The 71,813-nt window shown below is 40.5% G+C and overlaps 2 protein-coding genes and 1 long non-coding RNA gene across 5 annotated transcripts; 1 reads left to right on the plus strand and 2 right to left on the minus strand.

The window, feature by feature from the left end:
• Positions 1–5,329: 5,329 nt before the first annotated feature.
• LOC108500199 (5-hydroxytryptamine receptor 5B-like) lies at positions 5,330–14,460 on the minus strand. 2 transcript variants are annotated; one of them, XM_017820871.1, is made up of 2 exons: positions 13,395–14,460; positions 5,330–5,819 (listed from the first exon to the last, which is right to left on the minus strand). In XM_017820871.1, exons 1-2 carry the CDS (start codon positions 14,178–14,180, stop codon positions 5,487–5,489), a joined length of 1,119 nt encoding a protein of 372 aa, XP_017676360.1. In that variant the 5' UTR covers positions 14,181–14,460; the 3' UTR covers positions 5,330–5,486. The 2 variants fall into 2 exon arrangements, with proteins under 2 accessions (XP_017676360.1, XP_017676361.1); XM_017820872.1 differs by lacking the exon at positions 5,330–5,819 and adding an exon at positions 8,542–9,546.
• LOC108500200 lies at positions 13,760–19,715 on the plus strand. Of its 2 annotated transcripts, none has more exons than XR_001875785.1 (4): positions 13,760–13,983; positions 15,811–15,883; positions 18,560–18,626; positions 19,390–19,715. It is a non-coding gene; the product is annotated as an uncharacterized LOC108500200 (long non-coding RNA). The 2 variants fall into 2 exon arrangements; XR_001875784.1 differs by lacking the exon at positions 19,390–19,715 and adding an exon at positions 19,297–19,353.
• A 574-nt stretch (positions 19,716–20,289) lies between these two features.
• On the minus strand, positions 20,290–34,106 carry DDX18 (DEAD-box helicase 18). Its single transcript, XM_017820869.1, has 14 exons — positions 33,989–34,106; positions 33,697–33,885; positions 32,574–32,717; positions 31,904–32,039; positions 31,055–31,155; positions 30,744–30,943; positions 30,552–30,666; positions 29,042–29,181; positions 28,426–28,587; positions 27,238–27,390; positions 26,412–26,525; positions 25,896–25,952; positions 24,371–24,548; positions 20,290–23,742 (listed from the first exon to the last, which is right to left on the minus strand). Exons 1-14 carry the CDS (start codon positions 34,104–34,106, stop codon positions 23,600–23,602), a joined length of 1,950 nt encoding a protein of 649 aa, XP_017676358.1. The 3' UTR covers positions 20,290–23,599.
• Between the last annotated feature and the right edge of the window lie 37,707 nt (positions 34,107–71,813).

The following is a 71,813-nucleotide window of genomic DNA, read 5'->3' on the forward strand; positions in this document are numbered from 1 at the left end:
TGATTCTAAAACAGATGGAACCCAGGGCAGATGGACACTTATCTTTGCCTTAAGACTCCTGTGAAAATGAGAAGAAAAAGGCTGGAGAGGTATGAAAAGAGGATAGATCCTTGCCTTCTGACACAGGCTGTATGTGTTGAGTGCCATTTCCTCTGAAACCAGGGGAGGAACCAATAGCAAGGAGAATCTGTCTTAATTCTCCATCTCAGCTGGTTTCAATGGAGGAGTAAGAGTTTCTCAGAATTTCTTTGTTTAAAGAGGAAGGTTGTGCCCTGAATTCATTTGGTGTTACCAGGCTTGTAAAGTAACATTTACAGGACTTGCAGCAAAACTTCCTTTTTTTTTATTTGCTAGACCCAGTTCAGAGCTTTAATTTGCATTTCAATAAATGTAATTAGTTTGATATACTGATGAATAAACTGCTGGAAAGTCAGTCTGCCCATTGTTTCAGAAGCTGAGACAGTCTCTGAAATTCAGGCATACACTTACCTTAGATGGTGACAGCTCTCTTTAAATGCAGTTCCTCAAGTGCACTTGTAAACCATCTTTTGAGAGTGGAATCAGTGACACACAGTTGACAAAATCCAGACAATCTTTTTGTTACAGTATATCACAACTAATGGAGTACTGCACCTAGTCACCTCTCACGTCAATAAAGAAAATCTCTGAAGGCAACTTTAAATGTAACCAGTATTTTCTATAAGGGTTCTTCCCTTGTTCCTCTTTATTTTATGACAAAATCTGCTTATTGAAGCGTGACCTTAGTGTGTAGGTTCCTCAGTCAACCAGTGTTTGATGGGGAGGAAATGTATGACACCAAAAGCATTCTACTCTGTGGCAAATTGGCACGATGCACTCTTTACTCTCCAGAGGCACTATGGGCACACCCAGCCACACAGGACATAGACTTCGCTGAAAGTTCTTTAGAAACATAAAATTACTTGCATGAGAGAAAGGGTGTGTCCCCCTCTGTGTAGCTGCTGCCACTCATGCAAAACAGGCAGCTGGAGAGCTGTGCTTGGCTAGGGCACCCACCCCCTTAGAGCAGCTTTGCTAAATTGGGCTTGTAAGTAGGACACATGACAGGGCCATACACAAATCCTGCTTGTTTGGGTGGTGGGTGACATACTCTGAGGATAGTCTTATCTTAAAAATGTATGAACTCCAGCCTGTTTATTCGTGCAGTGCCTGCACAGCCCTGGCTGCAGCCAGTGTGAACTCCGGAGCAGAGGCTGGAGAATGGCTGGAAGATCAGCAGCTCCTGGGTACAGCAATGAATTACCAAAGAGCTTCCGTTGTGGAGGCTGGAGCATGGATGTAGGTTTCCTGGAGACAGGAGCATAGGGTTATTAGCATTTTCTGTTCACATTCATGTTCCAAAGCCTTTTCAATTCTGCACAGTCTGGACTCCAACAGCACAACAAACTTAGGCCTTCGTTTCAATACAGCTGCTGCAGGGTTCTCAGAGCCTTGCTGCAGGAGGCAGCAATGCCCTTCTGCTGAGCAATGGGCTCCAGTGGGGTTTTCTAGGAGCACATTCAGTGTTGGGGAATAAAGTTTAAAACCAGTAGTCCACTGTGTGCAAGCAGAGATGATTGCTGTACTCCAAATTGGCAGCTTCTACTTGGGGAAATAAATTACCATATGTCTAAGCTCTGCAAAATGATGCTCCTTTATAAAAACTGCTTTTCTTTTTTTTTTCTATTTGGATAGTCAAGATACTGTGTCATTTATCTTAGTTCATATGGGAGTAGTATTTTCAATATTTTCTTTGGTCCATCCTGAAGCCAAGGATAATTGCACAGCAATAATGTCAGATCTAAACCCTAATGCTTAAGTGCCAGAAAGAGGAATCCTTTGCATGCTTTATTTTACTCTTTTTTCAATTAAAATAAAGTTGCAAGATTTAATAATGAGAGTAATTAATCGCAGAAATAAAAGTACCAAGGGACGTAGAACATTATCCACAGTTCCAAATTTTTTTAATCAGGGTTGATGACTACCCAGCAGTTAGTCTCCTGTTGTACCAGGTCACTGGGTTTGGTACGCAAATGGGAGGGTAAAGCTCTGGGCCTGCTGTGCAGGAGGCCAGGGGATGGGAACACCTTTTCTGACTTCGGGTGGGAAGCAGCACCCAGCAGGTTCGGCCGTACCTCCAGATAACGTATTTCTTTTCCCTGCACTAAGCTCAGATTCCATGCCATTAAACCCCCAGGATTTTAAACCCTGAACATGTTCTGCTGCTCTCCTAAATGCAGTCTGCATCTAGAGCCAGTGCCAGTGCGGGAAGTCGATTTTGTTCAGAGCTTTCTAAAACCACTGTAATGAAGTGAAAGCCCCGCTTGCTCCTCGGCGCCTCTGGGTGCATTCAAAGCCGGCTGGTTGCTGTCACTGTAGCGCTCGCTGCTGTCACAGATGCTGGGGCGGGCAGAGCACCAGCTCGTTATCTTCAGAACTTCTCACAGCAAAATTGCAGAGGCTCCAACTCGCCTCCTAAGGAAGCTAAATTCATCCTTGAGGAGGCGGAGAGCTGTGTTGTGCTGCGTCAGTGCCTTGCTCCCAGCTCTGCCTCTCGCTGAGGGCACCCTGCTGCATCTGTCTGCAGCAAATACCTGTGCAGCTGTGCAGCTGCACTGACCTGCACAGTGACCTCACAGCTCTGTGGTGTTCTCCCAAGTTCCAGCTGCCATGCCATGGTAAAATGTACCTTCACAACCTGTTGTTTCTTGAAAGGGCTCCTGTGCCAGAACTGGAGCCAGGTGTTGCTCCGGTCAGCTGGCACGGACAGTTGGAACGTGAGTATCACTGCTGCTGCTGCAGCCACACACTGTGATGGGCCTTAACTTCAGTGCAGCAGGGTTGGCATTGGATTTGTGTGATAGTAATGGCTTGTCTTACCAGGCACAGGGGGTACGGGCACTAAAATTTGGCAAAAGTGCTATTATGAGAAACTTCAGGAGGTTTGTACGCTTTTTAACACCAGCTCAAGATGACCTCTTCATTTTTTCTTTCCATGTCATCTGTTTGGATTTTAAAGCTTTTCTTTCAAATGAAAAATTCAACTGACATGAAAAATTTGTGAATGGTTCTGAATGAGGCCTGTGGGTTTTAGTAACTTTCAGTCTCTTACATATGTGTCTTCCTTCTGGTTTAATTAAGCCTCCAAACAGTAGTTTAAATGGTAGCTATTCCATATGCAAGGCAAGTTGAGAGTCACAAGGGAAAGTTATTTAAATTGGCATTTAAGTCTGAGCCACTATCTAACAACTCTGAAATTCTAGGTTATTAAAATTTCTGAATTTCCACTGAAATTGAGAGGAGAAGCACCATCTGCAGGAGCATAAGACACACAGGTGGCTGTGGCTACAGGCACAGCAGGTCACACTGTCAGCACTGCAGCTGTGAAGTACAGCAGTGCCTGACCTCACCACACACTGTGCTCCTGAGATACAGCCAGGCTCACTTCAGGAGCTGGAGGAACATGTGCTTTGATGGCATTTATTTAAATCACTTGTTTAGAAAAGAGCAGGAACATGCCTGGGTCTAAGTTGCCAGTATACCTGACACTAAGCTCAATTTGACATCACCAGGTACATGAATCACTTTAAGATGCACTAGATTACCTTTAAAGTTAACTCTTTAAAGTTTGACTCTGCTTTAAATTTAAGGAAGTAAAGGCTGCATCATTCTTTTATTTTTCAGAACACACGAGCTACTCGATAATACCTCGCTGACGTGGCTGCCCAGGATGTCAGTCCCTGGCTATGGAAACACACCTGGCTGCCATTCCCTGGAGAGACTGCCAGGATACCAAGGCTTTGGTAGGAGTTTCATGCTCAGCACCGGTGTCGATGCCCGTTGGGTCGGTACCTGTCAGAGATGAGGCTGAGTGTGATGTGCTGCAGTGAGATGGAGATGCCAGTGGTGCAGGTTGCTGGAGCTGAAATTCCTGACTTTTAGTCACCCTGTGCAGTTTGTGTTTGCCCGAGGGTACGCTTTGAACCAAAGGGTTTCTTAAGCAGCAGAAAATACAAGACTGGCAGAGAAGGGCAGTGTGAAAGGTTAAACCTCAGCTTCTGAAGGAGCTGTGATGTTGCCCAGCTCCATAAGAGCTATGATGATTTGCCCTTACAGTACTTAAGGAAGCTTTAGGAGGAGATGGAAGAGGGTGCCAGGACTCTCCGTCAGTAAAAAGCTGCCATGCAAGAAATACTCAGAGATGCTCTCAGCTCTCCCCCTCGGGGCAGGGGAGGAAGTGAAACCCACTAGAGGAACAATATGGAGTGAGATAGATTTTGCAGTATGCAAGGAAATACTTCATTTATTTATGTATATATTGGTGGACAGGAGTGTTTGTCGGACCTTGGAATAACAATTTAAGGCTTGGTTTTGAGTCACTTTGGGGTCTGGGGAGTCACACCTGATGGCATCAACACCTTTCTTATAGCAGGAGGTAGTTGATGCAAGCTGACAAATTGTGGACTTCAATCAGGGAGGGTGATGAGCAGACTTATGGTGCAAGACACGGTGCAGACACTCACCTACCACTGCCAAGCAGCCACACGCTGCTGCCAGCAAACCTGGTGACTGAACAGCATGTTTGGTGTTTGTAACACAGACACGCTCACTTATATGGTAGCATGAAACAATAATGCATCCAGTCCCCATTCACTTGGAGGTATTGGGGGTCTATCTTGAGCTCACCTGGGTTTCATAAAACAGGGAGAGCCTGAGCCCTGCAGAGTAAGGGTGCAACACAGGTGAAAACTCCAGGCTAGATCTGCCTCCTGTGCAAGGAGTGAGAGCACGTCCTTGGGAGCTCTGAATAATTTTACATTTGGCTCTAAAATTTCACTCCCAGGGGACTCCAGGGGACACAGCCAAGCCTGCCCATCAAGCACTGCTTACTAGAGCACACGCAGCCCCTCAATCATCAGGGCATGTTTCTGAGCTGCTTAATCATCCATTTTAATTTCACATCAACTCAATGACTGATTGAATACATCATGTTTATTCCCTTCCAAATAAATCTCAGAAATGAAGCAGCATCCTGCCCCTGTCACAAACATTTTGGTATTGCTCAATTAGCAGCTCCCACTGTTGTCTTTGCTAATGATGAGAGAGCTCCAGGATGGCACGTGTAGGTTGGATGAGATCAGATGTGTTGGGTTTGACAGTCATGGTATCAGACACACACAGCGCTTCGCTTTAGACCTCAGCACATGTTGATTCCAAGAGCAGACGGGAGGTATTCACTGCTTCCATCTTCTCTGCCAAACCCTGGAGCAGGACATATGTATTTCCAAGGGGGAACTGTAAACTGTCAGTTGGTTTATATCCAAACATCTTCCATCTTCTTTCTCATTGTTCCTGAATCCCCTTGAGTAGTTCTAGTGCATGAAACCTGTACATATCACAGGCATGTTTCCCTCAACAAATCTCTATATTATGCAACAGAGGAATGATTTTCTCCTCTGTGTCCCCTTTTATCTCTGCTTTACAAAAAGGTTCTTGAAGGCATTGTTGTAATTTTTGTTAAATGCTGTATAAATTAGAGGATTAAAGAAAGAATTTGAGTAGCCAAGCCAAAGAAAGATGCTTTTCCAGACCGGTGGGATGTTGCAGGAACAGAGGGGACTTATTAATTCTGTGATGAAGAAAGGGATCCAGCACAGTACAAAAACTCCAATTAAGATGCCAACCATCAGAGCTGCCTTTTTCTCTTTCTGTTCTCTCCATGTTTCTCCATCTGTCTGGAAAGTGATAGCTGCATGACGAGCTGTAAACACCATCTGTGGTTCATGCGAAGCTTCCTTCACCTCAAAACAAAAGCAAACACAGTTTCTTACCAAGACAGTTTGTTTGAGTGAAGTATTATTACTAAGTGACAGCACAACATCTGTGCACCTACCACAAAAGGCCTCAACTTCATTCCTTCCATGTTAAAAGAAAGAAAATGCCCCTGAGTGCCAAAGTAACCAGACTTCTCATTATGTTGGAAAAGCTGCCAAGTGTGACTGACAAATGGAGCTAAATAAAAAGTAACTGATGCCATGTGTGTTGTGGGATTCTTTTTCAGTTCATTTATTGGATGCCTTGATACCTAGTGGGAAATCAGGTTGTTAAGGCAGGCTAACAAAGGCATGCACCTTCTGCCTATCCCTACACTAGACTCATGCTGTACATGACCTTCAGAGTCCTTTAGACCTGCTCTAGATGAACTGCTGTAGCAGAAGGGTTGGACTACATGATCTCCAGAGGTCCATTCCAACCCCAACCATTCTGTGATTCTTTATTCTCTCAAAAAATACTCCACTGCCAGAAAAGCACCGTTTCAGCTGGCCTTCAGTTCAAACTCTGGCTTCAGCAGAAGTTCCACAAGAGAGGAGTACATTTCAGCTACTCCAGGTTGCCGACAGCATTTCTTGTCTGCTTGTCTCTCTATGGGAGAGTCATCTATGCACTGAGACTGTGGCAAACAGGTTCTGGGCACAAGTTATTAATGTGCTTAGAGTCTGACCGGAAAAAGATACTCCCCTGTGATTTTAATCTGAAGATTAAAGTATCTGCAATATTAAAGTTTTTCTAGGCACTACAGTTATGAGGACAGTGCCATAAAAGAAACAGTTTAAGGATGTGACATGAGGCTCTAAAATTTGCCTAATTGATAATCCACAGGCACTGCAAGACTTTGACATCACTCCAAGGGTGGCTTGTTGTTAAATTAGCTACATATTCCACACACATGTGCCACCTTTGTGCAAGCTTTATAACAGATGGAGGGCCTCTACTTAATATGAACGTGGCTGTCTCTTTAACCCAGGACAGTGGCAACTCAGAGAGGGAAGCACTGGCAATGGCTAAACAATCACTCTTCAAGATGGATATCCCTGTCTGCACCCCCAGGCACAAGACATGACTGCAGAATGTAAGAGCAGCAGATTATGGGTGCAGGCAAATAATGGAGGAAAATGAAAATCACATCTGTTCTGACAATTAAAATGGGACACCCCTCATGTAGCAAGGATCACACCATTTGTCTGCAGAAGGATTTGCTCTGCACATCCTTAATCACACTCTGCAAAAGGGGATGAATGTATGACATGAGGACAAATTTGTGACAAGCAACCCTGAAAGATTACGTCTCAGCCCTGAGGAATAGTTACATAGGTGTGCCTCTTGGGAAGAGCCATACAAAGGACTTTGTCAATAGCGTTGGGCACAGTTTGGTACTATGCTTAACCTTCAACTCTTGCTCAAAAGATAGAGCTTGCAGTGTGCCATCATCAAATCAGAGCCTTTTTGCTACTTCAGGTTTTAAAAGGCTTATGACTCAATTGCAGAATTTAGTAGCACCAACCCTTTTATCACTTAATTACATATCTTAAGAAAAAATTATTTATTTTGATAGAAAATATCACAGTCCTCAGGTGTTTTCCCTAATGAAGCCAGCATTTACTGCCTGGTCAAGTTCCTACTGAAGTCAAAGGAGTTTTTACAAACTTCACTGGTTGTTCGATCCAGCCTCTGAATACTAAACAGCAAGTGAAAATAGATCATGATATGTTTTATAAATTACAGGACAGCAGTTATCTTCCTAAGTAATTTCTACTTTCTCTGTTGTCACAGCCCTTTTTTCGTTTGTTTTTTGACTAGTTTTGCCTGAGACTTCTGAACAATGTTGTATTAACAGCAATAATACTAATAAGAGAGTAAATAGTAGTCAGGTCCTTTAAGAAAAATAATGGCATCTCTCATGGAACCTTCCATTAAGTAACCGTGTGGCAGACTGGAGATATTTTGCTTCAATTATCCATAAGAAATCCTTTGAAAAGGATACACAAAATGTTCTTGAAAAGGTTAACTAGTATTCTTGCTCAGCGAGGTCTTTCAGTCTGTGCCTTCAACAGACAAGCTGGGAGCTGTGTAGAAGCCTCCACCACACCTGCCTCCCAGGCATTCCCAGCACAGGGCACTGCTCCAAGGGCCAGCCCCCAGCAGGAGCTCTGCACTTGGCAGACCTGGCCAAGGTGCTCCTGGCTTGTACCACTGCAAAGGGGCCCCAAATTTACAGAGGGTTTCTAGAGAGGCCCTGTGCTCAGCACTCCTGTGCTCAATGCCCTGGAAAGGCACCAGTGCTCCCTCCCTGCCCAGTCACCATCCACACCTCCCACAGGACCTCCAGCACCTCATCTCTCCTGTGGGGGCTCGTTCCTCAGGGAATGAGCCCAACAGGCTTTTAAGGTTAAACACAGATTTAATCAGAAGTGCCATTCACATCAGAAAACATGTATCGGTGCAGAGTGCAAAGCTGGGGAAGTCCAACCTTTCATTATCACTTCTTTTTTTTTTTTTTTTAATTTTATTTGTATTGCTCTCTATATGATTTGCTGCAGACCTGACTCATCTCACTGGCCTGGTTGGTGTAAGATTATCTTTACTACTGCCATTAGCCCCCAAGACCACGTTGTTACAGATATTTTCTACAAGGCAACCCATGCAAAGTCCAAGGAAGGTAAATTAGCCTGCTGCAGGCAAGCCCTGTTGGGGTACACAGTGCTGGCAGGGGAGCTGTGCTGAAGGATTCCCTCCCCTATGCAGGCACAGGGTAATCCACCTTAATTTGGCTTTGTCTGAACAAGAGCACAGGTCAAAAGATTACGTGGCTGCTTTCCAGCCCTGCCAGTTGTGATTTACTTGAACTAAACACAGCTCTGGCTATACCACATCTGCAGTTCTCAGTGCCAATCCTGGAGGCTTTGCATGACTCCAATTTCTAACATAAGCCACAATACCTGACCATTATCCCTGCACCACATGAAATGAGGGACAAGCTCGTTTTAGGCCTGCTGATGAGCAGGCTGTGGCAGTGGAAAACGTGGTCACAGGCTGTAAATTAAAGCAGTCCATGGAGATGCTTGGGTTATAGCAGGGACACCTCTCATCTGGGAACATCTCTGTGCTGTTGAACACTGTTCTCACTCAGTGTTCAGCAGCACACTATGCCTTGGGCACTGACTTCCTTCCATCTTCCCAGGCACTGCTCCAGGATCTACGAGTCAGGAGCAGTGGGGAAATAGCTGGTATGAAGGGACTGCTACTCTGAGGCCAGAATTAGGCTCTGCATTCATGAAATCTGTTATTTCCAGGACAACAGGCTCTGAGAAGTACAGAGATGACTGCTTTCCAGGGAGAATAATAGAGTAAATGAAGGAAATGAGATCTCAAGTACAAATTCTTCTACAGACACAAAGGAGTTTGGTTTTAGTTTCAGAATTTATTCTTCTGTACATTGATCAGCAGTTACAGTTCAATGCCCCTTCACTTGTTTGTCTGTCCCCAGTGAATCACTACTACTAAATGGCTACATGTTCCAAGAGCTGTATGTTCCCAATTCCTATGTTCCTAGCAGTGTCATAGAAAACATGTTACCAAGGAGCTTCTGACAAAATCCCTTGATTTAAAATGTTCCTTATAGCTTTAATGATTGCTATTATTGGTCCTTCGTGGCAGGTAATCCGTGTGTTTGTCCTGCACCTCCAAGGTCTGCAATAACAAAACAACAGTAAAGATAAACTTCAATCAAATCTGGCTTACTACCACAAATTCAGTGTGATTCAGCAAAGGTCATTATTACCTCAGTGCAGCTTTGGCACTTCTTGCTCTTTGAACAAGAATACAAGAAATTGAAATGCACAGGAAAGGATCAAAATATAGGAACATCTACACTTTCTTGGATGCTCCATCAATAAGACAAACAGTTCATTTGACAGAGAGAAAAACACCTGCTTTCTCTCACAGGATTTTCTTTTGCTGCAAGTAGGAATAACTCTGTATTTCTGCCAGGAAACCACTAGCTACTCCACTTTGCTTCCCGCCTCACCTTGCTTCTATCTGACATTTGCTGCCACTCTTCCAGACAATTGAACTTCATTTCCTGACCCATCTTTTCTATTTGTACAGTCAGAAGCAGAAATAAGAAATGGAAGGCCTGTGACCCCTTCAGAGAAGGAAAATCTGTTTTCTCTCCCACATTGTGAGTTGGAGGGGCCAAGGTGAAGAATAACATTGCACTGCTGGAGCTCTGGGCCTGATACTGTGTAAAGTGGGAAGGACTCTCACAGAACAGTAAGGTTTGGATCATGCCTCATTTTTTATACAAGTACTTCAAGATGGAAAAAGGAAAAAACAAAACAACAACTAAAAAACACCCAACCATCAATGGAACTTTATTTTTAACTCCTCACATAGAAATTTAATCCTGACTCTGCAATTGCTACTTGTAAGTAATCCAGACATTCAGATTCTGTCATCCATGGTTTTCCTGGGCAAAGCCTATGCTACAAGGGACTTCATTGATTTAAAAGGCCATTATCCAGCAGTACCTGCTGCTTTTCAAGCAGTTTCATTTATTTCAACTGGACTCTTTAGAGAGAAAATTATTACCTGCTGTCAAGAAGGTGTGACAGAGCATAGTTCTCTGTCAGTGACGGTATGTCACTAGGTTTTTTACAAGGATCACCCACATCAATATTGCCTGCAGAATTCACTTTTTAAGGAGTTTCATAACTAGCAAGCAAACAATTATAAGAGCCTCAGCTTAATTTAGGATCCCAATTCTGCATTTTTTTTTTTGTTTCAAGGGAAGGCAAGAAACAAGCTCTCATTAAAATTAGAAGCACCCTAGATGTTTCATGTCCATATCCCTCACCTGGATTTTTTGGAAGGTTTTAAAAAGCATTTTTCAAAAACACAAGTATGATTTTAACCAAAAAGTTACTTAAAATAGTTACTTGGTAACTATAAATATACATATACATACACACCCACACACACATATATATATATATCTCACCATCACTGTTCTACTTGGTGCATCTGTTTCTTCAAGGCATCTCTACTGGCCCATCAGCACTATGAACTCAAACCTTTTCCTCCTTAAACTTGCCAGAATTAACCAGCTGGTTATACCTCAGCCATGGGGCACAGTTCCAATCCAGCGCTACCTGACAGCCACTTCCTGAGTGCAACACTGACGCCTCTCCCAGCAGGGATCTGTTACTGCTGCTGTTATTGCTCACCTCCAGACTGGGAAGCACTTCCAGCCTTTGGCTTCTTCTGCCAAAAACCCCTCTGATGTTCCTCGGATAGTGCAGGGCACCTGAAGTGAGAACTGACATACATGCAGAGGGCAATCCAGAGTAAGGGTGACAGAAGGAAAATGTTGCCAGGGAGAGCATGACAGGTGAGCATTCTCAGAGAGGGAAGGGATGAAAGAAAGCGGAGGGAGGAGAGGTATTAAGGGAGAAAGAAATGGTAAATTAGGGTGAGCTGATGGGCAAACCAAGAGATATGGAACAGAATTTGCCCCATCAGAGAGAAGGACAGAGCTGACGCTGACAGCTTGATCACCTCTGCATGTGGTAAAACAATGCTGGATCACCTCACCAGGTTTGCCACATATCCTGGCAATGTTATTCTTGTGTTTGCAGGTTAAAACAAAAAAAAGGGTTTTGCCAAAGGAACATTCATGTTGTGTTTGAAGATTCCCCTCCAGAATTCACTGGGAAACTGCTACTCTTCCTGTGGATGTGATGGATCCTGCTTATAAGCTTAAATAAGATCAGGATGAAACTCAGCGAATAAGTCTCAGTCTCTTAGAAAGAAAACTGAGAAGAAATGCATCCTGAATGCCAGCTCCCCTGATCCATGGGTTCATTACATGAGTACGTGTACACCTGGGCATCAGCCCTTCCTTTAGGTGAGGAGCAAACAGCTGGCAACCCTTCCAAAATGGGGAGTCAGCTCACACTGACACGGCTCTTCTGTCAGTACAGCCTAAACCAGCTCCCAGACACTGCACCAGCAAAAAGCATTCACCTGCCACCCATGCTGGGCTCACGCTAGGGCTTCTGCAGACACAACTATGACAAGCAGGAGCCAGACTTTTTTCTGCCAAAACTGACACACCAACATGTCTCTAGATCGGCTCAAGCAGCAACGCCTCAGTTCATTTAGCTTCCCAGAATTTTAGATGCCAAACAAGTAGTCCTGTGTGAGTATGTGTGTATGTAAAAGACACAGCATGCAGAACCACTACAACTGATCAGCTGGCTTTTGTAATTGGAAAGATTATACATTAACTCTAAGCAATACATTCCTCATACTTATAACAATTTGGACAGAAATTTGGTGCAAACTAGGGGATGAGGATCGTAGGAAAAAAAAAAAGAATGCCACTAGAGGAGACATTCTCAAGAATCTGGGAACACAACCTACAGAGTTCTATTTATGACCATAATGTGTTTCCTACCAGGACTCGAAATCAAAGTTAGAGGAGTGAGGCCCTGCAGGATTAGCCCAAATTGAACAGAAATGTTCCATGCCTCTTTAGATATCTCTGACATCCACACAGGTCATCTTTTGCTATTGGGAAGGGACTGGACTTAGCAAGTACAACAGGAAATCACAAAAACATAAAGAATCTTTTCCACAGGCAGGAGTGAGAGTAAGAATATATGACAGAAAGCAGGGAGAATTTATAGAGTATTGCCAAGCACTTTGGTGCCATGGCATGGTTGACAGCATCATCATGCAGAGAGCCTGACTTACGGGACACAAGGAGCCAACCCCAACCCTTCTGAAGGGACACAGCTTTCCTGTCAGCAAGGTGTGTCCCCAGAATGAATGAGACCTCCCACACTAAGTGCCACTAAGGCACTGCGAGATTACAGACAATCTCTGAGATAAGAAGAAGGATATGGTTTTTAATACAGGAGGTTATTTTAAACCAGAAACAATTAATTGCTCATTGCTTTAACACTATGTAGTGAGCAGTATTCAAGGAAAAATAGCCCAAGCACATCAATGAAGTGCATAATTTGCTTATTAAAATGTATTGAGATATGTATTGAGATACTGATACAAAGTCTGTGTTGGTAGATAAAATATGCATGCATTTACTCTTACTTACCAGACTTAGGGATCTGTTTATGTCTGTTTATGTCTTTGTTTACCCCACTAACACTGTAAAAAGAAATAAAGAGGAAAAAAACCCCAAAGAACGGCACATTCAGAACAAAGAGAATATTCTTAAATGGCTCTCCCGTCTGGCAGTAAATGCACCTGTTTCTCACTCTTAGGACACACAAGGAAACAATGAGAATAAAGCTCTTCTCCAAGAGCGGTGCTTTTTGACTGGCTAATTACTGCTCACGTCCAGTCTGTAACAGTGTCCAGTCTGTAAAAGAGTTTAACTCCCGCGGGACCCCTGGCAGCCTTCTCACTGTGCCGAAACCACCAGCGCAGGAGTGACGGCTGGGAGCAGATGAAACGGAGGATCACGGGTGCCTGGGGGAGAGAGCAGGGGCTTTCCTCCCCATCCCCACCCTTACCTGGGCAGCCTCGGGCAGGGGCACCACGGCGTTCCTCCTGCGGCCCCCCATATGGAACTTGGACGCCTTGTAGATCTTCCAGTAGACGAACAGCACCACGCAGAGGGGCAGGTAGAAAGCCCCGCCGGTGGAGACGATGGTGTAGGAGGGGTCCTGGCTGACCTGGCAGCGCTCCTGCTCAGGGCTGTAGGTCTCGCCCCAGCCGAAGAGGGGGGCGAGGGAGATGGCGGCGGAGAGCAGCCAGGTGAGTGCGATCATCACGTTGGAGATGCGGCGGCGGGTGAGCAGCGTGTACTGCAGGTGGCGGGTGATGGACCAGTAGCGGTCCAGGGCGATGGCCGTCACGTTCCAGATGCTGGCGGTGCAGCACAGCACGTCGAAGCTGACCCACACGAGGCACAGCTCCCGGCCCAGCCGCCACCGCCGCCCGGCCGAAAGCTCCTTCACCAGGCTCAGCGGCATCACCAGCGCCGCCACCAGCGCGTCCGACACCGCCGTGGAGGCCACGAGGTTGTGGGGCACCCGGTGGAAGGCCTTCACCCGCAGGATGGTCGCCAGCACCAGCAGGTTCCAGAGGAAGGTGGCCACGGTGAGGAGCACCAGCAGGGTCAGGACGAGGACGGTGAAGATGGAGAAGGGCTCCCGGCCCCTCCACGCGCTGCCGCCCATCAGCGCGGGGGCGGCCGAGGAGGAGGCGTTGGTGTCCATGTTGGCGGACGAGGCGTTGGCGCCCATGCCGGGCTGGCACTGGCCCCGTGGGCTGCAGGGGCTCAGTGTCTCCGCCATGCCCGGGACCGGGGTGCGACCCCTCACTCTTCCCCCTTCCCAGGCCGCCGGCACAGTCCCCAGCCCCGCTGCCGGCGGGCGGGAGCCCGCACCGGGACGCGCCTCCCTCAGCGCCCGCCTGCCATGTGCCGCCGCTCCAGCGTAGCCCGCGGCTCCCGCCCGCCGCTCCTCACAACCATCCCGGGCGGCTGCAGGAGAGCAGAGGGCTCCGCGGGACGGCAGCGAAGAGCAGGCACGGGGAGGGATGGAGGGAGGGCGGCACCGCCGCTCCCGCCCCGCCCCAGCGGCCGCCCCCGGGGCGGTGCCGGAGCCGCTCCGCGGCGGCCGCTCCCTGAGGGATGGTGGTTCCCTCGCGTTCGCCCCGCGGTCCCCGGGAGGCGGCCGGACACCCTCTCCTCACAGAATTGTCAGGGTTGGAAGGGACCTCTGGAGATCACGCAGTCCAACTCCCTGCCAAGGCAGGGTCACCTGGAGCAGGGGACACAGGAACGCGTCCAGGTGGGTCTGGAATGTCTCCAGAGAGGGAGACTCCACAACCCCCCTGGGCAGCTGTTCCAGGGCTCTACCACCCTCAACGTAAAGAAGTTCTTCCTTGTGTTGAGGTGAAACTTCTTGTGTTTTAGTTTAAGGCCATTGCTCCTCGTCCTGTCGCTGAGCACCGCCAGAGTCTGGCACCGTCCTCTTGGCACTTGCCTTTGGGATATTTATGTGCATTAATGAGATCCCCTCTCAGTCTCCTCTAGTCTAAAGAGGCCCAGCTCCTGAAGTCTCTCCTCATAAGAGAGATGCTCCAGACCTCTCATCATCTTTTTGGCCTCTGCTGAACTCTCTCCAGTAGCTCCTTGTCTTGTCCTGAGGAGCCCAGAACTGCTCACAGCACTGCCGGTGTGGCCTCACTAGGGCTGAGCAGACAGAAGTCTGTGTGTCCCCACAGCCTGTGCGGTGACAAGACACCCCCTTCTCCCCACAGCCCCCATGAGGTGACAGAACACTCCCTACTCCAACTCAAGATGTTTCAGAAGTTATTTTAAACTCATTACACAAACTTTTTTAAAGTCTGTAATAGAAGTTAACAATGTGGTAGCATAAAGGAGATATAGCGATTCGATTTCTCACTTCCTGAGTAATAAATCATGGAATATACAATCACAGATGGGTTCGGTTGGAAGGGACCCTAAAGATCATCTCGTTCCAACCCCTGCCATGGGGAGGGACACCTTCTACTAGATGAGGTTGCTCTGAGCCTCATCCAACCTGGCCTTGAACAGTTCTAGGAATTGGGCATCCACAACTTCTCTGGGCAAACTGTTCCAGTGCCTCACCATCCTCAGTAAATCACGGAATCATTAAGATTGGAAAAGATCTTTAAGATCATCAAATCAACTTGGCATAGTTGATTTATAGTACTGTGACAGGATCGTATAGCAACTTGGGTGTTATATCTAAAGTGTGTTTAAAGCATTATATCTGAGGTATTTGGGAGGTATCCTTTATCCCAGCCTGCTTTCATTCCTGGGGTCCTTTACAACCCACTATCAGCATTTTCACCCTCTCTGTTTCCCCATTGTCTGTGATCAGGACTATTTCAATGTGAGTTGGTGGAAAAACACGGGCTCTTTTCCCTTACCAGGTCATATGGTGCTGTTGAGAAATATCCAAAGGGATTAGAAGAAATTGAGCATCTGTAAACAAGACCAAAGAAGGTCAGTGAAGTTTGTTTCCTTGCAAATAGCAGCACACCTACATCACAAACTGTGATGCAGTGGGGCAGGAGATTGGCTGATGATTGTGGAGGCAGAGAAGGGGTATTTTCTGGGTCAGAATGGTCCTGTCTACATGAATGCTGCTCAAATCAATGTTCTTCATTTGCATTCATATTCACTGAAGAAATAGCACCATTTGACAAAACACAAACCTCTCACAGCACCACTGTGTTACCCACAGCAAGCAGAATCCGGCTTGTCTTACTCAGGGGTCCCCAACTTCAGAATCTGGAACAGTGATAAAATATTACAGACATTAAGGGCAATGACTGTAGTCAGAATAACCAGGCTGTTTTGTTGGTTAACTTTTGGATGCCACTTCACTCACCAGATGAATAATAAAGCAAATAAATCCTTTTTCAGGCCCTTAATGCAAACATGATTTCAGCTGTTCTTTCCTACAGTAATTCTGACACGTGTTCTAGTGTAAGCCAGCAGCAAAGAGAAGACTATCTGCATCACTTACCAGTTTTTATTATGAGGAGAAAAGGACTTCTGAGTGCTGAATGGGCTTCCTTTGCTTTGAGCTTCCAACGAGTAGAATCTGACAGAGCTTGTCAAAAAAAGGCTTTGCATAATACTGCTGCAAGTTAAGCCTAAAGCAGCACCTGAGACAGCTAGACACTGCTAAAAATTTGTCAGGGTTGGCAAGCAGCATGTGACTGCTTCACAACCAGCTTTGCATGCTTTGCCTTATATCACTCCTTTCTAATTTGTGTCTCACTTTGTTAGTTAATGCCACTTTTAAGATGCCAGTGAAAGGATTACTGAACAACACTTCGTTCATTTTAAAGGCAGCCAAACATGAAAGCAGGCAGGGAAACAAGCAGATAAAAAAGCCTTTTAACTTCTAAATGTTTCAACAATTGTCAGTCCAATTCTGTGAACTTAAGGACTAAAAGGATCTTGTCACAATGTGAATTAACTTGGTTACTAAAGAAAGACTGCATACAAACAAGCAAAACTTAGACTAACTGCAAAAGTTTCATGTTTAGGGGCCCAAATGGGCCAGGATATGATCTATTGGTTCCTGCTCCTGCAGCAAATGAGGTTGTCTTTTTCTTGTGTGAGGGTACTTCCTTGGCAGGTTGCAGACTATTCCTACTCTTAGACTTACAAGCAGATTACTGTTTTTGACCCTTTTGTTGCAGACCATCATTAAAGCAGCCCCGATGATCTCAAAATCTTCTTTTCCTAGAAGCTGTGTCCCCCATTCCTCTTCTCCTATTTATTATGAGTACATTACGTGCCACATCCTGAGAGTTACATTCCAGTTCACACATCAAATGCATTGAAATCTCCCACTTTTTCCTCCCTCTTGGCTGAAATAACCCAGTCCTATAATACAGAGGCTTGAATAAAGTCTCCAAGGGGTTTATTTTTTCTTGATAATTACCCCACTGCTGTCTTGTCCTGTGACTGCAAAGGCTTAGCACTCCTCAAAGATTGCTATGGCAACACTTTACAATGTCTCAGAAGCCAGGGTATGCTTTGAAAAAGAGAAGAGGGAATTATAAAAAAATGAGGAGACTTGCACTTATTGACTTATTCTAAATAGCAGAAAAACAAATACAAATTACATGACACGATAAAATATATAGGTAAAAAAACCCCAAGAAAGTAAAAAACCAAAACTAAAACATTTTCCTTCTACTGAAACTAAAGGAGTAGTTTAGTTTTATGCACAATTGTAGTATGATAAGCTGCTGCCATGTCAAAGTGAACTGAAAAAAATGAAACCCCTTTGTTTCATTCACTGATACTTTTCAATGACTTCAGAAACTACAGTTTGAATCTTCATAGGGCTTTTTTTTCAGTGGAGTATGACAGTGTGTAACCAACCACTTCATTGCTCTTAGAATAAGCAAACAAATATGTGACTAAGGGTGATAGAATTAACAGTGAATACCAAGTAATGTCATCTTTCCATCTGGATGCTTGGTTCTTTGTGGGCTGGGAAGTCTGAGGGATGCAAAACAAAAAAAGGGTGGAAATAGTAATCTGCTTGTAAGTCTTAGAGGAAAAATACTTTACATCTTCCTTTGCATCTGTTCTCACTTTTCCCTGTGTACCTGAGAATTGCTGAGAAGAGGACTTGTGACAGAGGTGAGGAATTGCAAAACATATTTCCTTGTCTTTATCACTTTACCAAACATCACCCGCAGAACCCTCTCTCTTGAAATGAATCTCCTCAGACTCAGTCTTGTCATAATCTTTTTTTTTTTTTCTGTCAGTCTGGAAGTTCTTAACTTGGCTTAACCCTCCCTGCATCCTCATAATTCCTGCCCAAGCTCCCCTTTGCTCAGCTGTGCTAAGGAAGTGTTTGTCCTGACCAGGCAGCAATTGCCCAGGCCAGCTTGGTTACAGCACCCTGTTTCCAAGCACTTCCAAAAACAGAATGCTGCTTAGGAACAGCTTTGGAGGATGATGATTCATCCAGATAACAGAATTTCAACTCATTATGTGAAGTGATGCTGTATTTTTATAGCAAATATATGAAATTTAATGTTACATTTTTCAGAAGGTTTTTTTTTGTGTTAGAGATAGAGGCAGATTACTTTTAGACCATTATAAAGGGACTACACTGTACTGACTTATTTTCCATTTTTGTTTTAGATTGAAAAGTCCTATGAAAGCTTCATACAGTTTTGCTACAGATCATCTGCAATAGGGCTTAGTACTGGTAAGGGATTATTTTTCTAGTATTACAGAATTATCTCTTTTAGTACCACACACCATTTTGCTAATTTTTCTTCTGCCACACTTAAAGAGAGGAATTCAAAGATATCAGTGAATACAATTTCTATAAAACCATGAAGTTGCTTTATGGTGGGGTTGGTTTGGTTTGGTTTTTTTAGCAATGTCATTTTAGGGTTCCATTTATGCCCTCAAATCACATTTTGTAGGTACTAGTGTTACTATGTACTTTCATAAATTCTTTCTCTGGTTTCTTAATAACGATAGAAAGGTGCCAGGGAGAACTTGCCTCCTCCTCTGTTTTCCCATACAGAAAGTGCTTTAAATCAGAAGTGATAATGTATCAGGAACATTTATCCAGAGACCCAATAACTCCTGCAAATTCACATGGTCTGTCAGCCCCTATGAGTGAACATCTAGGCTTAGTTCTGAGTAACATATCTGGTATTCCTGTAATTCTCAATATCCATAGGTGATTGCAACCACTCAAAGAGGAGCTCAGAAAGCCTGGGTGGTTCAACACATTGAGCTGACAGCCAAAATAGAGTTTCGAAGTTTTGGTACTGTTATATAAGATTTTGCAGAGCCTATGAATTTTTTTTTTTTTTTAAATTTTGACCAACTGGTTAAAAATAGTAGATGGTTATGTTTTTCAGTGCTGCAGCTTACAAAAGTGTTTAGGGAGATGGACTGCTATTGAAGAGTATGCTCAGGTTTGGTTTTTTTCTTTTCTTTTTTTTTTTTTAAAGTGAATGCAGTTCTTAAGCTGGATGACACAGATATAGCAAAGTGAATGTGTTTCTAGACAGCACCCCAATTTTCCATTTGTCTTCCCTTCTCTTAATGGCATCTTTACCTCTCCTCACAACTCCATATCAAAAGTTTATCGTGCTGGCTGAGAAAAAGAAAATGTAATCTCTTCCCCACATGGCTGTGCAATAAAGAGATTTGACAGAAGCAACATCATGGTATTTATGATTTTGATGGAAGAAAGCAGATTTTTTAGAAGCTAAGAGCATTCCAGTTCAGGAGGCTGGGTTCCCATTGTCAGAGCTCAACATCATCTATAAATCTAAAAGCATTGGACAAACAAAAGCATCAAAAAGAGTCGCATGAATTCCCCTGTCAAGCCAAGCAGCTAAAATCCTGAGAAAACCAAGCTGGTAGAGCAAGTCAAGAGCAGTGACAGACTTTATTCTTTATGCCCAGCCCCTTGCTTCTAGGCTTCTTTCAACATTATTTTAGTTCAAATAAAACCCAGCCCCAACAACCGACCCACCTTTCAAGGGCTAATAACTGGCTTTTCTAGTTGTTAGGTTTTTAGGTCTCTGTAAAATCCCTTCTAAGTTTGGGGGGTGGTGTGGTGGTGAAATAACTGGAAAACTGTCTCCTAAACAGGAGAGTGGTAGAACTACAAGTAAAAGTCACAGAGCTGTGCTGTGTTTTGTCAGCACCCTGCCTTCCTTCACAGTGGGACCTCTCCTAAAATGTTATTTTTTAAAATCACATGACCCTTTTCACTCTTCCTGTGAGAGCTTGCTTCCCCTGAGCCTCAGATCACTGGCTTGAAAGGAAATCATTTGAGTATCTAGAGCTTGGTAGCTTACTTAAATTGAGTCATCAACTCATACATCAAACAAAAAGGCTAATTATTGCCAAAACATAAACACACTTTTTATTTACAGCAGACCTCGGCAGATAATATCTTACCCAGTTCTCAAGCATTCTTGCTCTACACTGTCAATAAATGTGCCCTTTACCTGTGACATTCACCCTGAAAAATTTGATGGCAACACTTTCTGACTGGTCTTGTGCTTGTCTATAACTTGTTATGGCAAAGGAAACTCGTATCATGACAACATCTTTCATGATTATGAACAGCAATGGAATTCTCCTTTATGGGTCTGTTCCAAGAACTGTCAAAAAAATCTTTGAGTTCAAGCAGGACAGTTTTGATGACCCCCTTAAGTGGTTTAAAGAGTCCAATTTCTTTGTCAAGGTTCTCAGAGAAAGGAGGCAATTTCTCAAGGCACACAATATTAGTCCCCAACCTATCGGTCACTGTTATGAGACAAGCCTTGAGAGTCTGAGGGCTGAGGTCTATTAACTGCTCACAAGATTGATAACAGGGGAAGCTGCAAAGGAAATGCTGGATTTCCAATCAGTTTGACTATGTTTTACACTTCTTGCAATACCCCACAGTAGAACAGATGCTGCCCCATACATGATATTTCATCAGAAACTATTTGTCATTTCTGATTTCATAAACAAAGCAAAAGGTAATTGCATCTGCACAAGCCAGGAAGCTGAAGCCCTTTCTCTTTTAACTCCCACTTGGTCTCAGCTCGTGAATTTCTCTTCTGCTTGATCAGGAAATTAGAGCAAATTATGTAGTTACCACAGGCTGTGCAGCCATCATACATATATAATGTTTAAGTAACAGTGTTTAAATTTTTTTTTTTAGGGTAAGCTGGTATTACTCTAGAGTAATAGTATCCAGTCTTTTCATCTCCTAAGTAAGATTGGTTCAAAGGTTTCTTTGTAGTAGGGTCTATAAGAAAATGCAACTCAAATATCCCAGGGAGGAATTGTGCAGGCTCATGCCAAAGCACTGTTTTGTCAGTGTTTCCCATGTATCAGACAGTACCTCAGCTCTTCCAAAGAAAAAATTAGGTGCAGGTAGAGGTTCTCGAACTGTTGGGAAAGCAGTCAGCTTGCTGTTCCCAAAATGACTGACAGATAAAAGTAGTTCTCCATAGTGCAGGCTTTTGCCTACACAGGGAAGTGGCAGGAATTTTAATGCATTTTCAAGCCCAACCAGTTCTGGCTCTGCAGCACATGGTCAGACAGGTGGCCACTGACTGGGTCCAACATCTCAGCTCTTTTACCTGTTCCAAACAAATATTCCACACTACCACAGCCAGGCTGCTTTCCCCCACATCACCATGCTCTGATCTTCACAGTGGTTTACTAAAGCTTTGCTTACATCTCTTTCCAAGTAATTAATTTTGCAGTTCATATAATGAGTCCCTCAGCGTTTCTTTTGCTGTAATGTAAGTTAATTCCCATGCTGTGACTACACAGCTGGCAAGTACAGACAGAAGCCTTAAACTGTATGAGGCTGTAGGTCTCAGAGATAACTCCTAAAATGTGCCACTAATAACCAGGTATGAGAACTATTTTAACATCTATTATTTATAAATATATAAGAAACCCCAGAATCAAAGATTAGAACTCAATGAGACAGGCATCATGTTTTTAGCATTGCTTACCCTTCAGAGCAGATTTTGCCATTTCAATGCAACCCTAGAAGCACAAGACATTCAAATCCATGTGACAAAATTAATCTACTGAAATATTTTGACGTATCAGAAGCTCTGAAGATCTGACCAGTGTTAATTAAGAATCTTGAAAAGTCCAAGTCTACAGACAGAAATGGAAAAGCAGGCAATGTTCAGTTCTGAATGGTGGAAGCACTGGCAACAGAATGGTGATATTATTTCTCCCCCCCAAAAATTATCTATTTTTTTTTAAGGATGAAAACAAAGTTCACTTATTTTTTTTGGCCATACATCAATGCTCATATCATAGTTTTAAATCTGACATACTACTTCAGAAGACCTAAGAAACAACAGTCCTATTTATATTGGAATAACTACTCATGCTTTTGTAACTGGTCCCGAGTTACATTTTAAATGCTAATTAAAAGCTGGTTTACTGTAATCACACGGGGTCCAGATTTCTGGATTCTGTGACATTTGTCTTTCCCTGTCTTGACACATAAACACTTTTTAAACACTTGCCCATCACCACGGCAGCCTCATATGAGCAGTTACCTACTGCTACAACAGCAGAGATGAAAATAATATGTAATAGTTACTCTACTTTTGCCAACTTCTGTATTCTTTTTGCACCCTCCACATTTCGTTTGCAATGTGTATTCCAGCCTCTTCCACTTCAGTCTTTTATATTCTTCCTTCAAAATACCCTTCTAGTATATCTATACCCCATTTCATTTTTTCATGTATTGAGTCTCTCCACCCTCAGTCCCATGGCAGCACCTTTGACTTTGCCCACCACTGATCTGATATACTAAAAGGAATTCACTTTTGTAATTTACAAGACACAGCTACCAACCTTCTCTGCATCAAGGTTATGAAGTATCTTAAAAAAAATTATCTGGGTCAAGTACAATTTATGTTACCTGCTTTTCTTAATTCTTTTTGCATTTCATAAGAGAAAACAGTAGATAATTTCAGATTTAAAGTGAACATGAAGGAAAACCAAACACTGCACTAGAATGTTACCATTCTACCACAACATCAAAAGAGTATCATGCATGTCCCAGAAGTGGTGTAAGAGGTGATTTATTATTTTGGACACTGTACTTGTTATAAAGATACCATGTCTGAAATTAATCACAAGCTCATACAGCCTTAATTGTTCATCCATATGCTCTATTCTAAAGGAATCTTCCTATATTCTTCAGCATATTTGATGGCCAGTGCAGAGTTCTGTAGCACTAAAATCCCTTGCAAAGATTCAAGTGAGCAAAACCTTTTCATCTCACGTTGTAATGTCCTTGTAATGTCCCTTTCATCTCACGTTGTAATGACCACTCCAACAATTTTCAAAGGTGTGCATAGCAAAAAGGGTAAATGTAAAGCAAGTTCTTCTATAAAACCTAAAAGTAATTTTTCTTTCTTTAATAAAAACCTCTGTAGTATTGACTTTAAGTAATTAAATGAGCTTCTTCCTTAAATATGGCAAAATTAGCTGGCCATATTATCCTTTAGCCTCCCTTCCAAAGAGTCTTCCTGACCTTAGAAATAAAAGATGTTCCCGGAAAAAAACCACCTAAACCTGTGAATGGAGCAGTTTAAACTGAAAGTAACTGTCAGATGGTTTTGATCAAGGTGGGCTCTTCCAATGCCAGCAGCCATTTTAATGACTGGATGACTAACGAGAAAACTGCCGATTGTCTGATTTCTTGCTGATGTGTTTGAAGATTTTCGCTTTGTGGACACTCTTGGACTTCTGGTAACCAAATCCTCCACCTCCACCTCTTTTCTGAAGTCTTCTGCCATGGTTGCTGTTCACATCTGAAGTTTTATTGGTTAAAGAACTTAAAAAGGAATAATTTCGAATGTTGGTTTTTTTGGGTTTTGAAAGGGTTATTAATATGAGGAAAAAAATACCAGCTGAGTTGCATAACTATAGAGGAAACCAGAACTACGTGCCTGTGGTTGTAAATACTCCTGCAGTTGTCCAAAGTGCTATTGCTTCAAGTTCCATCCACTGCCAGGTCTGACAGTAATCTAGATACAGCTTTCTATTTCATGCTTTTGCCCCTCTATGTCAATATTCCACGACTATGAAACATAAGCGTGCGGATTTCCATGAAAATAATTTTGCACAGAAGGAGAACAGTACTTTGGAACACGTGTGCATTCCAGTATCTGCTGCCTCACAGCAACTGAGGCACACACAGCATGGACATGCACCAAAACACAGATGCTCGTACGCAATTTTTGCAGTTATAGTACGTGCAATGTAACATTTTCTTTGATAAACTGCTGTGGGAGCATGATGGATTCCAATTGTTAATAGCAAAAAAAACCCCCACAACTACAAACCATCAGAACCTGAGGTAGCACAGGAACTCAGTAAGTTGCACAGAACACTTATAATGCAGAAATTCAACTCTGAAACACCGCAGTAAAAGGATACTGAGGTCGACAAACGGAGGAACTTTAAAACCAAATGAAAGGCTGACTTTGGGAAGATCCAAATTATTGACATTATAGATCTGCTTCAGAGAATGGGAGTCATAAGCTCTAATGTAAGCTTTGTATGCCTCCTGGGCTGACTTGTGAAGGAAATAGTTCTTCTCTATCAGTTTTTCCAGCTGGTCAGAGAAAAAAAAAACAACCAAGAGTCACAAACAATTAAATCTGTAAAGTCCATACATATTATTCCAGAAGATTGTTTACACTGTGAGTGGCAATGACATTCTCTGTTCACTTCAGCAAAACTGCCCTGTGACAGCAGAGTGCACAAACAGGTAACAAATGCTTTTATAAACAAGTAGAGGGACAAAAAAGCTTGAAGTTGAATTACATTACAAACAAAGCCTCAGCAACTATTAAATTTATAGAAATAATAAAAAAAAAGTTAATTAAGAAGGAGAATACAACTGCAGCCACACCATGAAACTATGTGTATTGAGAATTACTAGACAATGACCATATACTTTTAAGTCTAAACTCCACGATTCTGTGCAATTCTGTACAGTCTTATCCACTATGGTGCAAATGCATTGTAAAATAAGAAGTGTTAATTCTAAAACAAAAATGCAGATACACTAGTGTAGACTGAGATATTTGATTTGTTGTGGGCCAAGTTCCCAATTCTCATTAAATCAGAGTGTCTCATTTGATGATTAACATATGTTAATTCAGCAAACTAAAAATAAGTTACATTAGACACCATTATTTCCTGATTATTCTTAATTAGGAACCTCTCTATGTAAGGACCAGCTTCTTGTACTTGCTATTTTAAATTTAAGTTACTGCAAAGAAACTTCATAGATCTCTTATCAAAACTGTGATTCACAGAACTCACCAACAACAGAAATTCACACCTACAGAACTATCTATGCTATTCCACTCTACTTTGTGCTCCATGGTTATTTTTGTAGCACCAGAGCACAAAGCAGGTTTAGCTGATGCTGGGCTTTATTAACACCAGCTAGTTAAAAATACACATGGACTAACATTCCTAAGTGTTGGTACTGGGTGTATTTCTGTACACTGAAGTCTGAGAAAATCATCTTACAATACATACATTACTCACAGTTAATCTAAACATAAGTAATTACCCAACAAAACCCCTATTTGCTAAGCCAGACAAGAATATTTTGTTCAAAAGCTGAAAGCAGGTTGACATCACTGTCATTTTGCATCACTGTCCTTTTGTTATTTTGTGATGTAATGTGAAAAAACAATTCTTAAAAGCAAATTTGTACTGTATAATGATGACGATTTAGTACTAGATATTAAAATTCATCTTTAATTTCTAAATATTTTCTTGCTTTACTGTCATCGAGGGTAGGAGGATTTCCTGCACAGTGCTCATTTACAGGAACTTTCCTAAACAAGCACACCTATTTGTGAACTGCAGTCGTTATTGGCTGTAACATTCTCCGTGTAAAATATAATATTCAAAGTAATTGTAGTATAAAGTCATTTCATACCTGAGACTGGATGTCCGAAATTTTTGACCAAGAAAATTCAAATTCACTCAGTGGTACCTTAAAAGCAAAAGAGGAAATGAAATTTCAGAATTATTTACACTCTGTATATCGTGAATGTGTTTAAGACCCAAGACAAAAAGACCTGCTAGATAACAGAAGATTTCTTTTTTAACACCACAGCTGTATCTGTAAAGTGCCTTTACATCAATATGACAGTATTATCACTTCCTTTAAGCTGGAGTAATAAAGATGCTCAGTATGACACCTTCTTTTACCACTTTTGCTTCAGAAGTTATACCACTTTAAAAGTGGCAAAACAAGACCATAAGGAGAGCAACAAAAAAACTCTGTCCAGCTCTATCATATTAAAATGGTTACATTTATGAGAAGGCTACGCTTCTTTTGGAATTTAATATATTGAAATTGATCTTTGAATAGTAACAAAGTTTTTAAATTTAAAAACCTGACACACAATAAACAAACAAAATCCCCATTAAAATGTAGACACGAGTTTACCCTGGCTTGTTTTAGGTATCGTAGAAAGCCCAGTTCTTCTGGTCGTAAAATGAGCAGAGCATGACCTCTCCCATTTATGCCTCTGGCAGTTCTACCAACACGATGAATATATTCCTTTTGGGAAGAATAAGCAACAGCAAATTCAATCGGTCTTAAAAACTTGCAATAATCAAAGTGCTTCACAAAAAATACCCAAAATTTGACATTAATATAACGTAACATATCATTCATTCTTTCTTAAGACTTATTCTTGGCACTGACACATGGATAAGGGAAACCAACTGCCAAAGATGCAAAGCACAGGTAGGCTGAGACAGAATCCTTGGCTAAAGTAATTTCCCTTTAACTGAGGGAAAAAAATCTTAGTCTGCTGTAATTGAAAATTAAACCTTGGCTTTGGTGAATTTGCTGTGTATATTTGTCAAAACTTCTGAGTTTTTTGAATTTCACTTGTGTATAGTAGACATTTATTCAAATCATAATATTATTTTTTAAACAAAAATCAAATTTCAACTGGAAAAGCTGTTAAGACTCAGGGATGCATACGTAAATTCACACTCCTCTTGAAAAGCATTTTGTTGTTTAGCTGATTAGATTTTAAATTAATTTCACAGCAAAAAGAATGTTTTAAAAAGTAATTTTTAAAAAGATGATAAAGGTCTCAGGAGCAGGATTTCCTAGGAGGTGGTGAAGGGAAGTGAAAGAAATCAGTGGCTGGATATGATCATGGCTGAATCCTGACCTCTCTCAAGCAGCAGTTTCAGCTTTTTTCTGCAACTATGTTTGTAGTTAAGATTTGATTTCTTTCTCTCTTTCCTTAACTTACCTTTGGATCATCTGGAGGATCATATTGGACAATCCAGTCAACTTCTGGAATATCCAATCCTCTGGCAGCAACATCAGTGCACAGCAATATTCCAGATTCTGCATTACAGAACTGGAAAAACGTTGTAGTACGTTTGGTTTGCTTCTGCTTGCCCTAAAAGGAAACAAACACATGGAGCATGAAATATCAACCAAAAAAAGCTAAATTTGCCAGCTGGTAAACTTAAATACAATTTCTCATTTCACATATATATTATTTTACACATATAAAATAATTTGGGGCATCTTTCCAAATCTTGGTTTTCTACAGACCAAGCAGGATCATTTCACAGTGAAGAAACAAGGAAAAACTTAAAACAGCACAGGACTACACGAAGTGACAATTCCCAGAGGTTACAGTGTATCACCAAAAGTATTAAAAATTAAAAATTGCATAAACATTCTGTTCAGGAGGGCTGCATAAATGTCTGAAGTTCAGAAAAAGGACATTTGCAAGTCTAGCAATATGTTAAGAGTGATTACAGGTTAAAAAGCAAACAACCAAACAAAACCCACACTTGCAGCACTTCTATCAAAGAATAGCAAAAAAACCTCCCAAAGAACAAAATAAAAGAGGACATTTGTGGTTACTTATAACTGTTTCATAGACTTTCAGTCAGTTCTTTGTCCTAAACTATGCATTTTGTGGTTTTGACAGAAAAGTTACAATGCTCATCCAAATGGTAAGAATTGGCATAGCACAACCAAACATCACCCTGGACTTAGAAAAAGCACCAAACACTTCAGGGATCAGAAACTTTGGATCTTCCTGACAAGAGCTTTACTCCACAAATTGAGTTTTGGTGCTTGTGAAAGGTGACCTCTTGGAAAAAAACATAATTCTTTCTACACACAGAGCATAAATTAATATAATAATATAATAAATTTATATAATTATTAATAATATATATAATAAAATAATAGTTCAGCCTAGTTCAAAAAATAGCAAGTTTAATTACTGAAATGTTGTTATTATACAGTCTTTGCTTTATCTCCTTTCTCTACAGACTAATCAGGACCATCACTGGTTTTGTGAGTAGGGTGTCTGTTTTTTTAGAAACTGGACTGAAACAAACAAGTCAAATGTAAGGTCAGTAACAACTTCCAGGTACTATGAGATTAATTGAAAATTAATGAATAAAACACTTACATGAATGGCCAAAACAGGCAGATCAATATAGTTGAGTAATTCATAGTGGTACTTCACTGACATACATGAAGAAAAAAATACCATTAGTTTCTTCTTCCGGTTCTTCTTGAGGAACGTGAAGAGCAAAAGGAACCTTTTTTCAGATGGACACACTACATACCCCTGGGAAATTTTTAAACATTATTATATACGGAGAAGTAAGGAGAAGAATTTTGTTTCAGCAATACAGTTAAATCAGGGAAGGGTTATGTTGTGAAACAAATACACCAAATAGTTAAACAATGAAATGTATCTGTAGCATATCAATCTCTACTCACTGAGGTGGAAAATACAGTTACAAAGACAACTGGAGCTTGTGCATGTAACAGGAACAGACAAGTGTAAGTACCTATATTATTATTTCATGAGGTTTTATACCATCTGTCCTGCAAACATTGACTAGATGCAGGTAACTTACCAGAGTTTGCACTCTGAATAAAGCCCTTTAGGCAACTGGATGGCTTCTGCCCACTAGGATGGTAAACACCTTTTAAGACAGCGTTTGTACAACCCCATTAATAACACAGAGGAATTGGTGTGTTCACAGATCATACCCCTTCTAACGTTTGTGCTTTACCTGTTCAAGACCATCTACTGTTGCTGTCTCCTTGTTATCATCAACCCCAACATACAGTGGCTCTTTCTTCAGAGAAATCTTTGCCAGATCTTCAACCTTTCTGGTTTGTGTAGCAGAGAAAAGCATCGTCTGTCTGCGCTCTGGAAAAATATTTATTTTGAAAGACAGCCTCACTTTTTAAAGGAGAACTCAAATAGCAAGTCCATAAAATATCCAACTGAAAACTACCCTGAGCAAGTCTCTTACTTTTTTTCAATTAAATTCTAATTAAAACATACTGCTACTGACAAACAAAGAGCAGTGTAACTGTATTATGGATTGTACAGGTTGTTTACTTAGGCTGGCCCCACTTCCACAATCCTAACAGCTATAAACTTGCAATATTCTCCCTCTCTGGGAAAATGTCAATATCATTTGCAATCCAATTTAGACACAAAGCAATTATTTAAATAGAGACTGGCCTTGTAATTCTACCTATTAATTGATTTAATTCCCATGAATATTTAAATGTTTTTGTGTAGGAAATCTCCTGCCTGACTGTCATCTCTTAGCTCAAACACACATCCTGATCCTACAAGATTTTCTTGTTGCACAGGTACATGGGAAATGCACTCAGCCTGTTCCATGTCACAACTTCAAGAACAATAGCAACAGTTCTTGATGAACATTCAGTGCCACCATCTTTGATTTTTTTTTTCTGTTTTGAAGAGTCTCTCTTAAAATACAATTTCCTTTCTAACACAATGAAACCAAATTAAACTCATGCAAAGTAAATATTTCTTTTCTCTATCAATTCCCACTCCACATGTAATTTTCACGCTCTTCCTTCCCTTTCTCTTTTTAGCACTGTTCATTAACATTCTTCAATAACATTCTTCACATGGTGTTATTTATTAGATTTATATATATGCATTTTAAGCATGTAGATCTGAATTTAATATTTAAGATGTGGAAACTCAAAATATTTATCATTGGTTTTTTTTCTGCACTATTTCCATGGGGTTTTTTTCTGCATTTTTAAAGTTTAAAAGCCTTGTTGATGCTGAGAATGTGTTTAATATAGCAATTACAAAGAATAACTAAATGAAATATTAGGAAAAGAAAAATTTTAGGTAAATACTTAAACTTCCTTAAGACACTGGTCTTGGAGGTATGAAAAAAACCTTGAACTGCAAGACAGAAGATCTTTTTCCTTATAGTTAAATCTTATTAGGAAATAATGAATTGCAAGAAATAAACAGGCAGAGGAGGATGAATGAGAAAAAATGATCTTATATGAGCAGAATTATATCTCTAAAGTGCATATGAAAACTCTGTCCGTCAGATAAATGATGTTAAACAAGTAATATATACTAGGTATTACAAAAAAAAAAGACAGAGTAAGACAACCACTATGCAGTTCATTTACAGAACTATAAAATTAATGACTTCTCTTATAATACTTGAGTCAGAAAGAAGACATAATGTTAGTCCAGTGATTTCCAGGAAAGACTGATTTTTTTGTTCTTACTTGGTAAAAGTTTTATGATCTGTTTCATTTCTTCTTCAAATCCAACCTCCAAGATTCGATCTGCCTCGTCAATTACCAAACACTGCAAGTTCTTATACATGAAACCTGGAGTGTTCTAGAAGATAAACAAATTCACAGTCAGACAGGAGTCACACTTTAATAACACAGATTAGACATCAATATTGTATCTACCTGCATATGATCCAGCAGCCTCCCTGGTGTTGCTACAATGATGTTGATTCCATTTCCAAGCTTCTGTGCTTCTGCTGATCTGTTACTGCCCCCCATTATCAGACCATAGGTGTGAACATGATGATTCATGAGTTCTTTAAGAACTCCATAGGTTTGCATAGCAAGCTCTCGAGTAGGAGAAAGAATAATGACACCCGTTCCTAAAAAAATACATCAATGAGAGGAGTAAATTCCAACTCATCCAGTCCCCTCCTAACCACTCAGTCCCTAAATGGCTGAGTAAAATTCAATTGTGAAATGAAGAGCCTTACCATTTCTAGGCATGAATTTCAGCTTGTAGATGAGCTCTACTGCAGGAATGAGAAATGCAAGTGTTTTGCCACTGCCTGTTTTTGCAGCTGCTAAAATATCCCTGTGTGGAACAGAGTTAGATAAAGTATTTAGATAGAAAAATAAGTATTTAGTCGGCCATACAGACAAAAGAATAGTCCCACTCTGAACAATGTGGACACTGTAGAAACCTGACGTGGCTTAAAGGAGACCAGTGGAGTTGGTATTAAGAGCTCGGTGTCAGATGCAGGTCACAGCAATCGGTCACTCTGTCTCTGGTGACAGTGTCTTTGAGACACTCTGACAAGACTAATGAAAACAGGTTTCTCTGCTTCCAAAGCCAAAGGCAAAGCTGCTCCAGGACCTTACTCTAAGTATTTGTTCACACACAGTAATGACAGACTTTCTGTATTAATGACTATAAAGAAAATACATAAAACATAAGAGAATGCATTAAAAAACCCCAACGGTTTAGCTGTAGAAACTCATATTTCAGGAAATGGCCTGAAGCTGTGCCAGGGGACATTCAGGTTGGACATCAGGAAGAATTTCTTCACTGAACAGGTTGTTAAGCATTGGAATGGGCTGCATAGAGAGGTGGTGGAGTCACCATCCCTGGAGGTGTTCAAGAAACAACTGGACATAGCACTCAGTGCTATGGTTTAGTTGAAAAGGTGGTGTTGGGTCAGAGGTTGGACTTGATGAGCTTGGAGGTCTTTTCAAACCTTAAAGATTCTATGATTCTTTTTTATGATTCATGTATTTAGCTTGCTAGCAAAATTCACACAAGATTTCAGATATGAGAGTCATTAAAAAGACTTATTTCTTACCTGCCTTCCAGAAGAGGCTTAATACTTTTATGCTGAATTTCGGTCATGTGTGTAAACCCCATGTCATTTATGCCTTTCAATGTATTCTCACTGACAGCACCAGCCAAGGAAGCAAAAGAATTGTCTTCGAAAGCACCTGAAGTGAGGGGGAAAACGAAAAATGTTTAAACTTATTTCTTCAATTCCATCTGTCCTCTGAAATTACCCAGTTAAAACTGACCTATATGAAAAAAAAAAATCAAAGTGTTTTTCTTATTGCATTCTACCATAAAATCCAAAGACACTGACAAAATACTCTCTGTTAATGTGGTACTAAGAAAACTACACAGAGCTAATAAGAATGACCATGAATCCACTGCTTTTCATGGCCAATTTATTAGCTGTATGCTTCCACCTTGCTCTTCATGGATTTTTTCCTCTACAGTTAAAAACACGTGTATACAGGTTTAAAAAACAGACTTTCACTAGTAATTTTAAGACTAACAGGTGTGTATATAATGCAAATTCCCAAGAAGAGTACCTGGAGGACAGCTGAACAGCTGCTAGTGTCACATCACCATAATTCAAACACCTGCATTACAAAGCTCATTTGAAAACTGCAACTTGCTCTGAAAGAAAATGTTAGACCTTTGGATTTTTGCACACACATGAAAAAGAGAACACAAGATACCTGTTAAACCTAGTGGTAAACTGGGCACTTCATCCTCCTCCCCATCCTCCTCTTCCACTTCTTTCTTTCCAGAATTCTGCTTATCTCCATTTTCTACCTCTGCAGATTCATCTTCTTCAGTTTTTACTTTTTTGGTTTCTGTATCTAGAGTGTTGTTTTATAGAAGACAAGTCAGTTAGCAATAAAAAGGACACAGTAATCATGAAAAACCATTCCACAGACTGCATCTCCTTCAGTCTCTAAACCACGTACAAAGATCATGCTTTTCCATCAGGTGGAAGGGCCTGGACAAGGGGAGGCAAGGTTTCTATTGAATTTTTCTAAGGCACAGAGCAAAAATTCCGAAGTCCCTTCCATACAACCCACTTTGCATAGTAAAACAATGAAGCTTAAGGTATATTAGATGATACTTTCTGTGGAAACAAGATAAATTGTCCTTAAACAAGTTACAAAATTCTTTCCCATCTATAATGCAGACATCAAGTTTCCAACATAGTCTGTGCTCAGAATATGTGAAACATAATGTCTCTGTTGCATTTTAAGTACCTGAATCCTCAGAGGATGAAAGCATCTCTTCACTGGCATAACCACGGTAAGTGTCACAAAAATTAAATACATGAGGAATAGAAGCTTGAAAAATATATATGTCCGTATATATATGCATATGTAAAAAAAAATACATGAAAATCTAGCAATATTTCTGGGGTGCTATTTTTTGGGTAGTTTTCCAGTATACTTTAGTTTCATAATGTACAGATGTTGCCAAAGGCTGGACATGTTGCTAAAATGTCGTATTGGCTGCACAAAGAGACCACCCATCTGTCAGAGCTCTACTCTGAAACACAGGGTGTACATTTCCACAATAAACAAGCAAAACATCTGAACTGAATGTTACCAAGCAGAATTCTATGCAACAACTATATTGGCTGCTACTGATTTAGAATGAATTAGAGTTCAAACATTACAGCTGCAATAAAACAGGTAATGCTGAAGACCTCTGGGGCTTTAAAACACTCACCAGTCCGGCACATGGCAAGGGGAGGAAACCCTAAGGAGGCGCTTTAGGAGCGCCCAAGAATAACCCAGCCCTGGGAGATAAGCTGTATTTGCTAAGACAACGCACCATCTCCCGCATCAGCCGCCGCTTTCCTCTTTTTCTTCTTCTTCTTCTTCTTCTCCTTCTCCCCGCCGTGGGGTCCGGCAGCGTCCGCAGGCTCCGCGCTCTCCTCCATCTCCGGGGCCGCCGCTGCTTCCTCCTCCTCCTCCTCCTCCTCCGGGGGTCCCTGGGAAGCCGCCTGGCCCGGGGAGGGCACTGCGGGGCGCGGGGAGAGACGGAAAGAGGGAGAGGAGAGAACACAAAGTCAGCGGCGGCTCGGCCAGCGCTCAGCCGAGGGGAGGCTCCGCCGCGCCCGTACCTGCCCCCTCGGCCGCCCGCAGCTTCATGTTGCGCTGCCGCAGCTTCAGGTTGCGCTTGTGGATCTTCCTGCGGAGCAGCCGCATGGGCAGGTTGCTGGCGGCCGCCGGCACCGACATCGCGGCGGTGGCGGCCCCGCTGTCCCGGCACACGTGGGAGCGCCGCGTCCGGGACCGCCGGAACCGCACGCGGGGCCCGACGGGAGCCCGGCAGCGCCCTCTGGGGGCCCGGCGGAGGCAGCGCCGCCCGCGCCCGTGTCCGGGCAGGGCCGTCAGACCGGAGGGGGGAAACCCTCCCAGTACCCCGCCCAGGCCTGCGCCTCCGCCGCCGAGGCGGAAAAAGGGCCAGTTTTTCCGCAGGAAGGGACTGGCCATCTCCCCCGCAGGACCCGTCTGCCCGATGGTGATGCCTCTGCTCACGATTAGGGGTGTTTAACTCCGACGGGAGAAAGAAACAGAATCACAGAATCGATTACGCTGGAAAAGACCTTTGGGATCGTCGAGCCCAACCTATGTCCGAACACCACCGTGTCACCGAGTGCCACGTGCAGTCTTCCCTTAAACAGTCTTTCCGACCCCAGGGACGGTCACTCCACCACCTACCTGGGCACCCCATTCCAATGTTTAATCACCCTTTCTGTGAAGAAATTCTTCCTAATGTCCAACCTAAACTTCACAGCTTGAGACTATGTCCTCTCATGTCATGTCACTTGTTGCCTGGGAGAAGAGCTCAGTCCCCACTTGGCTACAACCTCCTTTCAGGGAGTTGTAGAGAGGGATAAGGTCTCCATCGAGCCTCCTCTTCTCCAGACTAAACAACCCCAGCTCCCTCAGCTGCTTCTCACAGGACTTGTGCTCCAGACCCTTCCCCAGCTCTGTTGCCCTTTTCTGGACTCATTCCAGCACCTCAATGCGCTTCTTGAATTGAGAGGCACAGAACTGAACACAGCACTCAAGGTGCAGCCTCATCAGTGCTGAGTACAGGGGGACAATCTGGTCCCTAGTCCTGCTGGCCACACTATTTCTGATACAGGCCAGGATGCCATTGGCCTTCTTGGCCACTGGGGCACACTCCTGGCTCATGTTCAGCCAGCTGCTGACCTGCAGCCCCAGGTCCTTCTCTGCTAAACCACTTTTCCAAACACTTTCCCCCTAGGCTGTAAACTGAAACTTTCAGGCTTGCAGAATGTCCAGCACCAACCCTGGGGATAAAGGACATAGCTGTGTCTTCGCCGAAGACCTGTATCTGCAGTAGCCACCTGGTAGCCACCACTGTCTATTCCTCCTGTGCAAGGAACATGGAAATCCCCTGGCATTTTCATCAGCCTGGCAGTGCTGGCATGCCCAAATAATAGAATCACAGAGTGGTTTGGGTTAGAAAGGACCTTAAACATCATCTCGTTCCAACTCCCTGCCATGGACACCTTCCACTAGACCAGGTTGCTCAGAGCTCCATCCAGCCTGGCCTTGAACACTTCCAGGGATGGGGCATCCACAACTTTTCTGTGCAACTTGTTCTAGTGTCATCTGTGAATCTGGGAGCCCGTTATTTCTGGGGCACGGTTTCTTGGAGCTCTATTAGGCAGCGCTTTCCAGCTGGCCAACTGGAGTTCCCAGCAGCATGACCTTTCCTTCTAGTGTCCTTCTGCTTTTTGTCTCTGCATCCTCTTCCAAAGAGTGATTCCATGAGGCTGAATCGCAGCATCCTTCCGCTCCTTCCTGACCAGCAGAGGGCACAGACAGCACAGGAATGCACTGCAGCTTTGCTACCTGAAATCGCTAACCACCGCGTTCTCAGAAACCTGAATAATTACAAATTGTGTACGGCTCAGCCTGTGATACCTGGCTGTAACACAGAATAAACTGCAGAAATACTTCTGTATTAATTTCTAAGTGTTTATTGCATATAATTTTTTTTTAAGCTACTGATGTTAGAGATGAAACAAAAGTGATTTTTCACCATCTGTAATTGTCGTCTTGCAGAGGTCATATGGATCAGCAGGATGAGAATTAAATTTATTTTGCCACAGCTTCAGACTGTGAACCATGTGAACTTGTCCAGACCTTCAAGGACTAGGTAACAGGTCTAGCCACTGGCTTATTGAGTTGAATGGAAAACTGCCATCTCCATCAGCTGTGCTGGAAAGCAAACGGATCCATCCTCAGCAAGAAAGGCTTTTGGTACAAAATCCAGGGGACTCAGTTTTACCAGCTTAATTTTGAGCAGTGTAATTTTTGTTCTGGACATATTTTCTTCCTGGCTATCTTATGTTGTGTTTTCAGGATGTATTTTTAAGTAGACATGGGTTTGCTTTCCTTAGTTGGTACTGATTTACGTGTTTACTATCTGGATCTGGATTTAACCCAGGCAGGGCTTCTTTCTGGAATATAGTCATTGTGCAGATAAAGTGTATTGAAAACCTGGACAGGAGGGAACTGGCACTAATACTTACACTGAGGGATGACAAGATTATGTCCTTTGGCCATGGCATGGTCTGCATGTTCCCATCTTAACCAGTAGTGCCAGGACCATAACTGTTTTTGCTTTTACCCACGTCATCACATCCCCAGCTCTGCCAAGAATTAGGACCTGAAAACCCTGGTCAGGTAAAAGCCTAAATAAAAACTCACCTCAGTGGCCATGTTGGGTCCTGGCTGACTTGGCAAGTCTTTGTGAAATTGCATTAGTGTGGCACAAGGCCCAGATTGATAAACTGTCCTGAGAAGTTATGTCAGATCCCCCTGACCAGAATATATTGGCTTTGTCTGTTGGCTACTGTCAACATGGTGCACAAGGAGATGATCTTGCATCTGTGTAAACAGATGTCATAGCATTGTGTATAGGAATTCAGAAATTGAAGATTTAATTAGGTGGCAAAGTATCATGTGCTCCAACATTGCTTTCTCTCAAAATCTTGTAAAATATGTTGCTTAGAGTTAACAAAGAAGTGTGCTTCTCTGGAAATTTCAAAACATGTCTAACAAGATTCTTTCTTTTTGTATTTGCTTTTTTTTTTCTTCAAGCTGTAATTGTCACAGAAAGAAGACTCAGAAGGTAATAATGATATTTTTATTGTGACAGGTCTAGACAATAATTTGAACCACTAACTCATGGTAATAGTTTTTCTCTGAATTTTGTCATTTCTTAGATACTGTGTGAATTCCGCCTAGTACATGTCTCATTTCTGTCCAATAAATTCATTCCTAATTGCTTGAGTTATCAGGCAATCGTTACGAACAAAAGGATTTTTTAAAATGGTTATTGAGTTGTTGTCAAAATGTCTCAAATTTTCTACACATGGTCTTGCAGGAAGGTTTGTAGAGAAACATGTTTTGTGTTAGTAAAGCCTTCACAGAGCTAAATAAGTCCATATAAGGTACTCTGAATTTATCTCCTGAGATGAATGTTTTTAATGGGCTTCCAAAGTCAGTATTTTACCTCCCAGAGTCAATTTATCATTAAAGCCAAATTCAAAATATTTTTTCCAGGTTACCATTAACTAACTTGGGTTGGTTAAAATGTAACACAAAAGTAGTAATTGATTTCAGTTGTATCATTTCAGGTAGATGGTGATAATTTGTACAAAATGTACCAAAATCCAATATATAAAAGGTCATGAAACAAAAGTGTGTAGTCATTTTTTGATACAAGAGTTGGGACACAGAGTTCATTTAAAGAAGACAGGTTTTATTTTCAGAAGTCAGAGTCTGAAAAAATGCTTTTTTGATGTCTTAGATTGGACATGAAAAAAATCATCACTGATGTAATTAATTAACATCTGCACCATTAAGCTAAAAGTTTTGAACTGGAAAACTAAGAGTTGTCTTTTCACCATTAACAGATGATAATTTTCCCTGTTAGAGCAAATTTATCTGTCACACAGTAATACAAAAGGACTTGGTTTAAAATCAGATATCAGATTTTTTTTTCCCAAATGTGTCTACTTTATGCAAGAAAGCTAATCTGTATATGCATGCAAATAATGGATACAAAAGTATCTGCAGAAATAATCAATTTTCCAATTTAATTGAGATATACAATTCTGAAATCTGGACTTTGACATAGAAAAGTTACCCAAACCTGAACTGATGTAAATGGTGTAGATGCAGATATATTCAGATATATCATATAGAGAATGGATGACTTGATTTATAGAACATGTCAATGTTCATGGGAGTTAAAAATTGCTGGTACAAATCATGTCTTCATAGGGTAGCACTGAATATCACTGAATCTGTGAGGGAATTTAAAGTATGACTTGCAAGGAGAGTAATGTATCTATGTTTGGAAAAAGCAAGTTGGGCTATCATAATCACCTTTTTTTAGGGGTTTTGTTTAATACTGCTTTTAAATAATGTCTCCCTTGTGCCATATGTAAGTATTGTCTCAGTTTGAAGTGACATCATCAGCGCTGTGTGAACATGGCAATACAGGTGGATTCAAAGCACATTTATGATTTTTTTTTAGGATATTTCTTCTTCAACCCATATTTTGCAACTGGAACTGAAACCATTGCAATTGTTCTAATTCATGATCTTCTCTTTTACACAGATAGAGGGGAAAAGTCTAGGAAATGCCACCTACTATAAAATACTGTAGTTCTTCCATGCAGTAAGAGGGATTATACTTTTTCTTGCCACTGGAATTTGTGCAAAGGTCAATGTTTTGATCCTCATCTCCAAAATACAACAACACTAGGGCCTACTTTATCTAAAATATTTGTTAAATCTCTCAGAAATGAAGAAGAAAGTTGCAATTGTAGAATCACAGAATGGTTGAAGTTACAAGGCACCTCTGGAGATTTCCTGATCCAACTCCCCTGCTTGAGCAAGGTCAGCTAGAGCAAGTTACTCACGACCTTGTCCAGCTCCAATTTTGAGTGTTTCCAAGGATGGAGACTCCATAGAAGATTCCATCTTCTTTACTCCCTCCCATCAGGTGTTGATACACATTGAGCCTTCTCCAGGCTGAACAGTCCCAACTCTCTCAGTCTCACCTTGTATACCAGGTGCTCTAATCCCTTTATCACCTTCTTGGCCATTTGCTGAAGTCGCTCCAGAATGTCCCTGTCCTTGTGCTGAGGAGCCCAGAGCTGGACACAGAGGTCCAGAGATGTCTTATTCAGCTCTGTGCTGAGCAGAGGAAAGGATCCCCTTTTGTTTGTCACAGTTGTTGCTGTGGGACTTTCTGTTATGATTGTGTAACTCTTTTTCCTTAAGAAAACTTTGCTGTTTCCAGGATAGATAGACAATAACTTTATATTTAACACCTGTACACTGCAAACAAAAAAATTTTCTTGGAAAATAGGATGCTATGCACATTTTTGTCCTCACAGAGGCAACGAGAGAACAGAAAATACATAATACAAGAGTTGTTTGTAATGTACCAGGCAGAAGGGTACCATGAGGATAACTGTAGTGTAAAATTATGCAGGACACACAGCTGAATAGTTGAGATTTGATTCTATTTTATTTTATTTTATTTACAAGTTATTTCTGACATTTTTATTTAAACTTACAAAATATTTTTGGGGTACTCAGAAGCTGCTTTTCTGAATCAGATGAAATAATAATCAAACATTTTCTGTTCTTTTTTAGGAGGCTGTTTACGGTTGTTTGTTTCCACTGTTCCACCATCCTTAGTAAGTGTTGATAAATATCTTGTTCTCACATGACAGTAAGATACAACCACTCTTATTAAGACAGCATGTGTATTCACAATATTCACAATATTCACAGTATTCTTTCTTTACATACAAAGATCTATTTTTTAATATTTTCCCATTTTTAGAAAACTTAGTGAAGGTTTTTCAAAATGCTGCAAGGGCTACAAATAGGATCAAGTGATTTATTAGCATACTAATCAAACTGCAGGTGTAGCAACTAGTTTATAACTTACAGACTGACAGGTTCATAATCTTTAAAATAATAATTTTCTCAGACACAAAAGACATTCCTTTTACAGTGCCCTCATTAATTTAAAGAATCCTAGTAAAAATATTACTGCTGCCTATTCAGAAGGAGTGTGTCTCTTATATTGCTTTATCATTTACAGATCTTCATTTAAAATAGCTCTGTTCAAATAATATAAAGTCACAGTTAAACTAAAAGAGATTATGAAATCTGAGGCAGTAAATGAAATACATAGGGGCAGTTAAATTCTTTGCAACTCTTTTGAAGATGAAATTTGAAGGGGAGGTATATTCTGGGAGCATGGCAGCTGAATGGAGATTGATCAGTCACAATTAGTGGATAGAATGAACACAAGATGTCACCCTCGCTGTGAGAGAGCTCCAACACATAAATGCCATTAGTTGAAAAGGAAAAAGAATGAAGAATTGAGGTTTACCTTTTTGTGGGTTTTTTTTTTTTTTTTTTTAAGTTGTTCATTACATTTGTTCCTTAATTTACCTATCCTGAAACACTGTTCACTGCAAAATTTTCTCCACCTTGTTGAATATTTTTAAATAAATTATCTCATGCCAGTTATCATTTTTTAATTGTTGCTTTAAAGTAGTTTCTGAAATTTGAAATCAGATTTTACTTCCTTGAATGGTAGCTCTATGTTTCTTATACAGTAGGTGAAAAAGATGATGGAGAACAGTGACTTATTTTTTTGAGTTTTCTTCAGTCTCATTCATTTTCATACATTTAACTAGAAGTCTAAAAGCTTATAGAAGGATGCAATGGTAACTATTGGGAAAAACTTCAGATACCATCACGTAGTTGAACTGTTACATTTCTTCCTAAAATATGTAAACCTTTTTGTGCTGAAGAGTAATACTTTCTTCATGTAACAGTTTGAAATTCCCTTTACCTTTACTCTAAACAATACAAGTTCTTCCTTCAAGGAAGAAGAAGTTGAAAATCTTGAATTAAACAAAGCATTAATTAAATGACATTCTTCTGATTATGAATTGGGAGTAGATATCTTAAATATTGAACTCCTTTAGCTCAAGCCCCTGATTTTACTGATAGAGACAGCATGCCCATGTTCAAAGTGACATTCATGCTTTAAATGTTTGTTTCATTGAAGACATCTGTATGGGACTTGGGAGACAGAACTCAATGCCTTGCTATGTTGTAGATGCTCATATTACCTTAGGTGGTCATTCTAATTTCATTTATCTCACCCAGACATTGAGAATATCTTCTTCAGTAACATGAAGATAGCAATACTCCCTTGCTCTCACTGCCTGTTTGTGTTTAGACAGCAAGGCCTTAAAGCAAAAACTATTTTAAAAAATATGTTTGTATGGAAACTGTAACAGAGAAGGCCTGTGTGTGTCAGGAAGCTCTGGGCACTATTTTAATATTAAACAAAAGCGTATTACTCTTAACCACCAACATTTAAACATACAAGCAATAGTACAATACAATTTTATTACAAAGTACACATCTTATGGGATAAAATTCTCATCAACCTGGACAGAGGAGTAAACTAAACAGTGAATTATTTGACACAGTGAGCATGTCAAATAATCTGTGGTATCTCCGGCTGACTGATATTTTAGCCCATTCTTGAATACTTTCAAGAAAATATCTAATGGGTTCATTCTCACATTTTCCTTTGGGTGCCTCACCCCTCCCTTTCCCAATATTATTAGTATGCTCCTACATCCATAGTTTTACACTACTCTTCTACTTTACATAATTCTGCATGTCCTTAAGATCAGTGTAAATTATTTTTGCTCTTAAAACCCTTTCAGATTGCCATTTAAAGGAGATTTAATATTCCTGAGAATGAGAATGGTTGATTCTTAGTCTATTATGTAATGTTAGGTTTTTTTGATGGAAAATCAGTGGAAGCTTGGAGAGTCAGCACTCCAGAAGAGAATGCTCAATAGCTTGTGTTATTGGACTCTGAGCTTTTACAGTTCAAGCCTTTATAAACTGTGTCAAGATGTGATAGTTATAATTATTGCACATGTTGGCTTAACCTATATTGTGTAGCTGTAATGCATTAGCCTTTCCAAGTTTCCCTTGCCTGTCCTTTATTAACTGTGACATTTTCCCTTACAGGTTCAGAGCAAGCATGACTTTATGATGAACCGTGAGATTTAACTAAACCCTTTTTTATCCCGAGGAAGACTGTTGTTGAGGAAACCAGGAGGTGGCAGTCTTTCTTAATGGATCACAGTTAAAATCTATCAATTTCTTTGCCTCAAAATAGGAAAAATTTAAAATGAAGTGAGGGAAGGGCCACATTTCTTGTCCCATTGGAACAGAAAGTCGTTGCTTGACCCCTCTGGTATCTTCCAGAGGCTTTTCTTTCAGGTGTCAGATCTCGAACAATCATATAAACCCAGGGAGTTGTGATTTTCCAAGTCTTCACATTGGCCTTAGTGCAGTTTTCTTACCTGGCTGTTTCAACATACCTGAACTACAGTTCTCTGTTTCCTGGTAACACATAGGAGAAGTCAGTGACTAGCCAGCCCACTTGAGACTGTGTCCTTCATCTGAAGGCAGGCTATTTCACAGAAAACTGGCTTAGAAACAACCCACTGTTCATTCATGTATGTATAATCAATAAAAATATAGTAATCCAGAAACTGTGTGATCTACTCTGTCTCTCTGTTAGTGTGTCCCTTAATTTATTTGTCACCATTCTTGGACTACTCAGCTGCTCTGCAGGTGACCAAGATGGTTTTGACTGGCCGTGGTGCTTTTTGGTCTGTTATTAACCTGATTAAAGGCAGTGTCACATTGGCTTATAACCCATTGGGATATCACTGCACTAATGTGTGATTGCTTATTCCTGCTAAAGAACTAATTACTGCATGTCAGTATTAGGCACCAGTTTCTTTTGAGCTGTTGGTTGCAAGCATGAACAAAACCGTCCATCCTTTCTATGTGTTTTTCTGTAGAGTAAGCACAAGAATCTGACACAGGAGAGCACAAGAGTGTCTTAAATGAAGTCTTTGTCCTTACTGACACAGTGCAACTCAAACAGAGCTTAGGAAAACCACGATCTGCCTTCAATTATTTATTAGAACCAGTGATAGATTTAATTCTAACAAACTAATTATCTTGTATCTCCATAGTCATCATGGTCTTCAGACTCCCAAAGCTGCCTCTCAGTGTTACCACTCCTTTCCTGCAGTAAGGTGCAGGGGAATGGCAAGTGTACAGAGACCAAGAGCACACATTACATTACATTATATTCATAACCACATCAGGCTTTTACATTGTTTGGACTAATACTTCATCTACTACTGGGGCAAATACTTGCTTTGTACCTTACAAACATTTCAGATTGTTGTAAATAACCCCTCAGTGACTAACAATATTAACAATAGTAAAATGAAAACATTCTTTTAGGCAGTGCTGAATTAGATGGGCAAATATAGAAGCTAGCTGCTGTTTATTAAGTATTCTGATTGCTACCTGAGCTTATCGCAGAACCAAGAAAAGAGGAAAAATAATAAGTTGTTCCAAAGGTCCAGCTACATTCTCACTCATATTTGTCAGTATTTTAAGGGAAAGTTTTTTGTTTTTTCAAGTTAGTAATAATAGACCTCCATGACATATTTTTGTGTAAAGGTCCTTAACCTTTCTTCTGCAGCTCACCATGTTCAATTTGATGTATGTTACTCAATGTCTTGGCACTGTTTTCCTGAGCATTTATGCGTCCTGGAGTCATCCTGCAGATGACTGGTTCTCACAGAAGAACTCTATTTTTAACTTGGCATGCAGGAAGAAGAGCTGTTCCCATCTAGAAGGCAAATGTCTTATGGACTGGTGTGCCAGGATTCTGCAGGTGAGAGTTGTGTACATGCTAAGGAGTATCTGGATATAGGCTTGGAATATGGATACACTGAGAGTTAAAAACTCCTTGGTGTGGAAAAACTGCTTGACATATGAATGACCCTTAACGTATTTACCAAAGTTTGTTATTTTCTCAGTTTCACAGAATATCAGAAGCAGTTTACCTTAGCTGTGTGTATGACCTTTCAGTTGCTACGCAGCATTACACTACGGGCCTCTAAAAGCTATGCCCAACATTTATCTTAATCATTTGGCAGAAATGTTTGAAGACATAATGTCTCATTAATAACTGTTAAATCATTGAGTCGTTCAAAGAGAGATGTTCCATCTTTACTTACATAATGGTAAAACACAGGTCATTTATCAAGCACGCAACAGCACATCAGATATTGGAATTAACACAGCCTTATTAAGGATATGCATTAGTGAAAGAAGAAAGCATTTGGTGATTGAAACAGTGTTCAGCCATGGTATACAGTCTAGTTTCTGCACTCCCCCATTCTCTGACAGCTTAAAACATTCTCATGTAAATTGGTAGGTGTAAAGAAACAACATTAGTAATATAACTGAATTATTTCAGTGTCAGTTATGGGACTGGAACTCAGAGATTACATGCAGAGCTTCCACCTCGACCAAAGACATCCTACATGATTGAATAAATCATTCATGTTTGCACTACTGCCATCTGACCCTGGACAATGACAGAGGTCCTACATTAAGCACTCCCTTCAAGAAGCAGTCCAAATGTCACAGTGGTGTCTGTCTCTCTTCATGGACTGTTGGGAGTACAGAGTGAACAGGATCTTAGCAGTCCTTCAGTGCAGTTTTGGAAATCATGCTGGATGTTTATCTGGGTTTGTAGGTTTATAAGCATTACCCGCTTGAGTTGAAATGCTCTACTTCCCTAGAGGCTTCTTCATGCCCTTTTGCACAGAGTTCAGTAACCATTATGCTTCTGATCCATGACAATAATCAGTCCTTGACCTAGATCCGGGGTATGTAGGGAATCAAAGCTCCTGGTTACTGTCAGAGAGAGAGTCTGGCCTGGACCAGTTCCCGTGTCCTCCTGTTAAGCCCTTGGCCTCTCAGAGAACCTGTCCACCCTCAGCCCTCTCTGCACAAAACATGAGGGAATTCTGGTTTCAGCTTGCTTTGCAGCAGCTTTTGTGCCCATGCCGTCATTGCTTTTCTGGAGGGTATGGAGTGAAAAAAAACTTTTTCTAAGTAAGATTGATGAAATGGAAAGGATTTTTATTTTGTTTTAGTCTCAGAATGACATTGCTTCTATATAATTTCCATCCTTTTTATTAATAGTGTGCTTTTCACCTTCCCATCCATGTCTGTGAGGAATGAAGATAATCAAAAGCAAAGGAGCCAGCAAATCAGTATACGTAAGCTCTGGACTGAGAGCAAATGTACTCACTCTACAGTGTGTAAAAGGACAATTTAGGGTTTCAAATGTAGCCTGAATTACTTCAACCTTGAATGGCATTAATCTGTAGTCATGTAATTTCACAAAAGAAAGCAAGAAAACCAAGAGATGCGTAGCCAATTTCGATGGCAAAATGAAAAAAAAAAAAAAAGAAAAAAATCCTGAGATCCTGACCTGGGATTTGTACATTTCAAGAAAAATGAGGCAAGGATTCACTTGGAGACCTGGAGTATAATACATATATATATATATATATATATATATATTGCAAATGCGCAGCGGGTTTTTATGAATGAAACAGAATTCTGTGTGACTTCTTAGGCTCTAAGATTTAACATCCCAGCAAGCATAAGCATTCAAAAAATGTCTTCTGTGCAGATACAAAATGTAGAGCAAAATTACAGTTGTAAAAATGCTATTCCAAGTGCCCTAGAACTAAACCTTCATTAAAATAAAGTGATAGCCAACTTCAACAAAAAGATTTGGTTTTGCTACACCTTGGAGTCCTCTGATTATGCTCTTCTGAAAGAGCATTCCCTCATTGACCCTGACCAAAGCAGTGGGACAGTCCTTTGATGATTCCAAAATGCAATATCTCACATCCAAGAACATGCTGTATTTCAGTCACCACCATCCAGATGTTGTGTATCCTCAAAGGTGTGCTTGTGTTTTCTCAGGGCCCTGTCATATCCTGTTATGAGCTATTTACAGGATTCTGGCACAATAAAATCAGGAGAAATCATTAGGGAGAGTAAAGAGCTGGCAGGACTGTATGTTGAGCCAAAGAAATGCGCACAGGGCAGGTGAGTGGTGGGGTGTAAGTATTGCAAGGGCTGCGTTGGGAGCTCAGGAAGTGCAAAGTAAGTGGTGTGGTGCTATTTAAAATAACACTTTCTATGGTGGCAGCTCAAACTTAGAACACACACAGATTTTGGCCTCCTCAGAATAGACATGCCCTTTGAAAACACCATTTTCAGTTTTATTCTGCGTTCTTGATCGTGCAGTACTATGACACTGGCTGATGTTGTACTGCTATTTCTTGGTTACTGTAAGACTTTCTCCAGAGTCTGATTGCTTGGGATAAGAATTTATCTGCAAAAATAAAGTCATTTATGCTGTGCCACAGAATTAGTATTACTCAGGTTTTTTTTGACAGAAGATAAAGCATTGAATAAGCCTGGCCCTGGAGGTGATGCTGCGAGACACTGGGGGATATAGCAAATTAAATTCCCTAGCCAGCCCAATTTTACTGTAGAATATTTACTTCCAGGGAATTTAAACATCACCTCCACCATGCACTTCTACACATTTACACCTTTTACAACTTTACACCTTCTCAGTAGTTAACTATCTTTAAAAAGGATAAACAAACCAATTATAAATAATTTTTTAATTACATAATTTCCAACATCATATTATCTTTCCACTAAACAGCACAGCTTTAGCAGACACACAGATCTGTGAGGCAGCAGCTGTGAATCTCTTAAGCTTTCCTTCATTATGTGTGTTTTTATTGGTTTTAAGGCAGATTCTTTGAGTTTTGTTCTCAAAACCATCTTGTAGATTTGCACACGTGATTTTAAGTGTGAATGATTTGAAAATTCCCAGTGTCTCTACCTGACTTCTGTGATTTTGCCTTTTTCTGTTACACTGAAGGTGCAGAATGAAGAACTGATCCTACTTCAAAGTTCTGTCTCTCATTATATTGAACTTAATGAGAAAATGTTTATAATTTCAGCATGTAATTTTCTGCTATTCTCAGGCAGCTCTAGTGGTATAAACAGTACTCTGGGTGTGTTTGAGAGATGTACTTTGATGAATAAAGAACAGATTAGTGAGGTAATGTGAAGAATTGTATAAAGATTAGGATTTTCCTATATGTTGGAATGGAAATAGGCCCTTGGGTAAAATATTTTAGGAAACAGATACAGTAGAGTGCAATTTAAAGAAAAAAGTCCATGCATAAGTGGAGGTGTCTGACTTTTCCTCTCTTAAAAAATTTCCCTCAAAGTTATAAAATAAGAATAATTACTCTAAGCAAAATTTTCTGATCATCTATTCTACTAGGATTTCCTGGAGTACATTTTCAGATCATGGATTATAGGTGCATTTCTCATTATCACTAATGAGAATTTCAATGCATGGTATAATTTTACTGTGCTATTTTGTCTGACTTGTATTACACCTGTCAGTCTGCTTTCTCCTGCTATTTCATTAATATTTAAATATTAATATTTAAAGGTCAAACTTAGCCTTCAGTGATATTAAAATATATTATTCAGTTTTATCTGACTTGAGGAGAACATCACTGGGACAATGTTCACTAGATAGGGAAAAAGGCAATCACCGTACAACTTGCTACCTTTTTAATCTCTTTTTTTTTTCTTCTCCCTCCAGTAGAAACTGGAAAGTTTCCATCTGGGAGAGGAAGGAGGAAGATTTGTAAAGGAATGAAGTGTAATTTGCAGTGCAGTCAATGGGAGTGAGGTGCCACTCTTCTTTGTGCTTTCAGAGCCTTGCACTGAAGCAGTTGGAGAACTGAAAGGCTTCACAGGACAGTGCAGCAAAACTGTTTGTACACTAGAGTTTCTCAGAGCATATTTCAACAGTATGTCATCCTGGAATAGAAAGTAATGTTAAGTGTTTAGTACAGCAGTGTGATAAAAGCAGTGCTCCAGATTAAGCAGCATTTTTTACAGTTATATAGATTGCTGAACTGTGTTCCATAGCTGGGATTTTTGCATTGTGAGCAAAACTCGGTTATCCCAAAAACTGCTTATCTGTGTAAGTATTTGTGGCATCAGAATTGAAGATTATAAGGCCAGGTTAGCAAAGAACTATGAATATAGGGTGCAAATTCCATAAAAGAGTGTTATTTGAGTTGGGACCATGCTAATGCCAATGGTTTTCTGTGACTGAATCCTTCTGAAAACAATAAAGAAATTATATGTCCTTTATTTGCTTGCTGTGTTCCAGAAAGTAGTGGTGCTGCAGAGGAGATGGAAGAGGTCCTGCAAAGCGTGGGATGGATCTGCCCAGGTAATCTTCACTGCATCAAAGCTGCCTCTCTCATGAATTGAAGGGAATCTGCCATACAAACACCTGAGAGGAAGGTAAGAACTAGAGCTGTGCCTATGATGTGTATAGGGATTGTTGCCTATAGCATTGTTTGAAGTGCAGGGGTCTTGTAAAATTTACTCATATGCAAGCAAAAGGATCCAGGGAAAGACCCAGGAGATGATAAGTCTTCTTGACTCAGCCACTGCTGCAAGAGCAAGTGGGATATGTGGCAACAGACCTCTTAAGTGTATCATATCCGTTCTATCAACACTGGATATCAATGCAGTTGGACTTGTGCCAAGGGATATGAGGCATCCAGCTTTTTCCACTGTTTTCTTTCAATATACATAAAGGAATTATGCAGATTTAAACCAAAATTGTGTCCACACAGTGTGGACACAGTAGTGGTTTGGACTGAGCACAAATTTGACCAGATGTTGATTATATATACACATACCTCTGGTGCTGGGAAGCTGTGCAGCTTGACATACTTTGTTGTAAAAGACTTATCAAGGAACAGGGAAACTATTTAGTCAAAGTGTCAAATCTTTACCATGGATGTGAACGGAAGCGTAATTGCTGACTTCAGTGGAAATAAGATCAGTCTCAAAGTGCCTAACAGTCTAAATAATCCTGAGCAGATATCCTAAATCTGCCCTTATAGTTGTTCACCACTGCTGAATGCCAGGCTGTATGTCTTGTTTTACCATTGTGCCATTTGAGAGTATATTAGTCTTCCACAGGCAATGTAGAAAGATCACAGTATTTGAGTCTTTGAACTTGCCTACTAATGTGTGGCTGTAAGGTGTTCAATTAAAGTAGACTCCTGTTTCTTTTGTCTGCAACTTTTTACCTAACCTAGACATGTTAGAACAGAATTTTCCTTATCTGCACAGTGACTTGGTGATTATAGCTTTTGCTATCAGATACAAAAAATAGAAATTGTAAATGCATATACTTTTTATAGGAGAAATTATCTTCAGCTATATAGCTGTTTATCCAAACCCTAATGTCATTCTTATGAACCTAGAGCTATCTGCTTCTGAAGATCTGACATAAATTATAATTAATTTTGTGACTCTCCTCAGTTTAATATCATTATTCAGTGTGATTTTCTGACCTCAGCTGATGCTAAATAATCAAATGTCCTTGCTGTATTTCTAAACACCTCTTTTGAAACACAGAACAGCAATAAGAAAATGCAGTTGCAGACACATAGAAGGATATGCGGATATGATATAAGTAGCTGATCTTTTATCACTATTTGCATATCATCAAAGAAGAAAAATTCTTTTAATAAGCTAAATAAATCTTCCTAAATTCAATAGTTTAATAGTTCTTTTGGAGGGGTGTGTATGGGAAGAAACAACACCCTTCTTTTTGTGCTGCCATAGAAACCAGCCTTAACCAGGACATTGTAAATAAAAACAGCCTCCTCTGGCTTCATATTTATATTGAATTGCTTCTTAAATATGAAAAAAGACAATTTCTCAAACAGGTAGTCTGTTGATCCCCTTTTAGGTTTGTCCTACAAAATTACAAGGAGTAATTTTTGCTTAAAAAATTGGAAGTGCACAGACCCTAAAGGGACTGCAGAGGCAGCACGAGTACCCCTGCAGACTTAGGAGTCAGAAAGCTCCCATTGCACCTCAGTGCGAGAGATGGCAGAGTGCACCTCTTACTGTGCCATCATCCTTCAGGTACCTGTCACGGGAGAGTGGAAGGCTTAGACAAAGTTTTAGAAAGCAAAGCCTTGCTGGAGAGTCTCGAGGTGCAGGAAGGACTCCCTGGCTTTCTGAACTCCTTCCCAGGGAAGGGTTTGGGTGCGGCTGAATCCTCTCTTAGCCCTGGACTGTGTTCACGGTTTAAATTTAAAGGAATTATAGAGATATTAAACCACTTTGTCCCGCAGATTTTAATGATGGCAAAATGAGAATATTTATATAAAATGAATGATTTATTTTATGCAAATGATCAGACAGAAAACCTTAATCATAACTATTTACTACACATCATAAACACTAAAAGAATATAAACACTAAAAATCTACTAGTAGAGTATAATATAGCATAAAGTAGTATAGTACACTGTAACAAAGAAATTATCGAAGCAGTTATATTAAAGCTGGCAAAAAGAAATAGTTATTAAGTAGAGATCTGATGTAACTCATCCATACCAACGCTTGTGGGGAGATCTCTTTCTCTCAGCCTCAAGGAGTAACCTTGGAGGGCATCCCGAGCCAAACCCCAAGAAAGATTATGTCAGAAGAACCTGATTCCATGAGAGGGGACCAGACTTTTTATAGTATAAAGTGATTGACTGCTAGTCACACCTTTACAGGCCAGCTCTCAGTTTATATGTCAAATCAGACTTCAAAAAGCAGGGTGTGTATTCAAAGTTTGATGAACTGGGATGGTTTTAGCATAGCTAACACCCAAGACAACACCCTGGGTCCAGCAGTTGATCTTGCATGATAGCTTAGTTGGATCTTGGGTCTGGTCAGGGTGGGACTATCCTGCAACAGTACCTCATCATAGATAGCGAGTTGTCATAATTTCAAATATTTTTTGTAAGAAATCAAACATTTTGTTAGAGTGGGGCAACTAATAGTCATTTTTGTGTAGCTCACTTCTTACATAAAAAAAACATGACTTGTGCTTTCCAAAGAAAGGAGCTAGTTGGTGCTTTGATTGATGTGTTCATCTGACACCAGTACTTGCCTTGAAAAGTTTCATTAACGTGCCACGAGCTAAAAACCCCAAAATGAAGGCACTGAAATGACATATGAAATGCTGTCTCTATTGGCATGAAAATCTTGGGACATATCAACTGCTTGTGGAAAAACCCCCATACACTAGTTTTTGCAAATATCACATTCAAAGTTGTGGAAAATTTATTTAATTTCATTTTAGTGTTTAATCTACTTTTAAAAATCAAAATCTTTTTTTTTAATGGCTGAAATTACCTTTTTTCTCGGTGTGATCCTGCTCTAGCTCTCTACTTCAAGAGATAATTTTAAAATATGCCAGTTTTTAGGACGTGAAACTCTACGCTAACTACTAATACAGCCATTAACTGAATTAACAGCTAGTGGCATTTTCCCACGCACTGACTGTGTTGTCTGTATATCTGCTTTTGGTGCACCACAAAATTGCACATTACAGGTAGGAACTCCAGCGATCTTTTTGTCCTTGACACTGGGGTGACGCTTCTGGGGAGATGAGACTGGGCTGGGGACACAGCTGTGTGAAATAAAGATCAGTGTGTCTGCTCAGGTTACAGCTGCACTTTTCCAGGCATTTCTTCAGTTTTCTAGATTTAACTCAAGAGAGGATATATATAATGCCAACAGAGGTTAAAAAGGCTTTCTGCCACTCATTCCTGCTGCTTCAGGAGGGATACCTGTCTGATTGCTGCCACTCTCAAGAATAAGCTGAAATGCTTATTTTAACATCTGAGAGTAAATCCGAAAGACAAGGCTGGGTACAGCCCGTTGTGGAGAGCTGTAGGGACATTCCTACGTACAATTTTTGTAGTCTGTACCATTTTAATGAAGAGGCCAGGCAAAAATCATTCTTAGGAAGGAACCTACACTGTTGTTTGTCTGCTGTCAGTCATACAGCACTGCCACAAGGATAAATGTGTGGGTGAAAGCAGCCAGATTGCAGCCTAGTTAGTTCTCTCTCTAGTTATTTTACATATATAATGGGAAGCAGTCAGTGTCCCACTGGCTGGGTAATGACAGTGGCTGATTTTCAGTAGGTACAAAATACTGTGTCTGTTGCAAGAAATGTATAAATACCTGCAGTCATGTCAGGGTGCCACTAGCAATATTCTCTGTGGAAGCCTGCTGTTCATTTCAGCAGGGTCTGGGTCAACCCTCAAGGCTTTGTGAAGGGCATATGCTGAAGCTGGATATTCATGCTGTAAAAGAAAGTGTTTCATCATAGTCTCGTCCTTTTTGCCATTGCTGGTTTCATTCTAGCAGAAGCTGCATTTCTTTCTATTCTGACTGGTCTCTGTGTTCTCACTTTCAGATACATACCTCTACCTTAAAATGCACTGTAGATCAAAAGGTATCTATGTAAGAATTGCCTCTTCCTTCTCAACAAGGCTGCACCCAGAGTATGACACTTGCTGAGTCGCCTGACAAGAGACACCTTTGAATGATTTTTCACTCTGTTAGCAGAGTGCCTACGAGGTTTGCTCAGCCAATACCACAAAGAAAAACACTTCTTTCCTTGTCTCTCCTCAGCATTAGACCCATTTGCTAAGTCACAGCTGTGCAAACACACTGACAGCGAGGGTGTTACACAGGTGAAACTGGGCACCTCATCTGACCTACACAGCCTTCCCCCTAGATGAGAGTGTCGTACAAGAAATAAAGAGCCTGTGTAAGGTTTAGAGCTCTTTGCCTTTCTAGATAGCAAGACTGTTCTTTCACAGAAAGCAATGGTTTAGTTCAAATAAGAATTAAATGAAGTCTCTGGGACTTTTTCGAGGTGCTAATGGCTGGGGTGTGGTACAGGATGTAGATGCCGGGATTGGTGTTTCTAGGGGAGAAGCAAAGTCAGGGGTGACACACAGGCAGAAAGTGGGGGGCAGAAAGGGTTGTTATAACCATTTTATCTGCTTAGTAAATGCTTGTTTGACCCACAGGCTGGGAGTCTTTTAGGGTTCAGTGATACCCTCTGAATTCAGGCAAATGCAGCCAGACCTCCAGAGCATGGGGCTGTGGGATTAGCAGGTGTGTCCATAGCATGACTAACAAACTGTCTGTGGGAATGTAAGCTTGGGACCACGTAAAAATTAAATATGAAATTATGTTATTTATATTTCCTCACACTTCAAAGTGATGCTTGTTCCAGATTAACAGTCTACTTTTTATTTGGAGCAATGCAGTTCATTAAGGCAGTTGCGTAGGTTGCAAAATCAAGTATTTTGAGGCTGAAAATTGCCAGATTTATGGTTGTCCATGCAACATTAACTCTATGTCCAGTGTCTTAAATTATAGCATCCTACTTTAGTTCTCTACAAGTACTCACCTTATTCAGTGTGTAGAAAGGGAAGGGAATCAGGGCAACTGAACTGGCCTTGGCTAATTGCATTCTGCCAGACTTTGTTCCTAATAGCTCCCTTTTCACTTGTTTCCTGTTGAATTTACCAGACACCTACTGTTAGTCTGGTGACACCAGACTGCCTGTCTACCTGAAGACTTCAGGTCCTTTATAAGTGATACCTTACCTTTGCAAGCCTTCTGCAAATTAAATAATTCATTTTACAAATGCAGCTAGATAGGCAAATATGATGATATACTTGGAGCCACCAAGGCTAAACCCAGAAATATAACCACAATATATGGGCTCCTGACCTTCCATTTTAATAACAAATCTCTTGTTTAATGCCTAGTAGTTATTGATTTTCAATACAAATGGGAGTCAGAAATCTATGGTCCCTTTGAATAGATCTACAGCAAACTGCTGGAATTATATCTTATAAAATTTCAGGTAGGGTCTCTGAAACAGGTAGAAGTAATCAATTAGAAGGAGGTGTAGCTCTGTTTGTATATTGACAAGTGGCAAGGTCTGAAAGTGAAGTCTGTTGATATATCCAGCAATATTAATAAGAGAGGAGACTTAAATGGAAGTGATTTTTCTTTTCACAGTGACACTACATGAAACTACAAGTTGGAACTTTATGTATACCCATATCTTCACTAAAGTTCCCTCTCTCTGCTTTCTTCTGCAGCACATGCACTTGCCATAAATCCTTAAGAAGAAATGGTGCTATTACTCCCACCCACCAAATTTTGTGTAAGTCTGAGGAGATAAAACTACGATTGTGACTCCATTCTCCCCCAGCAGCCAACACAGCTGGTCAGTGAGGGACTGGGAAGGCTTTAGATAATGGGAATGCCAGAAGAGCATGAGAAAAGAGTGTGACAGTTCCATGGGGGGATTGTGCATGGAGACAGTCCAGGCACAGTGCTAAGCAAGGCAGATTTTTGCTTGAAAATGTTGGAGTTTCATCAAAGGCATAAACTATCAATTTTTTAGCCCAGTTGAAAAAGAAGGGCTTTAAGGGTGAAAATAAATACATATAATCCTTCAACAAGTATATAATATAAATATAATTTAAAAAACCCATAAAATTCCAAGAAACCTCATTGCCATACTTAATTATAGGCTTGTAGAACTTAGGGACAATTTTAATAACAGGCATGCTAAATACTTTTAACAAATGCTGCACTAGGACAATAGGTGCTTTCTGGCAGAGATCAGTGATGAGTGTACAGCAACTCTGTGGTCACTAGCACCAAAATTAGATCTGGGCCTGGGGTGCTGTTAAGACTGTGAACACTCTATGTATTCTTTGTTCAAGCAAAGCTGGTGTTGTCTCAGGAGCAGAGTGAGGGAAGAAGAGAATCATAGTAGATGTTGTTCTGGCTGTAATGGAGGCTTGTTTACAGAGTAAATGATTTGTCTACATATCTGTGTGGAATAAGGCTACCAAAATTCCTGCTAGACTGTAACAACCAAAAATAATCATGGTACTGTCTTCACTACCTACTATGCCAATTTCTTTACTTAGCAGGAAGTCTGGAAGGGGATATCCATTAACATGAAAACCTGCCATGTAATTTATGAAATAATATTTATCTTAATCCTTTTTTCCTTTTATTTCTTCTCCCTCCCCCATTCTGTCTCATCTCTGCTGCAGTATGATGTAGTGCTTCTGAATGCTGATGAGACCACACTAAGTCATACCCCAGCCACTCATTATTGGCCACCTAAGTTGGCACCATAGCAGCATTTAATACTTCTGACAGGGAGGGTATCTACGGAGAAGGCTGGTCATGGTATTGAATTTTCTAGAGAAAACATGGCTTTGTTTTATTTTAGTTTGTTTTTTAATATATTTATTCAAGTATCGCCTGATTATATTCCCTCCTCACCATGTTTATCTCAAAGAGGCAAAATCTTCCTGTGTTCAATCATCTCAATCTGTTTTCTGAAAATGCACATGCGGAGAGAAGCCAAGACCTTCTTTCAGCGTGCAGTGAGAGAGATTTGTTGTTCATATTTCCTCCTATTTCTGTCCACTTGTGTGCCTTAGTTGAAATGCTTCTTGATCCAAAGAAGTTTATGGATGAGATAAACAGATTTAGAAAGGAAACCAAGGCAGAGAAGTACTAGAACAGAGGGTGGCATTTTGTAATTTAATGTTTGTGCTATTTTAGACATATATACACTAAATGTAAGTAAGATTAGTCAGTACAGAGTTGCTGTTGAGATTATACTAGAGCTAAGAGAAAAACAGAGAGGCAAGGAATTGCTATTAAACAGCAACTGACTACAAGTGGGTGCCTGTGAGTGAAACACCCCTTCTTCAATAAGCAATTATGGATGGATTCAGGGGGGAAAAAAGGTGATCTTTGTCTCTGAGAAACAAGTCCAAGGACTCAGGAGTTGTAAGTATAATCAATAACATGTAAGTGCTGGCATCTTTGAATTATGGAAGCTTTAAAATATATATAAGTATGAGTTACAATTTCTTTGTGCATTACCAAAGAGGCTGGACTCTTTCATAGACACATTGCTTTGCAAAGAGCAATGGCATCCATATTTTCAGGTATTTCTGTCTAATAATAGTCCCTAGACAGCAGGAGCAGTCACACTAATGCACTGCAATATAAAGTATACTTTAAAACCATTTCCCTGACTGCAGCTGTCAAACACAACACCAAATGTATCCTGCCTGGTGCCATACATAAGTTTCTTAAATGAAATCATAGACATATCACAATTTTGTTGATTACCTCACTGAAAGATATGTAGACAATTAACCAAAATGGTAAATTCACATAATCCCAGAATGGTTGCTGTTTGAAGGCAACTCAGGAAATAATCTAGTCCAACTGCCCTTCTGAGAGCAGAGTCAGCTAAAGCAGATTGCTCAGGATCCTATCCAGTTAGGTTTGGAATAGCCCCAAGGATGGACTCTCTACAACCTCTCTGAGTTCCAGAGCATGAGAACCCTCTCAGTGAAAAAGCTTTCTCTTATGTTTACATGGGATTTGCCCTATTTCAGTTTGTGGCCATTGCCTCTTGTCTGGCCACAGGGAGCTGCTGAGAAGAGTCTGAGTCTATTTTCTTGGCTTCTCCCATCAGGAGATGCATTGATGAGACCATCCCAAGCCTTCCCCTCCTCAGCCTGAACAGCCCCAGCTCTTTCAGCTGCTTCTGCTGCACTGAAAGCCCTTAGTAATCTTTGTGATGGTTTGCTGGACTACCATATGTGCATGTCTGTCTTGTCCTGGAGAATCCAGAGCTGGACACAGTACTCCAGAGGTGTCTCATCAGGGCTGACTAGAGGGGAAACATCACTATTTGTCACAACTATGCTCTGCCCAAAATATCAGGTATTCCAATCCACCCCGGCAAGATAACCCAAAAGGTAATCTCCTGGTCTGGAAGTGCAAGAGTACGGCTTATATCATTCCGTGTTTTTCCTTACTGGTAACTGTGGTGTGTGTTCCTCTGCAGCTGTAAGCATCTCTGGGCTTAGGAGCACATTTCATTGTCAGAAACCTAGTTTTAGAATCCAACCTGAATAATTTATTACAAAAAGTCCATGTTAGAGTAGCCTCTGCTGCCTACTGGTGGTGTGCTGTGCTGGTCTGTTCAAGGGAGCTGAATTACGCTGAATCAATTCTTATCAGAATGATATGAGCATATCCACTATATGCCTAAGTTTTATGATAGCTCGCATAGAGCTCCCCCAAATTAGAGAACAGGCAGGTGGTTGCTTAAGCAACTTGAGTTTCTACCTGTGTGCTCTGCTGAGAGGCAAGCACTGTAAACGAGATCATCTGTATCTGTTTATATTTTCCTGATTTTTCCCTTTTAAAGGAAAGCTGAAATGGTGTGTGTGATGCTGTGGTGCAAAATGCTTCACTTGCTCCTGAATCAAAGCTTCATGTAGCTCTGGCTGAAGCTTGAGAAGAACAGCATTTACCTTGATCTTTATGCACTACTCACTCGTGAGTGCACTGTGGCTGTTTTGCTTCATGACAGGTTTCCCACTAGTTGTGTAAGAAATCTATGGCAAATGATTTGCAGAGCTTTCCTTCTAGGTCAGCAGTTTGCAAACACTCTTTCAAAACTCAATTAAAATGTTCCATTTTCTCATTGGCATGAGGATAGTAAATGGAAGAATTTCAAGGCTTAATATGTCTCTCTCTCAGAAATACTTCAGCTTGCAGAGCTGTGAGCAGAGGTGCTTTGTCAGAGATTGGTTTGTTCAGATTTCCTCCATGACTGAAAATTGTTAACAAGAATTCGATTACCGTTGTGGGGAAGTAACTTAGAAAATAGAGGCTATTGCTGGCTATTTGCTGAAGGAATCAGTTAAAGTAATAGTATCAGTTAGAGGCAGTTGGCAATACTTTATAAGTTTTCAGTAGTTTAATCACAATCTTTTCTGATGTAGCATCAGGTGAAAATAGAATTGCAATATGTCCTGTACTTTAAGTTGTTTATGTCTTGTACTACATCTTATATGTATTGTCTACTGGGGAGATCCAAAATGGGAGAGTTGTTGTCTGTACCTCTCACCAAAGCTTCTTGATGGCACATTGCTGTCTGGATGCACACAATCCAGTTTCTGCTCTCTCTTTTGCCAGTCTGTATTGCTACACTGAACAGTTTAACCCTTTGGAGGTGAACTGCTCCCCCTCTCCTCCCTGTCCCATAGTAGTTGCAGAATATGTTTCAGCTTGCAGCAACTAGGTGCCCCTAGCAGTCTTTACAGCTGAACTGCATGTTTTCATCCACCCATAGCATTTCTGGCAGTAGCCATGGCCTCATCCAATAGTGTTTTATTGCTCGGTACAGCTAATTCAGGGTCAAGGATTAAAAATTTGGATGTAGAGGCATAGCCCAAAGGTCGCGCTCAGTTTTGCTGCCCTTCAACACACAAACTGTGCTTTTGTTGAAGATAAGTTAAGTTTCCATTGAGTGAAAAAAAAAAAAGTAACTTACTGCTTTCCTGTGCCCCTCATTGCAAAGAATGGGACGGCAGCCTGCTTACCCCAGCTGTTCTCACCCAGATATCACCACTTTTCCTAAGCCTTCCTTAGTTTTGACACATCTCACCTCTCAGGTTGATTACGCTCAGCCTTCCACTGGTATCCCCTGGATTGTTTTCTCCATCAGAGGAATTGTCAAGCTCATCACTTCTTGCTGCTCTTTCTGAACTTTATAATTAGCTCTGCCCTAAGGGCTTGTGAGCCTGAGGAGCCCTGCTTTGACAAAAGGGGGGTTGCTCGATAGGCTAAGTGCAAGTTTTCTGAGTCTTTCATAGTACCTATCTGGCCTAGTTTATCTTTGCATTGAGCTCCCTCATCTATAATTAATACATGTCAGAGATGAATCTGTGCTATGAAATTTTCTTATGAGGATAAGTTCTTTCATGAAAATATTTATCAAGTTCTGCTCACCTTGACCATAGCAGTTTGCAATTCCTTTGTTCAATTATTCACAGTCCTGTGAAGGACTCAAAAGTTCATATAGCTTTTTAAACACAGATTGGGTGGGATGTGCCACAGACTTTGTATTTTGAGCTTGTGTTCAGACTAATTGAAGCAATTTTTTCATGGATGTATTTCGGAGTCCTTATTTTGATTACTTGATGAAGATAAGTCAATACTGCCTCAGAATTATGTGAAATTTTGGTGCAGGGATATTAATAACTTGACTTTTCCCTGCAGCTCCCTGCAGCTTTCATTAACTTCAGAGAGACTTGCAGTCACCTGTTCTTCCTACCATAATTTTCCAGGCTTTCTTGACTCATCAGTGGCAGAGATGGGAGAATGAGTCATTTTTTCATTAATGACTACTGATTTTGAATATGTCAAGGTTTTAATTATTTTGAAAAGTCAAGCTTTTTTATTTCCAGGTTTCAGATTAAAACTGAAAATGCAAAGTTCTGAAAAGCACTTGTCACTCACAAAGATCATGGCAATGACCCCTTTCATAAGATTTTATACCCAGCATCCCTCACAATTCGCTCTGCCACTCATGTGAAGATGATTCTAGTGTTTTCATCCCATCCTGTTAAGTTGAGAAGAATATTTCTATTGATTCAAAAAGCAGAAGGATTAACCTCTAGTGTGTGATTTGTTCCACAGCACAGTGCCATGGGGTACCTTATAACCAATTTATAGCATATGCATCTTTAGTTTACTGAGTGTAGTTCCAATATCTAACTGTCTGTTTACATCAAGCATGACATTCTGACACAGATAGTTATTTTATGTTGTTATAAGTCATACAGTCTTTCTGGAAATTAAAATTATTTTTCTTTCTTTTATTTCTGCTACATCTGCCTTAGTAAAAACCAATCAATTTAAGACCAACTCTCTCACTCACTGAGCTAGGTAGAGCTGACAAAGATACCTGCTTTTGTCACAGAGACAGAGTCATTAGGTCATCTGGCTGATCCTCTTCTTCAGTAGCTTGTGCCTGGAGAGCCTTTGCTTACGGTTTTTAATATTCTGCCCATTGAAATAGTATGATGTTTAAAGAGCTACTGTCAAACCAACAGGATTAAGAACAGCGCTTGCTGCTGGATATTTTCTATTAGACTGAAACTGCTCACTCTCAATTCTGAGTTTCTACAGACCTGAAAACCAAAAGGGCAAGAAATTGGCCACACTAATTATTTTTTAAGGCTGTGCTAAATGAATTTATCTCAGTCAGACTATACTTAGCAGTATATATTTAATCCAAACAAAAATGGAACTATGATGATTCCTTGAGGTGAAGGTGAAACCAGGCTAAAACCTCTTAGGCACCAAACATTTTGCAAACATTTGGTAAAAAGAGATCTAAAAGTGTGGAGCATGGATTGATTATGGAAGACTTGGGAGGTGCTGTTTCTTGCTTGTTCCTTGTGATGTCTGGACTCCCTAGTCCTTTGGTGTAAGACACTGGGGAGCTGATAGTCCAGGCTGTGGAGATGAGGTCTGGTGGTCAGCAGAGGTATCAGAAAACCTGAGATCAATCATGCAAGGGCGACGTGTGGAGCTTGTCATTCAGTTTATTCTCTCGAGCCCAAGAGGTGGTGATGCTGTAATGCTGCTGCTCTACACTCTGTAACTCTGCTCTGGGCTTGTCATGAATGTACTGCTGCAGAGCAAGGCAGGCATAACATTGGCACTGGAGGCCTGGGCCTGGCAGGGAGGATTGGATACCCTTTCCTTGTAGCCAACAAGACTATTCCTCTGCTTTTTGGAAAAAACAGGTTATGTAAGGCATGCAGCCTTAAAAATGTAAGTGTGCAAGTCCCTCAGTTGGAATATCCTGTATCCAAGCAAGAGCTGCCAATTTTCCCTGGTTTGGCATAGAGCTGTTGCATCGTTGTTTTCCTCAAACCCTTTGAGGGGTCCCTCCTCCTAAGTAGGTTCCTGTGCACATAATCTGTGGGAACACAGCAGATCACAGGACTCCTCCTTGCTCCTGGGTCTGACTTATGCTGTCAGACTGCTGTCAGTCTAAATGAGGAGGCTGTTTGCACTTCTGCTGCCGTGGGGTTTGGACAACATTCCACATGCAAGGGTGTGCTGCTGCTGATGTTGCAAAGACCCAATTGGGGGCTGTGCCTGTGGATTCCTTACACCTCTAAGTATATTTCTGCCTGCACATATTGAATACAGAGCCTCTGTATATCCAATGTATCCTGAAAAGATGCGACCCTTTATTGAAGGCTGTTCTTGAGAAACAACTCATTAACATACAAAGCATATAACATAAAGCGACAAAGATTGGTACTTTGCTGTGCTGCAAACTCAGTTTGGAACAGAGAGATTTATCTCAGTTTTGAAATGTTTAGTTCTTCGCTTCCCTACTCTACATTACATGAGGAGAAAAAAATGGGAAAATGATCAGAAAAGTTACCTGAATACATTTTAATAATAATTTTAACATAAAAAGAGAAAAGTCATAATTTTGTTCAAGTAGTTCATCTCCATTCAGACAATACAGAGGTTATTGCAGAGCTCATGCCTTTGATTTCTTACTTTACTTTGGCTTGTGTACCAACCAATTCTTGTTAAATATTTATGGACAAGATTAAAGACTTTATAAAACTTAGCAGCTGGCAGCTGTCCTCGCCTAAAGGATAATGCAGAGTTTTCATTTTAATTGGATAACTATGTGACTGAAATATGCAAACCCCAAGGGAAATACCAGAAATGAAATATGTAAAATATTTTTTAAAAGAAAATACCCTTTTACATTCCGTACTTTCTTTTTCCCTTAGTAGCTTTTATCTGAAGGTGAAATTGCCATTTCCTTTCCACTTCTTCCTTTTTAAACTTTTATTTAAAGTTAGTTGGCTTTGTTTTTTTCCCATTGAAGTTAAACTTTTTAGATGGGATTCCTCCTGTTTGTTACAGGCCAGGCATGAATTATTATGCCTATATTCTATCCTTCTGTATTTTTTCTTCTTCTTCTACATTATTTTACTTTTTGTGTCATGATTTTGTTAGTGGGAATCTTCATATTCCACCCCTTGAAGTTATCTATTAACACAATTTTATAGGCTGAGGTCGTCTTCTTCTCCTTCTGTATGTCAATACTTTATATACACCTTGTGGTCCAACTAAAAAAAGGGCAACTGTAGCTGAGCAAAACCAGAGGATCATATTTTAACCATTTCTCCTGCTGAACCCATTTCTTCTGTCTTTCTAAAGTGTTCTCTCAACTGCCTTAAGCTGTCCTGTGGCCATGAAAATCAATAAGTCTGTGGCTGTCTTTGCATGAACGTCTGCATGGAGTGTGGCAATAAAGCAACAACAGTTTCTTTCTTTACTCATTCAGCATCTGGTAGTGCAGGGACCCATAATGCAGTTCCTGACCCCTCATTTTCTCCCTGCATGGATGCTCTCATGTTTTTCTTCTTAAACCTATTTTAAGATTTTCTTTAATTACATTCCTTAAGATGTTTTCAGATGTGTGTGTATTAGCTGTGCTATACAATCTAGTGTGCTGTTGCATGAATTAAGGTAATCAAGATATTTTTATGAATTTTAGAGTCACATGTACTTATCTCTATTCAACTGTTTTGTCCTGAGTAATATTTGCCTAACTGGGAATGCACTGTTATGCTCAGTTTATCATAGATTCATAGAATACGAGGTTCGAAGGGGACCTCAAGGGTTGTCTGGTCAAATATTTCTTGGTAAAAGCACGGGCTAGACAAGATGCCCCAGCAGAGTATCCAGAAAAATCTTAAAAATGTCCGATTTTGAAGAATCCACCACTACCCTGGGGAGATTATTCCTATGGATTATTGTTCTCATTGTAAAAAAGTTTCTTCTTGTGTGTAACTGGAATCTCACCAGGATCGACTTGTACCCACCACCCTTTGTCTTTTCCATGTGATTTCTTGTTAAAAGGGAGTTTTCATCCTCTTGTTAGTCACCCTCTAAATACTGGAACATGGAGTCTTAAGGTCTCCCCTTAGCCTTGTTTCTCAAGGCTGAATAAGCCCAGTTCTCTCAGCCTTTCCTCATACAACAGGCTTCTCAGTCCTTTGATCATCTTTGTGGCCCTTCTCTGGACCCTCTCCAGCCTGTCCACAGCTTTCTTTCAGTCTGCTGGAATGTCCCCCCAATCTCCACAACTTCTTAAAGATTATGGAGACACAATGGCATCAGCCAGCTCTCTCAACTGACTACTGCCTTTTTCCTTGACTTTCTATACTATTTCTATCTATCAGTGCAAAAACTCCATAGGCAGTAGTTTAAAGAGGACCAAGCTGAAGTAGATTGTTTCTTAACACTTCCAGGAAATGATATTTTATAGAGGCAGTTCATCTTTGGCGAAAGGTGAAGAGTCTGTGGAGTGGCAGCTGTGGGATGATTCTCAGGACTTTACTTTGGATTTGCATTGCTCAAATGGAAATCAGGCAGGACTCTGGAACCAAAGTCTTTCTTCAGATTTGTCCTAAAATGACTCATCAAAGATCACAGCTGAAGTCCTTATCAGAGAACAAAACCCAAAATTTGCTTTGTAAATAATGAACTGACATGTCCATATGGACCCTGTTTTTAGTCCCAGTATTGCTTCTCCTTTCCCTGTTGGCACTTCAAAGCATTGACATTTTAGATTTGACAAATGAATGTGTTGTTTCAATGACCTGCAAAAAGCAGGAGGCTTTGAGCTGCAAAGGAGCAGCTGGACATTTGTGCATTTTTTATGTGCTTTCTCACCTTCCATCAGCAAGCAAAAGATGATGGTTTTTTAATTTTATTTAAGGAGGTAATTATTTCCCAGGCTTGCTTCCTGAAACTTCTTGGTTGACTTGCATTGGTTAGGAAAAGAGTACTGATAAGAATATCATAGTGAAGACACATCTAATGAAAATGAAAATGACCTTTTTTACTTGTTTTTCTTCTCATTTTAACAGATAAGAAAAATCAACAGATGATATAATTTTATTATTTTATCATTTTATTTATTTTAATAAATTATACAATAAATGTATAATATTTCCTGTACTTCAGTTTGTACTGAAGGTCCTTGGACTACACGAGGAACTATTCTCTTATTAGGAGCTATTCTCTTATTAGAAGCTGCAAGCAAGTTTGGCTGATCTTTCTAAAATTATAAAAACACTTTAAAATGTTCTTATCCAGTGATGTATTATTAGAGTATCTTGTTTGTGTTCTTAAGTGTTGGTCCGGAATCTGTAATGCCAAAATTCTTTGTTAAATATAAAGACCTTCAACAGCTGTAAAACCAGCTCAGCCAGTGTTTATGTATAACAGTGTGGTCAGAGAGCACCAGTGAAAACAGATCTACCATGTGTGTTTCTAGGAGGAATACTGCCATCAGGGGTTAGTGGCATGCTGGGATTATGGCTTTTCCTTCTATGGTAGAACTTTTAACTATTCAGAGAGGTACTTAAGCCTCCTCACTGTCCGTCTGTCTGGTGCGTGGGCCAATAATTTCCGCTTTCACCCATTTTTGCTTTAACCCACTGTGACTAACTTTCAGTCAGCTTGGAAGTACTTGGAAATCCAGGCACAGAAACTTCTGTCTTAACTCCTGTAAGGATTTCACATCGGCCGTTTTAAATAGAGACTCTTGACATATAAATTAAATGGGCCTTATTCACACAGATTAGATGCATTAATTAGCTGCACTATGTCTTATGCACTTTATATAACCTCTGAGATTACATCTCTAATATCTCATTTTTTTAAAAAAAAGGCATGTCATGTTATCATAATTTTCCTACTTTGTGAGCCAAACACTGCTGAGAAGCATATTCACCCTCGTTTTCTTCTTTTCTGCTGGAATTTCTGTGATTAAACAAATATATTGAAAGAAAAAGAAGGTAGGTTATGACCACAATTTCTTAATTTCATAATCATGTTTGTGCTACAAATAATGTCGTTCAGCGAGAGTTACTACCATTTGCAATATTTTTACTCTCCTAATACACTTTCTGTGACTGGTCCACTGAGAGGATAATGGAGTTATCCTCACTTCCTATTGAAGTGAGTTTTCCCTTAACTCTTCTAGTTGGTGTTCTGAATATACGATAGTCGACAGTTTTAGTTCTATCTCTTTTTTGTTGTATAAGCTTCTGAAACCTCTTACATGCTGGACATCTAATCTAGATGTGACAAAGTGATGAGAAAAATCTATTAGAAGTGAATCCAAGTACTATCTTGATGGTCTTACGATGTACCATTCTGGGTTTTTTTCTGTCTGTCAGAGTTCTTGGGCTGTGTCTGTGTCTGAGAATGCAGGAGAAGGCAGAAATCCTTCTTACTACATTTTGGGAAACTCCTTCACTGGAGTGCAGGGGCTAGAGGAGTGTGCATCTCAAGAATACCTAATCCACTAGGTTTTGGATCATGCTTGTGATTCCTCCCCTTCCCTTTTTTTTTTCTTTTTCTTTTCCTTTTCTTTTTTTCCTTTTTTGTTCTTTGCTTTTGGCAGAGTTTTAAACAGGAAAAAAAAAGCAAGACGGAAAATATTGAAAAACACTACTAAAACAGTTCAAAACATTGAGGATTTTTAACCCCCTCAGTTTTGATTTGTCTGCACAATTCAATTTGTTTCAACACTGTAGCATAAAGAGCAGGAAATCTGCAAGACCAAGAGCACTAAGGGAAAGCAGAATGGGTGCTTGGCAATGCTATAAAACCATTGGCTCAATGTAAGACTTATATGAACTAAGAGGGAGATTTAGTATTTACTTTGTTGCTACAAGCCGAATCTCTGTTACTTAGACTCTCGTGTTACACAAAGGGCTGTAACACACTGGTGAGCTGAAATGAGAGTTGTAGTTAAGGACTCCATAGAAGAGTCTGTTTTGCTTGAGAAGGCTTAAGAAAGGTGCACTCGAAAAGATCTCTGAGGTACACAGTTTGTAACTCACAGTGGCCACATAGAAAGGATCCACATTTGTGGGTGGTTTGCAGGAAGATGTGAAGTGATGCTGATCAACTGCAGTTCCTCTGAACTCAGCCCCTCTGAGAATCAGCTCTTCAAATCTCTAGTTCAGTCCCTGAAGGACATCAGTTTTTACCCTGAGGGATGTCTTCCTTCCCATCCTTCTCATGACTCATTAACTCAGCAGCTTGTAGGACTTGGTGCCAGCTTGCCAAAAGCTAATAATAGATCATCTTCTGCAACACCATTGTCTCTCAGCTGGCATCTGTATCAGCACATCTATGTCTTGGCTGAACCCCATCTTTGCAAATGGGGCCTTTAGTTTCAGAGTTACTGAACAATAATCAAAACAGGGAAGAAATCCCTGTTTCCCTTTCCTTGCAAAAATTCTTGGGCAGGGTGAGTACAAGTAGCTTTTCAGAGATCAACTGTCTGTACATGAATTGTCATCTCAGAGGACATCTCTTCATGGTTAAGCAATAATGAGAAGTGCTGTGAGGAAACCAGACTTGGGGATGTTGATACAGCTCTGGTGTTGAGTTTTGCAGTACTTCGATAAAAGAAATGCCAACATTGTCAGGGGATGGGTTACACACAACAGAGAATTCCCCCCACCACAGGGAATTGAGAAAGAAAGATGTGATGAAATGGGGAAGTAATGAAGTACAAGGGAGACTTCTCAGAAAAGAAAAGAGAAAGGAAAGAAAAATGCCAGTAAAAAAAAAGTTAGAGGGATGGGGCTTCCAGAGTTGGCAGAAACATAACAAAGCCTCATAAAGAAAAGCAGAATACAGAGACAAAAAGGGATTAATGAGATTTAAAAGCCCCCACATCTTGGGGAAGGCTTTTTATCTGCCATACAGCCTTCAGCCTACAAGAAAACTCCCTACTGCTTACAGGAGTGTCATCAGAGCTTACATGACCCACAGCAAGATTTAAATGAAACTGATAATAAGTGGGTCAAGGGGAAAAAAAGAAGGAGGATTTTCTTTTGTCATTAAAATCCCTACAAATGTACTTTAGTTCTCTCGCAACTTTCAGTTTTTGCTTTTTTCATTTTTGTATTTAGGATTTAAGTATCAGGCAAATTTAGCTTTTTTTTTTTTTTCTGATCACTCAGGTAGAAAAGCAGGACCTAGTTTTTGACTTTCAAGACTTCACCGCTGAATCTCCTTTAGGGCTTAAGGAGACTTGAAAAAATGATTACTTTTCTGTTCTCACCCTTCTTCTTCCGCTACGCTGAAATTTCAGTAGACTTTTGTCACTAAACATTCAGATTGAAAATGAAAAAAGCAATTAGAAGAAATACGTGATTCCCTTGGGCCACCACAACCTGATTTATCTGCAGCCTTTGGCCTTAACATTAGAAGCCCAATATCACAGTTTCCAAGGTTGCTGTATGCATAATAGCACTGGCATGGGGAAACTTCTGCAATGAGCAAGGAACTATGACTAAAGACCCTCCTAAGGCACTGCCTTGAAAGGCAAGCTCAAGATGAAGTATGTAGTTGCTCACAGTTGGAATAGCAACACTTAAACTGTACAGCACGAATTTAATCAACCCTTACTTTTTTTTGCCAAAATACATGGCTGTAGGACAGCTGGGTTTTTGTTACTCAATGCTTCCCAAGCAATGTTTTATGAGTATTTCATATTTTTTGATTGCACAGTAGAAAGTGTTCTAGGTACTTTGCAGATTGAAGGCAAGATACAGTGTTAGTATCAAAGGCAATACCAGAAAAAATAAACACAGGCAAACAGAAGACCATATCCATTTTGGGCTTTGCTCTTTTGGACAGTAGTTTTACATCAGGGAATTGTTTGTCCTGAAAGCTGAAATAAAACAAAAGAGTAAGCATCAGGCTGGTGATGAGACATTCCTTCCATGGATAAAGGCAGAAGTAGAAAACCAGAATGAGGAGATATATGTGTCTTTATCATCCTCAAAGGATCTGTGGGGAAGAATGTGGGATTTAGGGAACAATGTTTTTATCTGTTATCTCTCATTTGTGGTGGAGAACATGCTGAGAGCAATATGCCCAGTTCATGAATATTACATACTGTATTTCTCAGGTGTGCAGTCCGGTGGGATTGATGAGACTGAGAGCATGCTTCACCTTTTCCTCACTGTCTTTTCTTGTTAGGATTAAAGAGAGGGCAATGAGATTTGCTTTCCCCTCATTATGTCTCCTGGGGAAGGCAAGATCTGAGAACAGCTACAGAATAGCGCATATCTGGAGGTCCTCATTCCCTATTTTACCCTTTTGCATTCACCTAGGGTTAGACTGTTATCTGGCATAAACCCAGAAAGTCTCCAGCAGTCCAGATGGAAGTTAGATTCTTCTTGAATATAAACTCACTAAATATTCTGCTGGACAGTTAGCAAGATGGCTTCTGCAAAGAAAGCAGCTTTCTGTAGAAGTATCTTTGCCAGGTGCTGGTTTCCTACACCTTTTTAATACTTGCTGGTGGCAGACTGAAATTTTTCACTGTAGATTAAGCAATTCATTGACAGCTTTGAAGTCCACAAGGTAAAATTCATATTTCTTCATCATCCATTGCAGATGAAGGAATAGGTTTTCTTCATAAGGATGCTTTGCTGCCTAATTTCTCTCTCTTGCAGTCCAGACTTCTAGTCAATGGACAGACCAGTCCCACAGGAATGTGGAAGAGTTCCCTGTCCCAGAAACAGGAACAAAATTAATTGCAAGGTGTAGAAAACACCTTAGCATCTTAATCTGTGGATTGAAATGCTAAAAGAATTCTGAAAGCATGTGGCATCGTTCTAGAATGTTTATAAGACAGCCTAGCTGAATGTATATTTTGTGGCAGCTCATCTGTTCACTCTCACCACATGCTTTTTCTTGCTCACAAATCTGACTGTCATCCTAACCAGGGGTCCCAGGTGCTGTTGTACAGCCTTGCTGAAGATCTTGCTGCTGGACAGGATTGCTCCAGCTGCACCGGCTGGATTAAAGTTATTTTGGGTAGGTCTGTGTGTGATATGTGCTAAGGTGTTGAATCACTTTACATTTCACAATCTCCAGTGGGAGCTATCTTTGCAGGATTTTATGGAATTACTCAGGAGACCATCTTCCTCTATACAAACCTGGCAGCACTGTGGCTTGGACAGCAGGCCCTCACAGCTCCTCCTCCTCCCCAGCTGGACTGTTTGCCTGCAGGGTTTGGTCCCAGTCTGAGAGAGTTAGCAAGGATGTTGAACTCCTGACAGTTATCCTCTCCCCAGGTAGTTAGGGAAGAGGTAGGAATGTGGTTATAGATTTTGTTTGCTGGCCTAGAGCACTGGCAGCTTGGCAGGAGATGAGCTTGGTATCAGGATCAGATAGCTGTAAACTACCTGTCAGGAGGAAGAGGTAGGAGAGAGATTATGACTGTGATGAAGTGTGGATTATAACACTGCCTGTTATTTGTGGTGGAGCTTAATGACAGGATGCAGCTCTGTGAAGGCTAAAGAGTAAATATATAGCCAAAAATGTGTGCTGGGGTGTATATCCTCACATCCTCTCTTCAAAATCTTTGGCATGGGGGTGCCAGAAGACCTTGCTTTAACCCAGCAGCAAGGCAGGATTGAAACTGAGCGATTCCCTTCCTCCTTGAGCATCATACTTTTTGTTTTGTTGCAACATATAAACCAGCAAAGTTAAGCAGGCTGGAGCTAATGAGAGGCTACTGGAAAGCAGCATGTGAATAATGTAAATGTCTTACTATGATAAGATGATGTATTTTTATTAGGTTGGAACAGCATTGACAGGGCAGCTGAAGGGCCCTTTGGCAATATGAAGGCTAATTGCTTGCCATGAAGAAACGAAAACTTGTCAAGCGGGAGCTCTGTCATTGCTCAGTTCAATAAATCAAGGCAATAAATCATACCCCACAGAGTCCCTGTGCCATTGTGGGCTATCTGTAATGTGTGTGAGAGTGGAGAAACCAAACACTGAAACACAGTGTCATCTCAAAGAAGCGCTATTTTTATGTAGTTTATGAAAAATTATCTCCATGCTTGGGTTTTATTGTTTTGTTTGAGTAATGCATATACACCCTGATTGAGGTGGAGAGTGGTGAAGAGGGTGAATCTGTAGATGAATATAACAGGGGAAAACGGAGATGCAGTGAAAGAGGTTTATTGTTTTCCTTCTTAGGTGCTCAGGATAAGAACTTTCAATGTGCTCTCCAGTTTGAATTCCTCACTTCCTGGCCCCCAGATTAGCTGATTGAGTATTTTCAGAGGTACAAACAGCTCTTCAGGCAAACTGGTTCTCAAGGGGCAGAGGTGCCTGTGTTCTCTGATTTCCTTCTGCATCGGGGGACCACGGAATATAACTCTCAGCTGGGCACTGCTGTTCCAGCTCTGCTGCCAACCCTCCTGACCTTGGGTAGCACGTTGCTTTTGTGCTGTAGCCTTCAGTAAAATAAAGGAAATAACACTTGTCCTGTTTCTAAACTTACCTGAAAGTCAGATATTAAGATACATAGTAAAAATTAGTAGCTAAACCTTCTTTGTTGTTGTTTTTGCTGTAAAAGAGGTTATTAAATCAGGATACCTAAATTAGCTTCAATACTGTCACAGAGCTGGATTTAATTCAGACTGGAGGAGGATACTCTTACTGCTTTGTGCTTGTTCCACAACCTGATTTGCAATTGTAAATATTCTCTGAGGAGACCTGAAGAAGTCCTTTCTGATCTCACTGAGGTGGTCACCTTCTGCTGCATCAGCCTGTTTGTTTCTAATTAAAACAATTTATGAGTTCAAAGAAAAATGTTACTCTTGCTTGGTTTTGGCTTTTACTTTTACATTTGCTCTGAACAAATACCATAATGTATATTGGTTTTGCCTTTCACTGGTCGCATCAATTCCATTTCCTCATAAATTATGTGTGTAATTAGTACGTGGTGGTCTTTTACTTCTGTGGTAACGGTTATCTATTTATTTAAAAGATTTGTTAAGGCAGGAGATCTGGGATTAAAAGTATGTAAAATCTGTAACTGTCAAAATTAGCTTAGATTCAAGAAAAGTTTCCTTCTTCTCCCTTGATTTTTAAATATAATAAATACAATAAATATTATTTCTTTTCTTACTGCAACTGAAGCGAGTGCTGAAATTCCCACTATTTTTTTAAGGGGGGTATGATAGCTGTCAAGTAAGAATTATTTGTTATTGTGTTGTGAAATACCCACAGCAGCCCATTCCCACATGCTCCCATATTCTAGAGGAGAGGGTGCACAGACAATAAGCTGGAGAAATGGAATACCTGTGACAGAACTTGACATACTACTGGACAGTGGTAAGGGGATGGTGAAGAATAAGCATCCAAAGGAGTCCATATATAAGTAAATATCCAACATATTGCTAATGGCTTGAAGTTAACACCAGAATGTCTAGATCCTGAGTGTTACCTGAAATTTCTGAGATAAGACTTCTGTCCGTTTATATTTCTGGGAGAAAAGACTGAAGTGTTGTAACTAAATGCAAAGTTTAGATGAAGCTTTTCTTTTTGCTGAAATTTTCCATGAAGAAAGAAATTCCTCATTGGGGTTGTTTTTGCCAACACTAGCAAAACATGGCATCTGAAGACGAATCCCACTGCTTCTTTCAGCGTTCGCAGTTACAAGGTCTTTGCTGTTGAGAGGAAAGCATAAAGGTGTTTTTGTAACCAGCACTACAGAATTTCAACAAGAAGTATTAGGTCTAATTTATCCCCACTGCAAAACCATGGAGAACAACAGATGTATTCGTGGAGATGTATTTATTCCATTGTGATAAAACTGTAGTTGTAGAACAGAAAAAAATAAAATCCTCTTGTAATTCCCTCATCTCACTGGGTAGCTCATTAAAATCTCATTAATGGAATAGTTCAACTTTTGTCAAGTTCCTTGAGGCAAATTTTTTTAATGAAGATAGCAATTTTCTTGCTAGACACTGAAAGGTGAATTACCCTGGGGTAATGTGTATATGTGGAAATACCCTAAGATCTTTTCACTGTGAAAAGACTGTATTAGTGGTGAGGTTTCATCCTTGTCTGTTCCTTTTCTTAAAATTAAATTGCATGTGAGGACTTTAAAAAGCCTTAACAT

This window comes from Lepidothrix coronata, unplaced genomic scaffold, assembly GCF_001604755.1.
Source record: "Lepidothrix coronata isolate B3197 unplaced genomic scaffold, Lepidothrix_coronata-1.0 Scaffold86, whole genome shotgun sequence".
Lineage (NCBI taxonomy): Eukaryota > Metazoa > Chordata > Aves > Passeriformes > Pipridae > Lepidothrix > Lepidothrix coronata.

What these genes read in the sequence shown, in the direction of transcription:
- LOC108500199 (XM_017820871.1), bottom strand. Translation starts at nt 14,180, where the DNA reads ATGGCGGAGACACTGAGCCCCTGCAGCCCACGGGGCCAGTGCCAGCCC. An exon ending in CCCTGCCCGAGGCTGCCCAG is followed by an intron (nt 5,820 to 13,394) that starts GTAAGGGTGGGG and finishes TTTTGTTTTGAG; the next exon opens with GTGAAGGAAGCTTCGCATGA.
- DDX18 (XM_017820869.1), bottom strand. Translation starts at nt 34,106, where the DNA reads ATGTCGGTGCCGGCGGCCGCCAGCAACCTGCCCATGCGGCTGCTCCGC. An exon ending in TTTACCACTAGGTTTAACAG is followed by an intron (nt 32,040 to 32,573) that starts GTATCTTGTGTT and finishes CCCTCACTTCAG; the next exon opens with GTGCTTTCGAAGACAATTCT. An exon ending in TGCCTGTTTTGGCCATTCAT is followed by an intron (nt 27,391 to 28,425) that starts GTAAGTGTTTTA and finishes GTTTCCTTTTAG; the next exon opens with GGCAAGCAGAAGCAAACCAA.